The 72089-nt window shown below is 42.7% G+C and overlaps 1 long non-coding RNA gene across 1 annotated transcript; it reads left to right on the forward strand.

The window, feature by feature from the left end:
* Positions 1-14129: 14129 nt before the first annotated feature.
* Positions 14130-35364, forward strand: LOC135328075 (uncharacterized). Its single transcript, XR_010388793.1, has 3 exons — positions 14130-14330; positions 17064-17122; positions 18705-35364. It is a non-coding gene; the product is annotated as an uncharacterized LOC135328075 (long non-coding RNA).
* Positions 35365-72089: the final 36725 nt, after the last annotated feature.

Genomic DNA, 72089 nt, shown 5'->3' on the forward strand with positions numbered 1-72089 from the left:
AGAAACGAATTCAAAGACAGCCAAATAAAACAAGAGATTAAAATATACAAAATACTGCAATTTAAAAGAAAATCACTGAATTATTGAAACTCTATAGAAGAAATGTCACGGCAGTGCTTCTAATCAGCCTGATTAAAAAAAACACACTATCTTTTTTTCCCTCCTTTGATGTCAAGAAGTGTATTGTAAACTTAAAATGATGTATGTAGTTCAATCAGATTGATCTGGAGAGTTCAAAGATATTGTAATTTCCTGAGCATTTATTCTTTCTCCCATGTGGTAGAAAGTACATCACATGTATACACAGCGTAATCCTTTTAATTCCCTGCTGTTGGGTTGCAAACAGAAAACCGCTCTGCAGAGTGAGAAAGTAAGCAGCCTCTATAGAAAAGCTGCGTGCTGACCTGCTCTGCACTGTGTCCATATGCCATGCAACCAATGCAGTAAATGCCTTGCTCACAGCAGTGCTTTCTTCTCCCCAACTGATGATTTCATTACAAATTTACATACAGGCTTTGTGGAGCTGCCTGATAATTGCAACATGGAGTGACCAAGCGGCACTGGAGGGCAGCTTCCAACCCCACTCTGCGCCAGGATGACATCCTCACAACCACCAAGGCATGTCAGGCCCAGGATGGCAATTTTGGCAAGCAATGCACTGTCCAGCAGCCCTCACTCAGCAAGTGCATTTGGGCAGAGCTTCCTCCGCGGGATGCTGATGCCACTGTGCCAGTCGGGACGCAGGGGGCCAGAATGAGCGTGAGGGGCAGCGCAGTTCACGTGCTGCCAGAGGGGGTCAGTCAATGTTAGTTCTTGCAGGGAGAAGCTCATATTTCAGCAGGCAGAAGGGTTATTAGTTCCCTCATGAGACAATCAGCCCAGGTTTTCCATGCATTAGATGCTGTATAACACGGAAGGAGATGCTTTTTGCTCTGGCAGGGGTTTCTCCTTTATTCTTTTGGCCAGCCAACCCATTTTAACAGCTTCTGCCACCAGTAATGGTGGTTGTAGGCTCTGTTGGGGCAAGTACCTTTTGATCCAGCTTGCCCATCGTAAGTGTTATACATACAGCGTTCAGAACCCCTACCCTAAAAATTCATCATTTAAGTAAATAAGAGGGAGAAAATACTATTACTACCCTTTTTATAACAGCAAAAGTCAGTTGTGGACCAAAGGGCTACTGTAAGGCCCAGCGAAGTGGATGGAAAGACACCATTAAGTTTGGGACAGGCTTTAAACAATTTGCTTAGCACTTTTGTGCTTTGCCAAGGAGCGGTCTTGACACTGCCAGGAACAGAGTCAGAGCCCTGTCTCCACTAAAGGTAAAGCTGATTTAAGAACTACTTTTAAGTGTTTAAATCTTACAGGTTTTCCTCTTCATTATTTGTGATTTTTAGACAAATTTATTTGGTTTTTTTTTTTTTTTTTTTTTTTTTTTTAATGAGAAGACACTTGGATTCTGCATCTATTTGTGGAAAGTTCTTTTGACATTTATTGGGAGCCATGGTCTGTTTTACAGACTGCAGAATGGGCCTTGCTTGGTCAAGGTCTGGAGCGGGAGTGAACCCCGCAGGCTTAATTGGAGCTACATCTATTTGCACCCATGGCAAGGTGTACCCCCTGGTCTTTGATCACTTGGGCGAAGCAGCATGCTCTAACGCGAGTATTTTGCAGTGGTCCTTCATCTGCTTCAATTGTCTGGCCAGCTGCAGGTTAGGGCAGCTGTAAACAAGGGGAAATTGGAATGGCAAACCGATCAATTACAGAATATTGAAAAGATCATGGCAGTGGCAGCAATGCTGCTAAAGCCAGTATGGAAAAGCCTCTCTCATCCAGTAACCTCATTCTTGCAACACAGCTTGTAACAAGATGGAAAATGGCCCAACATGAATGCATTCTGGTGGCAATGATTGCTGTGAGAATTGGGACCAGTTCGTACTTAACCAACTCTGCCCATATCCCCTCGATGCTGTATCCCAGGCAACTCCGGCAGAAAGTGTTGTATTTGTTATGTCCCTGTCACTTTTTATCTCTTCTAGTGAAACTCTGCATTAAACACTCTAGCCTCCACTCTTTTAAACAAGCAGGAACACATGGCAGCATTACCTTCCCTCCATCTCCTAATTAGGCCAGCAGAATATATTTCTCTTTCTCCTCTGTCGGAGAAGTTGCATGCTGTGGGTCTCTATTGCTTTGCCCAAACTGGCAGAAACTGGTAGCAAGTTTTCTGCCTCATTGTGGACAAGGGACTACAGAGTGTGCTTTCAGAGGTGGGCTTGGTCTTGTTTCCACTCCACAGGGGTTTTAAGGCCTTAAAAGAGGCAAGGTTTCGTGGTTGTATCTAAAGCTGGAGAGATAGCATGATACCTGTCTGGAAGGGGGAATGCTTATCCTCTCTGCACAGTCTGCAAGATAGCTAAAGGTCCTGTAGTTGAAAAGTAAATGAATAAAATAAATTTTAACACACAGCAGGATTCCTAGATCTCATTTAATTTTTTTTTTTTTTTAACTGAGAGGCTTCTTGGAGCCATTGAAAATGCCCTCAGTATCCTGGAGGTTGTTAGCAACAGGAGGTGTGGAGTGAGAAGCCAACTTCAGCAGTCACAGGATCAAACTTACCAGGTCAGATCTGCATTATTTTTGATATGCTGGTGCATGTTAAGGTCATCCGGGTAAGATGAGAGCTGGTAAGTGCTAGCTAAGAGGAGAGAGCTTCTTGCCTTTGAACAGAGCTTGTGGTGCAGCTACTCTCTGTCGGTGTGAAGTTCATGTGTCAGCATAATTTGCTGCTCGTGGGCTAGAGCAGTGGCAGTTTCATCTGAAAGATGGTTTTGGAGGTTGTCCTCATGTAACTTTATGCTGTCACCTCCTGGATGAGATGCACTCCCTGACTTTTGGAGTACTTGTAAGGGCATGGTCAGCCAATTTTGAACCTAGCCTGGGACTTCTCTTTCTAACAGGCCACTTTCCTTGTGCTCAGCTCCAGTGTAAATTGTATGCCCTGGCAGGGTTGGCCAAAGGATACAAGTCCTCTTGGGGCCACAGGGAAAGCTTATCATTGTTGTGGGCTGTTTCTTTTCCTGAGATTTGTGTTCACCTAGTGAAGCTGACCTTGTTTTGTTTGAGCAGTCACTGTTGGGTTTGCGATGCTGTCACCAGCAGTGGCTCTGTTTGCCTGAGCTGGCAGATGCGGTTGTGTTTTTTGGGGCAGGGCAGTGGGACCCGACTGTAATCCCAGCCTGCCGAAGCCCAGGCTAGCTCATGCGCTGCTCAACATCTTCAAGCACTCATTCTTGCTCATTTCCACCGGGCTGGGTATGGGGAGCAGATGCTTGCAGCTGGCAATCGCAGCCTGCCCTCCCGGCCGGGAGGGACTTGGCCACTGCTGTCTCAGAGGATCACATGCAATCGGATAAGCCGAAAGAGCATCACACATTTGCAAAGCCTGAAAAATCCTGCTCCAATCCATTAGCTTCCCAACATGTAAAGCATAAGTGAGTGTAGCAGTTTTCAACACAAAATTAGGCATCGCTTTTGTTTTGCCTTCTGTTCTCCTTAGTGGATTTCTTCATACTCCTTAGCAAACCATGGGTCAGGACTTGAGAGAGTGAAACCTGCTCTTTGGTCCTCACCTCTGCCCAGAGAAAATGCACGGTGCAGAGAACTGCAGAGGACGCTGGCCATAGGGGTGGGAAAGTCCTCAGAAAGCAGCAAGGGAAGGAAGCAATTCCCTGTCCTGGCGATGAGAAAGAAATGCCTTGTTCTGTGTGAAAACCTGCCTTTCTTCACCCTCACTGGGGTCACGTCAGTCTGTCCGCCATGCTTTGGGCAAGCTGGTCTTAGAAGAATAGCTCCAAAGTCACAGCTGCACTTTGAGAACCCTTTGAAAGCTTGTACTTTTGTTTCAATTGCTGTGCAGCTCAGCCAAGACAACAGCTTGTTAGTATTTAAGCCCATCCATATTTTTGTGTGAAATTCACAGTCATCTAAGCCCTGTGTCTGGTCACTGCGGTGTTACGGTCTGCTGTCTAATTTAAAGCTTTGCTTTTAAACCAGAATACAGTGTAACACTATTATTTGGTCATAGCCTTTCCAAGGAGAGGGAATTCTGAACCTAATTGGACATCTGTGTATTTTTTTTTCCTAAATTGTTACTAGAGAGCTGTATTACCATGGTCCAGGAGGAATCTACACCATTTTAGGTGAAAATAGGGGTTATCGAAGGCAACTGGGGCGGGGGTGAATAGTGGAGCGTACCATATTTGTAACGCTTCCCCAGAAGAGGCTGATGAGCAGTGTGTCTGTCAGCTCCTGTCCAGGTAGGAGTAGGTATTGCCCAAGCTGAAGAAGGGAGCGCATCGGCCAGCCTGTCTTGGTACGCAGGCTGCAAGTTCACTAGAAATATAGATGCTGGTCACAGCACCATTGGCACCTAGCTTAGGGGCGTTACACATATATGCCATAAAATTGCCAGCCCCTGTGCAAGCCAAGCTGCTGTAGCGATCATGGGATCAGATTTTTGTAACTGGCTTGGATCCTAGGTTTGCGCATTTTAAATAAACCCACATTCCTGGAGATCCGCATGCAGATGAGCTCCTGCCACCATCCCACTGACTCTTCCCCCAACAACCCTTTTGATCTAACTCAAATACGGCTTCAGAGCAGAAAGTGACAGCCCAAAATGAGCTGAACAAAACTCTCCAGACTATCTCCCGTCCTCTCCATTACTTAAAAAAAAAAAAAATTAAACTTCTGTTTATTCTGAAGGGCTTCTGTTGCTCTCAAGTCGTATCTTCTAATAGGTTTCTTAGAGAAGCATTTTTCTCTATGCAAGTAATTTAAGCCTTACATGCCCTCAAGCCATTTTTTAATTAAAAGAAAAATAGGAAATTCTTGGCCCAAATAGGGGGCTTATGCTGGTGACTGACTACAGTAAGGAATTTCATAGAAATTTTGAATTCTCTACTGTCAGATACAAAGTCAGCCCTATAAGTATAACCCTGACCTGAGGCTGGGATTTTAAAAATGAGTTTCTTAATAAGAAAGGGAAGAAATAAATTCTGCTTTGAATAAGCATAATGTAATTTCCCTTCGCACAAATTACTCCTTTATTATACCACAGATATTCACATTTATCAGTCTAAATACTTCAGTCATATGCAGCTTCATTTTGCTGGAGTCGACTCAGTCCTGCCTAAGAGGGAAACCATTACTAGATGCAGCTTAATTCCTACCCCCACGCCCCACTTAGACTGCCATAACCCGCCAAACGCCTCTGCCCATCAGCTCCCCTCTGTCACCACATAGTAGCCCAGAGTTGGGCTGGGACCATGCCCATCATGACGAGCATCTGGACCCTTGACAGTGTTGTTCAGTTGTATTTTTCAAATATTTGGAGCCATTCTTCTGTGGTTTGCCAATGAATTATTTTTTTCTCAGGCATCAGGGAAACTGAGGCTGGAGGAGACAGCATAATTGGTGCAGCCAAGGGCAGATATGCAGGGAGAGAATGCAGTTTGGTTTCCGCATCTCTTCTCCTGACAAAATACTCTCTTTAGGTTTCGCAGGGCAAATTTAAGGGGATGCCATGAAGCAAGAAGTCACACTCTGCTTGCATGACCTCACTTACCTATGCTTGCCAGTGCACAGACAAATAGTTACCAACCTACTAGTGATGGACTGGCTTCTGTCAGTGAGATGCTGGTAGCACTAAAGGGGCTTGGTTAATGCAGCAGGGCATGTTCAGTGAGATTAGAAAAATGATAAATAAACCAGTTATGAGACAGTTAATGGTAGACTTGCTACTCCTCTCCGGCTCCCTGCTTTATATTTGAGAGGTATTTTCTCAGAATGGGCTGATGTTGCACCAGGGCCTGGGGGAGAAAAAGTCCTGCGATCATCATTGTTTCACTTGTCCGTTCTCCTGTATCTTCCTTTTATTTTATTTGTTTTTTCTTTTTTAGGTTAAGACTGAGTTTCTCAGTGGAGAACAGGCTACCTATGTCCAGAACAACTCAGCAGCTGGTGAATATAAAGCCAGGAGCTGTCAGAAAATGCTGAGCAGAGGTATTTTTGCAGGTAGTATTGAAGGGTGGGAGAGTCCATTTGGATAGCAAAAGAATTAACCTTGAACTTATCCCCAAGGTCTGATTCAAACATGAATCTCTCGCGCTCTCTCTCTCTCTGTCTCTTTTTTTTTTTTTTTTTTAAGATAATTCACTTAGATCTTTTTTAAGTCATCAGCACTTCCTAGTTTGGGGAAGCAATGAGCTAGAGAGAGCCAGAGCATCAAAGAGACTGGTGTTGAGTACAGCCCCAACTGCCGGGGGTGACAGTAGCAGAGAAGCTTTTGACTTTTTGCCCAGGTTGGCAGCTGATGGTCTGGCCCGTGTTCAGTGGCCCAGAGAGGTGTTTGTGCCTTGTCCCTGTGCTGGGATGGATTGTGAAGTGGAGAACTGCCCCTCTGAAAGCTCTGACAGAGGTACGTCACTGCCCCTCTTGTCGATGTGAAGCTCCTTGCACTCAAAGAGCTTGTGGTTGCTGTGAGGGGCATCTCACAGGGACTGGATCACTAGGATGGAAATCCCATTCTAGCTTTGGGTGCTTTGTTGCAAAGCTAATGTAGCAGGAACAGGAAAAAAATTGAGGGCAGTGGATGATAGGACGTTCAGGTAGTGATCTGTGGGTAAAAAGTACCAGTCAATAAGGAAAAAAGCTAGTGAAGTTAACTGCTTCTTCAGCCTTTCCAAAATAAGGGTGAAGGCAGCGAAAAATAATTGGTACATGGTGGGTTTGTCCCAGCGACTGTGAAAGACCCTGCAGTTTGAATCAGCAGTGAGCTTAATTCGGATATAGCCATGATTCAGCATGTTGCACAGACTAATGAGATTTACTGCTGGGACTTAGTGAGGAACACTAGTATTGCCCTTGGGCTTCCACCTCCCCAGCCAGCCCCACACCCAGCATCTTAACCACAGAGCATCATGGCTTGGAAGTAACCACTGTACAAAATGATCTGTGATCAGTTCTGATGGTTAAGGTGTTCCCAATTGCACGTGCATTGATTTACGGAAGCGGTAGTGTAGGTACTCATCCATAGGCCTGTAAAGTTAAAAAAAAAAAAAAAAAAAAAAAAGTGTGTCAAAACAGGAATTTAAGAAAATCTATCACTAACCCCTTGCCACTTCAGCAAGCCTTCAGAAACCCTTATTTCCACTGATCTCCACTCCAATCACTTTTGAATGCCTGGAGGTGGGGTGAGAGAAGAATAATAATATACATGAGCTGGTAAAACCTTGTGTCTGTTTTTGACATCCTTAAGTCCTACATTCCTCTTTTTCTAGTCTGGAAACCTGTCTGCGCTTCATTTTCAGTGATTAGCGACTAACGATTATCCCTTGGAGAGCGGTGGCAGCTCTCCTCTGCGATCCCTGCCATGGTGCGTAAGGGACAGATTGACCAGGCTGCTTGGCTGAGAGGGGAGAGTGAGGGAACAGAGGAAAAGGGACTTCACTTTCTTCTGAAGCACTGCAGTAGCAAAGTCCTACAGGGATTTTTAGTGTGGGGCATTTGGTTTTTTTCAGTGAAAAATTGAACTTTTTCCTATTTAATCAAAAGCCCAGTTTGCCTCAGCAGTTTTGATGGAAAAAATTCCCACAGGTTTTTGTTGTGAAATACCAACACATCAGAATTATCCCTTTATCTCAGCAGATGTGCTTTCCAGAAGAGGAACATCTCAGGTGATGAAAAACACAGCAACTTTGCCACCTTGACTCAGTCAGACATTTTTCTGATGATAGAGAATTTTGTCTAAACAGACTCTTCCATTAAAGCAGAAGTGTTTTGTGGACAGGTTTTGGTTTCGCTTGAGTTTTTATCGCAAATTTTTCTCGCCACAGTCACGTGTACTGTGCATAGTGATTGCATGGGCAGTGGTGTGGGATCAAGTCTCTGCTTTGCCTCATTCAAACTAGCCCAGCCTCAAATCATTCAGATGAGGCCAGGTCCTGATATGAAAGACTCCTGTTAGATTATTTGCATTTCTCGTCTGGAATTAGGAAGTGGTGTTTGATCTAGAAAGAGACATTTTGGACTGATTCTGATTTTGCAGAGTCGTTTATAAGTCTGTTTTTTCTCTTCTGAGGACCAGAAAAAAATGAGAAAGCTACCCCAGAGCAGAATTGCCCCTTCCTGAATAGTTCTGCCACAAACTGCAGTGGCAGTCTTGCTTCTTGCTGACTCTGGAATGCAAAAAACCTTAAGAAACAAAAACAGAACTGTAAGTGGAGTGAAGATGTGTAAGCTAACTTTAAAAGAAGAAGAAGAAGAAGAAGAAGAAAAGTCTAAAAAGCACCAAAATGTTTTCCTGCTGCCCTGTTATAGCCGCCAGTCCACGCACTCAGCCATCCAAAGGGCAGGGAGATGAAATCCCCAGCAAACATCCTCCTCACCCCTCCTCTGTGCTGAAAACTACCTGGCACTGCATTCGTGGCTGGAGTGCAAACTGCTCTGAAATGAAAAGAAGGTATTTTTAAAGAATGTCTTCATATCTACCTGCCGGCTGGCAGGATTTAAGTAGATTTGAAATCCATGTTTTGCTTTCTAATCTGTTAGTTTGGGCTGGCTGAATGTAGGTACCCTGCGCCCTTCTAAATGGTCGGTGACTACAGGTAGCACAAATTAAATGTTCAGCATAGTTCGTTGTTTTTTTTTTTTTTTTTCATTTTTCTTTGAGGAACTTTAGCCATTTCACACAAACTATTAGCAGAGTGTGTAGAGTTTGCCATCCTTGTAATCCTTGGTATTCAGTTTGTGTTGGGACCAGTGACACCTCCCTGCTCGGCAGCAGGTGCAGCGTGCTCGTGTCTCTCCCAGCAGTATCCGGAGAGCCCCAGGGAAGTTGCAATGCAAAATGCTTATGCAAACAACGGCTGTTCTTCATGATACCTGTATATTTAGTTCACATCCAGCACAGAAACAATTTTAGCCAGCCGTGAGTCAGCCTCCAGCCTGCCCAGCGTCCCATCTGGCCCGATGGCGAGCAGGGATATGTTGGCAGTGTCACTGTGCTGTGCCGACAGCAGGCATACTCAGCATGGTCCAGGTGAGGAGTTTCTGTAGCTGCCCAGGCTGCCTCACGTGTAAGCTGCATGGGAAATTTTTTCAATGGGCGATGAGATACTGGTAAAAATGAGATAGCTTCAGCTTCCTGGGAACCACTGGAAACACATTCTCTCCTCTTTTTCTCCAGCCACATCCTTCTAGCTCTGTTCTCTGCAAAAACTCCCTATGCAAAGGAGATTGAAAAGGGGATTTACTTTGATTAGACCAAAGCCTTTCCTAGCATTTTCAGTTATAAGGATGGCAGTTTTAATGAGCAGGAGAAGAAGATAAATATGAGTCACAGGCTGACAAGAAGCTCAATAGGAACTGAGTGAAAAGTTCTATAGGAAGCACTGCTCGAAGTTGTGTCCCTTTCTAGTGGTCTCTGTGATAATCTGCTCAGCCAGAAGAAGGTAACTCTCTGTGCCACAAGACTTTTGCAAAAATGCAAACTGAAGGATTTCCAGGGGATGAATTCAAAGCTTTAATTGCTGGGATAGAGTTGAATCCGTATTCCACTCGCTTAAGGCTGGGAGAATTTCCCATCAGATTTTCTCTTTCTGTAACCTCATGGTTCACAGCCTTCAATGACCTCCTGCCATCCCCAAGAAAAAGGAATAGAGGTCATGAGCCGATTTTTTTTTTCCTACATGCATGGGAATCAAACCAATTTTACAGGTCATAAAGAAGTGCGGAAAGAGCCGAGCACAATTTGTTTTGCAGTTTGCCCAGTGGAAGCTGTTGATTTATCACATACTGAAGATAATCACCAATGTCCATCACCTTGTTACCTGCTGTGCAGAATTCAAAATAAAAGCAGAAAATATATCATAACAGACACTGGCTCTAACTTACTCACTGTAATCTCCATGAATAGGGTCATGGACCCCAGCCAAAGTTATCCGTGTTTAATAGTCAGTGAAAAGGTCCAGTGCAATGTCCAGTTGTTAGAAACTAGGTAGAGAAGCTCAGTTCTGCGAACATGTTTGATATCTTTGGTTAAATCCGTTCAAAGCCTTTTACTTCCGTTTTGTGATAATGCCAGGTTATGTACATGGAGTTTTTAACAGCACTGCAATATGTGTGCTAATAGTCACAGAAACACAGTGCCTAGTAGCCTGAGTTTGTTATGAATCATTTATAGCATCTGTAATTAGTTAAGATTATGTGAACAAGTTCTTGTAAGAGAAGGGTACAAAAAATGGCTTTTAGCAGCTTTCCCTCACCCAAATGTCACTGGGCTTGCTATTCCTGGGTTGTGAGTGTGTCTGGCTTTCTTGTATGTTGGTATGTAAAAAGGCACATTAATTCTGGGAGCTATGGTACTGATGTTTGAGGAAATGTAACATGGACATACGGGCTCGAGAACATGAGTTACAGGGTCCTTGGGACCCGTGAAAGCCTTCAGAAGATGCATTCCAGCTTCGTAGATGTATTGCCCACCTGGATGTGCTTCTGAGCTTAGTAGCAGGGCCAACAGGGCACTGATATGGCCTGGGCTGGAAAAGTCTGTAGTCGAGGTTATATGAGATGGGAGTACAGGAAACTCTGCTCAGTTTCTTATAGGATTTTGTAGGACTTGTTTTCTTAACCCCAAGTCCCTGTGCACTTGTCTTTCTGATGCATCTCATTGAGGTTCAGATCATGTTCCCACGGACAGTTTTTCTCCCGAGTTTAACCCTTGAAGCATTTAAGCCTGAGACAAGAGCATGAGGTTGGTTTTGGTAAGGCTCAGTGTTGTAGAGTGGTATTTTATTAGCTGTAACAACAACAGCGAGGAGAAACCATTCTGAGGACTAGAATTTGGTAAAAATTTTCTCTGCAGCTGACCAAAGCGTGACAAAGTGTATTTAACAGCAAAAGGAGAGGAGAGTGGCTTGTGACTTTTCCCTCCAAGGGAAGGGAGGGATACTGTGGTAGCACAGGTACCTGAGGAGTTCCCCTCCATCCTCTTGGAAGAGGGGTGAGATGCAGCCACTGTCCATTCACTACACTGGCAGCAGGCAATTTCTCTGGCCATTTCACACTTTTGAACTCCCAGAGGAGAGGTGCCATTTTATGATTGCAGGACTGTGGTTACAGCGCAGGAGTACAATAGCTTTTGGCTCTGTAAGAGAAGAAAATTATGGTGGTGATTAATCCAGCAGCTGTGAAGAAACTCCCGCATCCTCCTTTAAGCTAAAGGAGAAGAAAAGATATTTATTCCGAATCAGCAAGCTTGAGTATTCAGACAAGTTATAAGAGAAAGAGTAAGACCAGACAGGCACTGCTCATCTTTTAGCATCGTTTAAAGACAGATTTTTGTAAATTGCCGGTCCTCCCCGCCATGATAGATAGATAGATGGAAAGGAAATCATTGTGAAAATATGTTCTGCCACAATAGCATATAATTATGTGACAGAAAATGTATCAGGGTGTGCTGCAGGCAAGACATCGTGTCTCATTAGTGTTTGGTGGACTTGATCGCAAATAGCATGTTTCAAAACTGTCAGCTCCCTCTGATTCCTCTTCTCTACTTATCTGCACACATAGTCATGCTCAAAATCAAGCCAGCTCCTGGAAGGAGACTTCGTCAGACCAGCCACGTTCCTAATGATTTACTTGTGGGATTAAAGGGGCACATCCTTCAGCAGCTGCGCTCCAAGGGGCTGAAAGCAGGCAGGCTGCTGTCCGTAAATGAGCAGTTGCTTTTAACAAAGTTAAGGAGATGGAAGTGCCCCATGGAGCATATTATGGGACCTGGTTCTATGCGGTTTGCAAAGATCGGTGCTAGGCATGCTAGGTGCTGTGGAGATGCACAGCCCAGAAAGTACTCAACATTCAAGAGATCCTGTTTGAGCATATAGGTCCTTTTGCCTTGCAATATTTTCCTCTGCTGAGCAAGACTGAATGCAGTAAGACCATTAATAACAGCAGATGCAGTTAGTACCGCAGATCTGTGCCTCGATGCTGATATACTGCAGTCTGCTTATGAAAGAAGTAGGCAATCTGCCACTGATGGTGCTGGCATGTTGTTTGTCTCATCTTTGGCCATCCCCGCAGCTGATAATTGAAGTAAAAATTGCGCTTGCCACAGGATGAACATAACACTTTCCTCTGTTTTGATATTAGGAATTGCACTTGGGGGCAAAGGGACTGAGATGAAATCCTTGATGCTTCAATTCACCTCACTAGCTTTACATTGCAGTGTCCCTAAATACTATGTGCAAGCATCCAGCGCTTAGCCTCCCCCTCTAATTTCGCATCCGCAAAGGCAGTAGTGAGGAAGTGCAGATTTGTTTCTTGATAGCCACAGTCCTTTCTAGGTGCACCTCTTCCAATCCTTTTTAGTAGAGTCGATTCGTGTTGATTGATTTCTCATACACTTTAGAGATTGTTTCTACTTTCTTGAAAGACTGGTATATGAATTTTAACATGCCATATATTCAGTGACAGACAATAATAAAGCATGCCACTTTGACCTTTTCAGTTGCTTGCACTTTAATTTAATGGCTGTTCACATTCCTTTTTGTTTACAACCCCTCAGTATAACTGGCAAGGAAAAAGTCGAATGGACAGTTAGTCAAGATGCAGATTATTTAAAAGGCTAAAGCCTGGCTTTATCACTGTGCTAAAAGTTTATGATCTTTTGTGGGTGATACTGGACATTAAAGTGACGATAGCTCCTTCTTAGTTACAGAAAGGATTGTCACCAAAACACCAAGTGGCACAGGTTCAAATTTGTTTATAGTGACTTATGGGCCAACATCCAGTTTCAGCAATGCTGGTGTAAATCTGGATTCAATCTTGCAGGAGTTAATGGCTTTTTGCTGAATTTTGTGAATCAGCACATGTCGCTTGTTTGAGAGTGGCTACATGGGTGCTTGCTTGTCTACTGCTGCCACTTTCAAGCACTGGCTAGGGTGAGATCGGTGGAGTAGTAACCATATCACTACTTTTTCCCCTACCATTTTTTTGCGGTAGCTAACCCTATGTAGGCCCTGGCAGGTTTCCTGCACCCCACAATTATGAAGGTATCAACTTGTTCAACTGATGGGGAGGGTTAACAGCTGCTTGTGGACTCTCTCCGTGCACTACAGGAATACAAGCTACAGTCTGAACCACAGCCCAAGAGGATTGCTGTGTTCGATTGTTGCCTGCACACCTCAAAACTTCTCATCCCTCTGGAGATTGGTGAAAGCGTAGAAAATATTGCCATGGTGAGAATGATCAGAGGAGGACAAAATGCACTGTTAAAAGACTTGTTTTTGCAGGGACATGTGAGAGTTGGGTGATGCCGCAAGTGAGAAATGAAGAGTGGCAGCTGAGACGAGCCGCCTGCAGCAGAGCTGGGTGTTGAACTGCTTGTTTCACTTTGCTGGCAGCTCTGAGAAGCTGCAAGAGGGATCTAAATGTTAAAAAGAATAGGGGTAATGAAAAAGGGAAGGGGGGGAAAAAAGGCACTTCGATCATTTGCTTTGTTTCATTTGCCCTCAGTCAAATTGATTTGATTTCAGGCTTGCGGTTATGTTTTTAATTTTTATCTGTGTAGGATTGCAGTAAAAAAATACAGCTAGGAAAATGAGGAAGGGCAGCCAAAGGTTGATTACCATCTGTTGCTCATTGTGTAGATTTGTAGGGTTTTTTAGGCAGATGTGATGATCCTCTGAAGTGATCTGCAGGCTATAAATGTTAGCCACCGAGTCCAGCACCAAGCCTAACAACCTGTGGCTGAACTGACTCACAGTTTTTAAAGTATGTATTCAGTCTTGATTTAAAGACTCTCAGAGACAGAGAATATCCTGACAAGATCTCTGGATAATGTCTTCTGCCAGTTAGAAACTCAGTTTTAAAAAAAAAAAGTAAACTGAAACATCTCCACCGCTTTTTTTTTTTTCTTCAATATCTGAGTTCAATTTACAGCCTGTAGAGATAGAAATTATGTGTCTGGAAGACTGAAGAGTTTTAGAAGCATTAGAAATGTTCTTTTTCCTTGGATATATTCAGGCAATGGTGAATTACTTAGCTTTCCTCTTCCATCTTGGAAAGCAGAGGCACCGTTTAGCTCTGGGAAATCAATGGGACTCACTGTGTTATCAGTGTTATCAGCAAGATAAAAGTACCAGAATGAAAGAATACAGTTGTTTGGTAGAGCTGGCTGATAATTTTCCATCCTAATGCTTTCCTACTGAAAACTGAGGTTTTGATCAAAGGATTTGCTTTCCTCCACAAAATTTGTTTTGCAGCACGTGAGTATATCGTTTTCATCTGGGCCTTGAAATATTCTGGTTTGGTTTGGGGGGAGACAAAACAAAACTCTTCCTTCCATTAAAAGTCAGAGCTCAGTGACAAATTTCAGTAAATTTAAACATAAGTCATATTTCTCCAAGAAGACATGAATCTATTTTCCAGTTATGTCTATTTATTTAACTTCTCTATGAACCAGTCCTAGTTTTCTTCAAATACATGAGGGTTTTGTAGATATTCACTGAAGAATTGGACCAAAAAAGGGGAAGTGAATTCAGACCATCAGTTGTTTTTGAAATGTTTGATACTATATTAAAGTAAGAGGGAGCTCAGAATATGTTTTTACAAATAAAGACATTTGTCCCAGTTTTCTCCAGCGATATAGATAAGCTCAGCTCTTTGCAGTTGTGGGGTCGGACTCCTAGCTGATAGGAATGAGGGCAACTCCATTGCTGTAAGTAAAATCCACATCTGGAATAAAACAATGCTGCTCCCCATCTTTGGGTGGTCCAAAACTACAGTGGCATAAACCTAAATTCATTAAGTTATCTGATGCAGATCAGTGACAGATTTGACCTATTTGAGTTTTCATTGAATGGTTCAGCCATCGCTGAGGAGTTCTTGCCCTAGAGTTAATAACAGAGTAGCTGTGAGCAAGATGGCTTGGTCATATTTTTCTAAAATCAACCTTTAAAGATGTTACCTCTGTCAATGCTGTTTTCCAGGTAATAACTTAAAAGGGAAGAGAAAGAAAGGGTGAATATTGATCATGCAAATTATGCTCTAAATAGTGTAAGGATGTGAGAGACCTGCAATCTGTATATTCTGTGCTGGTAATTCTGTATTTTTAATTCTGGCCAGATTTTTTTATTTGGATGACTTTTACTGTTAGAGATCTAATTTAAAACACTAATGTGCATATCAGGAGGACTGGAGGGTCAAAAGCACATGAGAGGATCCTTTGTCAGAATGGGACACTCCTATTTTCATTGGCGGGGGCTCAGAGGAGGTAAACTTTCTGGGAAGGACCCGTTCCTAATGTAAGATTTTTTTGTTGATGCTATCCCCTTGCACATCTCAGCTGCAAGATGCAGATTTTTTTCCTAAAATGGCTGCTGCCAAGATGAGATTATGTTACTTATTCCTTGTCTTTCTCATTGTCCCATTTGATCATATGGCAATTACTTTAGTACTCTCGGTGAAGACATAAAGAGTCATTTCCAACTTTTTCCCCAAATAGCAGGAGATTGGTATATAAATCCAAAGGCTCTTGCTGCCTTTTAAAGAATACCAACCACCATAAGTGTCTTGCTGCCTTTTAAAGAATACCAACCACCATAAGTGGTGAAGTGCTGGTTGAACTACATTATCCACATTGCTTTTCAATAACCTCTTGCTATCAAGTCACCAGTGCAGTTTAGCAGGGTAATGAGATAAAGTATATGTTCTTCTGCATTAATATAGTTTGAGGCTATGCATGAGGAGTTTTTTTTTTTTTTAGCGTAACTTTAAAAGAAAATTATTTTACCATTGAAGTTTTTTTTTTTAAGTACTTCTTTCCCCTCAGCACACATTAGTAGAAGCATTTGCCTCACCTAGAACGGTATATGATATTCCAAATTTATTGTGACTGTAAACAACAACTCTGCTTGCTTTATAGCTTTTCTGGATTCTAACAATAAAACACAATGTCTCTATCTGGTTGGAATTATGTGTTATAACAGTTTTATGGTGGGGGGAGTAAAGCTCCGATAAAGATAAAATAGAGTTTTGCTTTTTTGTGTGACCTTGTCATTTGAAAAAGCATTGCACTCTAACGAGATATAATTTAAAAGACCTCTGGGAGCAAATTGAGTTTACTGAGGTATTTCTAAGAGTAATTACTTACTGTGAGTTGTCAGTGTGCTCTGTTACAGTTCCATTCCTAGCAAATGTAGATATCTGGGACTGTGTAGAATGGATTAGCGCTCCTACCATTAATGTTTGATGGGAGACAGTAGTGAAAAAGATGGATGCTTATATAACTGACATTTCCAGCATTTATGGCCCCAGACTAAAATGCCAGGCACATAATTTCAAGTAAAATGGCAGACCCAACTCAATAATATTTAATGATGTAGTAAACCTTGGCTAGGAGAATAGCTAACGGAAGTCATTCCACTGCGTTTATTGAATTGTTAAAATGAGTTTAATAATAATTGTGTTTTGCAGGAGTTTTGTTTTAGAAATTTATTTCTGAGATCTGGTATCATCCTAGTAAACACAAAATATAGGAAAGACTTCAAGCTGGTTAACTGGTGGCAAGATTTTTACGCTGACCTTATCCGGGTGTTTACAGCGCAGAAATACATTCAATAGCTCAGGATACAGTTTGGAAGATTGGGTGAGATTGATTTGGAAAGGTAATGAAAGATCAAGTTACCTTCCAGAGGAGACTTCTTTTAGTGGTTTGACTCTTTACAAAGTCAGACCCTTAGGTTTATCATCCTACTTCTACAAATGTCAGGATGTAGTTGCTGAGGAACTTGTTAAATCACAGACATATTTGCATGCTAGGATTATGATAGCAATGACGATGGCAACAAACAGAATATTGACTGCTTCAGTGCCCTTCTGCCAATATTTTAGAAGGATATTCAGCTTTGAATCATCTTTAAGGTCTTGAGCAGATGAAGAACCCCTAATCTCCTTTGATAACTTGTTCCTATGGTGATCTTGTCATATTACTCTTGCAGGTGATGTTGGACTGTCTCGCAAATGGTAACTCCCACGTTTAAGGAGAATGCTCTTAATGGTAAGCTACAGAGTTGTTTTGATCATAGCTTTTCCCTCTTGCTGTCTTAAGATCAGCTTGTCTCAGTCCCAGGTTGCCTAGACAGAGGTGTGGGTATGCTCTGCAGGACATCTGGGGTGCCCAGCATGCCTCAGCCCCGCATGGGCACCAGGAGGCCAATGCACACCTGCCAACTGCACGTTTGGATGTCGGTGCCTTGCTGGAGCTGCTGCTCTGCCCGTCTTGCAAGTGTAGCAGCAGATCCAGCCAGGCATCGACAGTGTTTTCATCCAGGTTCAATGTAAAAATCATGTTTGTGTTTTCAAGGAGAAATTTGGAAATGTTTTATTTTTGCCAAAATCAAAACCTCGTGTTTTGATTCAGAGTATTTTACCCATAAATAAGGAGAAGGGTTCTATTGATGCAAGGGATTTGGGGCTAGTAAGAAGTCATTAAATGCCAACATGAACAGTCTTGAATTTCTCATATTAGAGCAAAACGAGATATTCAAGATGGACAAAGAGAACACCAAATCTGTATTTGGTGTTCATAAAAACCAAAAGTATAGCTCTTTCGCTATATATGGAAGAGTCATCTGGTTTCATTTTTTCAGCCTTAAGAATTCAGGAGGCTTAGCCATGGAGGACAGTAAAGCAGTGATGGGATAGAAGTCCCCTGAACAACCCCTTTCCCTCAGCTGTGTCCTTAACACATCTTGTGCAGCCTTTCTCCACTACAGTGTCTTCAAGCCCTGAAGAAGCCTTTTCAGCAGATATAATTCCCATAGCCCCAGGGCTCTGTTGGAGATGGTGTATGGGGCTTGAGAATGGGTTTTAATTTTGTCTCTGTAAACTATAACATCGACGAATCATTTTAACTCTGGCTCCCTATTGAGCAGGCTTTTTTTTTATAGAGGTTATATAATTACCTGAAGTAAATGTAGGAAATTTTTACTTGCTATATCAACAGTTTACCTTGTTACTAGCTATACTAAACAGATCAGGCCCTGAATATCTGAACTGATTTCTTCCAGAGAGAAAGTAATGCTTAATTTCATTTTCCATTTAAAAAGTCACCAAGCCTGCTTGTCATGCCTTGCATATAAATTTGTCGAAGCTGCATTGTGGTCAATGGGCCATGCCATAGATTTTAACAGTATTTAGTATGTCTTTCTGCTCTGTACAGAAGTAAAATTGAGTTGGGAAACAGCTACACTTCACATCTGAGAAGTGGGCCCGGTTAATGCGAAATTGCTGGGGCTTCCCCTTTATCACAGCATATTTTAAAGCAATTTAAACGTGGGAGGAACAGAAAGGCTGATGTTGATAGATCACATAGGTAGGGCTGAAGAATGGAAAGTTTCCAGATACTACAGAGTTGTAGGGGGCATCTCAGGAGCAATGATTAGGTGCTTGTTTTTGGCATTGTTCATTTTGTGCTGCAAGGATGAGTTTGCCAAAACTTCCTAGGTAGAGGAAATAGTAGTCATAAAATGAAATTCCGATTAATGGCAAAATTCCCTCTCACTTCAGCAGGGTCAGGATTTTCCTGTAGTGCTAAACTAAGAAGTTTTGGAAATGTAAACTAATCATTTCTGTTTCAGAACTGCCTTTAAAAAGAAAAAACACATACAGAGGAGATGGAAAGTCTCCCTGGAGAGTCTCAGGAGATGCCCAGAAGACATCTCCAGGGTCACGTAATTCTTTGAATCCTACCCAACTTTTGCTGAAGTTAATTGAAAAAACTCCCATTGACTTGAAGAGGTTTTGGATCTGGCTCAAAGTGCTCTCCGTGGCAGCAGATTGCAAGAAGGAACCCCACTGTGCAATTCCAGCCATCTGCCTATGGATAAGGCTTGATGATACAAATGTGTTTGCTTGGAACATGCAGTAAGGCACTTCGCTTCCAATTAGGCAGTGCTTCAGACCGAAGGAGATCTCTGCCTCTCACCTGTGGCCTCTCTTATCTAAGATCTACTCTGACCTGGTGATCTTTAAAGTAGCAATATAAGCTGATGCACAGCAATATCACAAGTTGCTTATCTCTGCTTTGCTTATGTAAAAAGGTAACCTAGTGCTAGGTTAAGCTCACGTTGAGATTCCTGCAACTCAGCTGGTTGGGTGTAGTGCTGTTTGCTTGAGACAGGACAAAATGTCCCTGCTTACATCTCAAACCTGAGCTTAGTGATATCATTGTCATTATCAATCTTTTACTGTATCAACCGTGGGATTAGAAAAGGGAACTGTTTCAGAAACAAAGCAAAGGATGACTCAGTGCAGTATATAAGGCTGCTCGTAATTAGCACACACAGCTGTGTGTTGCCCTTTTCATCTAAAAATGGTAAAGAAGGGGAGTGATGTGTGTAGAAGGCTTATTTGAAGGATGGTTGTCTTCAGCAGTATAGCAGCATAGCAGAGAATCAAATGAGGTTTGATGTAAAACACGGCCAGAGACGGTGTAAATTGCCTCAGCTGATTAGGAAACAGCAAAGCAGTTAGCATCCTGGAACATGATGTGTTTATTGCATGACTGTGGGAATTTGGAGGAGAGAAACTGAGCAGCCTTATCGTGTGCCAGGCCTCAGCGGTGTCCTCTGCCAGCTTTAATCATCAATTACTGTAATGCTGGGGCAAACCACCACAGCTTAATTATTGTCTGGAGTGTGTGGCCATAGGTAGCTCCTCTGGGCTACGTGCATAGCTGAGCAGATCAGCTGGTGAGCGGGGTAGCAGGGGACTGTACCTTAGGCTCTGTCTCGGGGACCCAAGCAATCTTTGCGCCTGTGCTGGAGGCATCTCAAGGGCTTCCTCTGTCAGACTCCACGCAGATCAGAGAGAGACATTCCCTAACTAGGGAGCCCACAGCACATGGATAAAATGACAGGCAGCGATGTACTTCATAGGCTTGAGGCAGCTGTGAACTGCCTTTGCAGGTGCTTCTGATTGTGGAAATCACGCATTTGCCCAGAAGAGTGAGTCCAGGTGCAGCCTAGGTTTAGAACCACGTTGAAAATCAGAGGAGGTACCTGCAATTGGGTTTCGCCTCAGACCATAGAAGCTGCTGAGATTCTTCTGATTGCTTTCAGTGGGGTTTGATCAAGCCTTGATCTCTTCTGCAGGCAGCATCTGCCACCAGACAGGATAGTGTCCTGCTAATCTCCTGTCTGTGCTGGGCTGGACTGTGCACTTGATAGTGAATTTCCAATATGGGTAATATAGGCCTTTTGTTGCTTGTGTTTTTTTGTTTTTGTTCATCAGAAATGTATTCAACATACATAGTTTTGACCGACACTTCAAAAGATGTGTATAAGTAAAAAGAAACGTCTCTGCAGGAGAGAGCCTTTAGCTCAGCTCTGAAAATCGGTTGTGATCATGAATCAGCAGTATGATACTTGTGGTTTATCTCTGCTCTGCAGTTGCCCCACAGTTCAGGGCCTGTTGGTCATAGGTGGGTGTCATTTAAGGAAATTGATTTCTAGAAGATGTAAAGTGCAATATGCTGACATGGAGTGAGACACTAGGTTTTGCTCTGTTGGTGACTTATGCTCTGGACAGGAACAGCGTGCTGCCAGCATGCTCCTTGCCCACTCTTGCAGGGGGTCCATTAGCTTACAAAGTGCCATCTGATTTTTACTGAATGTTCTTATAAAACATGACATGCTGGGGCACAGGGTATCGACATGCCTTGGCAAGGTGAGCCCCCCTGGCAGGATGGTATTGATATTGCCCTGAGGAAATGGAGCAGTGCTGAGAGGGGTTTGGCCACTGTCGGAAAGAGCTGAGTTCATTACCCAAGTGAGCCAAGCAGGACTGGCCAAGGGGGCTTGTACATGCATCGAGGTGGTGCTAGCTGGCAGGTACAGGCTTAATTTGGGTCAGACAAGACCATACTGCCCCAATAGGGTGCTATTCCTTGATGTATGTAGCAGACGGAGACATGCACGTCCTGAAATCTCGTGGTACTCCCTGTGTGTGGTATACAGACGGTTGTTTTGTAGAGGCCTTTAATGAGCTGTGGAAAACTAAGAGTTAAAAACAGGCCAGCAAGCATAAGTTATTAAAATTCCCTTAATGATAATGGATTGGAGGAGCTTGCCCATTGTACTAAAATGCCCAGTTAATTTGAGAGCCAAACAGATGGGAAGTTTTGAGAAGGTAGGAGAGAAAAGGAGATGACAGAAGCCGCAGTCACACACACAAGATCTGCTCTGAAATAACAGCTATATATGGAAATGATTTGCAGGATATTGCCCATATGCTTCCCAAACCTGAGTCCCCACTGCAGTGCTGTCGATTACATCAACAAATGTTGTCGCATCTTTTGCAGCGCTGTAGCTGAGGGAGGTTTTGGTGCAAACTGTGATGCTGGGCACACAGTGGGATTAATTGCAATACTAAAAGTTGATGACCTTTTGCAAAGCTGTGCAGGAGCACCAAGCCACCAGCAGTTGCAGAGCTCTGCATGAGCAGGCTGCAGTAACAGGGTGCTGGATGGCTCGTAGCAGCCTGGCTGGGGCCGGGAGCTGGCTGAGGTTTCCTCTGAGCAAAGCAGCATGCACTCCCGCTCCTGTTAGTGGCAGAAGAGTAAGCCTGAATATTCAGGGCCCTGCCAGTTTGTGGCACTCTAAGGACTTGTTTGGCTGTTCTGGCCTCCTTACAAAGGAGATAGGACCTCCTCTTCCTTCCCCACTCTCCAGCTGTGGTGTTGTGTGGACCCCCTCAAACAGTTCAGCTTTAGAAAAACACATTAAAACAGCTTTGGAAGGAACATGTTTTTTCACATGGGGGAAAAGTGAGGATACAATAGACCTATCTTCCACCCCCTGCTCGGCTGAAAAACATGGACACATCTTCATTCCTCTGTGTCTCATCTGTAAACGGAGTGGGGATAATGTCATTCACTTCACTACTCTATGCGACTGGATGATAAAATTGCAAATAAAATTCACTGCAGGAAAAAAAGAATTGGTGCATATGGGAGAAGGAGCAGTCCTAACTCTACACACTCAGCAGTGGGTTGCAGCCTACCTGTTACCCGTTCAAGAGGAAGATGTTGGGATTAAAACACATAGTTCTGCAACAACATTGGCTCAGTGATCAGCAGCAGTCATAAAAGTAGGCCTAATATTAGGAATGATTATCAAGGGATAGAAAAGGATAGAGGTCATTATTACACCACTATATAAATCCGTGATTCCCGCATCTTCAGTACTGTGTATTTCTGGCAGCCTTACCTTTTAAAAATATTATTGTAAAACTGGAGAAGATCCAAAGGAGGTACCAAGGACAATCAAAATACAGAACAGCTTCAGCACAAGGAATGATCAAGTAGCTTAGGACTTTCCAGGCTGGAAAAGCAATGGCTTTAGGGCTGCAAAGGGCACTGGAGGGCTGTGAAATGAGGAGCTCATGGTAGAGAAGATGGTAGAGAACAGTCGTTCAGTGTTTCTTCCAGTGCTACAACTACTGGAGGACAGCAAAGAAACCAGCATGTGCAGGCTTGAAGCAGTTCACAGAAGTGGTTCTTCACGTATCATATGTTCAGCTGTGGAAAGGCTTACTGCAGGATGCTCTAGCTGATGAAAGTTTACAAGCATTCAAAAACAACTGGAAAAACTCATGAGAGAGAAATGGAAAGTGACTATTAAAACAACATCTCTGTGTCTGGGGTCTCCTGGGCTTCATGTGCTTGTGCAGGGAGGGAGTTTTATGAAACTCTGTAGCTTTTAGTTTAATTTCATTCGAACCCTTTCTTTTATCCTTACTGCGTTCTGTGAGAGAGCTTACTACTTCTCCCTGTCAGTGTTGTAGAGAGACAGCCAAAGTGGTCTCTTCCCTCTGGGTGGGTTTGTGTGAAGACTGTCCCACAGAGAGTGACCATGACCTTATGTTTGCAGGGTGGACACCAATTTCTTTATAGCATGAAGGACTTTTGTTCCTGAATCCTTGTACAACAGTTCATACAGTGTAAATGAGAGATTGATCTTTTTTAAAGGAGTGTTTTTTCCTATGGTTCTGGGGTCTTTGAAAGGAGAGTAGGGAAGAAAAATGTGAGAGATCACAAAACACTTATTACTCACAGTGTGAGTCAGCAGGAAGCAGAAAGGTAGGAAAGGAAAGGGGGCAAGAGGGGGAGATGGAGAAGAGGCCTTATGTCTTCCAGAGAGGCCAGAATTGCTCACTCGTTTATTGATCTTATTAAAATCTGAAAAGGCAAACTGTAAAGTTGGAAGTACCAAATGCCCAAACACTCCTTACAGGCAAGGCTGTCCAGTCCCCACTGCCTTGTGTGAGGCACTGAATGGAGGCTCTTTCCAAACAAGGTAGTTTTCCCCTCTGTTAAATCCAGAGGTTTACCTAGCTAGGATGAGAACCAAATGGATTATGACTTTATTTCCTCTTCCCTCTCAGATGAGTTCTGTCCAATACTTCATAGTCACAGCATGATACAGCTATGTTTCTGGTTGCTTTTTAGTGTAGTCTGGTAAATAAAGGCCTGGGCTTGGACTCAGGAGACCTGATTTATGCACTGGGTTCTGCTGCCAAGAGCCAGGAGGTCAGTCAGTTCCTCATGACTGTCTCAGCTTCTCCAATGTTAAACAGAAAAGAAAATAAAATGCAGATGGTTTAGAAAGTCTTTGAGATCTGTGGGAGAAGTGCTAGATAATCACTGAGCTAGCTCCCTTCGTGACTGCGTGCCGCTGTTCTAGGGCCTAGCCGGAGTGCTCCTGTGGTCTGCCAGGAGCTGCTGAAGGTGTTAGTACCACTGTCTGCTCCTTATTTTTAACTTCTCTACAAGCATTCAAAAGACCTGTATTGTATAGTTGATTTAGGAGAACTGACTCATTACATGCCTGCAGTCTAGGCTCAAAGTAAGTGCTTATGACAGGCAGATGGGATCCCTTCTGTAGCCCCCTGGGTGTTTTCTCAATAAAAAATTTTGGAAGACTGTCTCGCTCACAGTCATCTACTGGAACCAGAGGTTAAAGAGAAGTTGAAGTTTAGTGATGAGAGCAGAAGACCAGATTCCAACTGTTTTCCTGAAGATACCAGGGTCCAGTTAATGTTTGGCCCCAGGAGAAGGCTTGTGTGGGCTGTCCCTCTTCATGGGCATACGTGTTACTTGTTGAAGTCCAACGTGCTCAGGGAATTATTATTGCATCTGTGGTATTCATTCTCTTTCCAGGCTCCAAACATTGGTGTATCTGTGTTCTTAAAATTTTTTCATACAATTATCCTTGTACCTTCCTGTGTTATAGCTCCTATTATTTAGAGGGGAGCTGAGACAAAGAGGCTAAGCAGCTTAGTATTATTCCGTGCAACGTGCAGCTTTCAGACGTATCCATCTGAAGCTGCGTACAGACAAACACCCACCAAGCTGGCTCTGTCCTCCCCTGCAAGAGAAAGAAATCCCCACTGCGAAGCGATGAGAAGAGAGGCTTGCAAAGAGATGGGCTGAGTAAAATGCAGTGGGATGCGGGAGCCCGCTCATTGCTGCTCATTAGCACAGCAATGTGCACGGCACATCACAGCACACAGAGGCACCTGTGTCAGCTAGTGCCCCTCCAGGCTCCCATACAGGCAAGCTGGGAGCACACAAAAGCAAGGGATTTGCCTTTATTGTCCTAATACTGTTTTCACCAGCTTTTTAACTTACGCACTCACTCCAAATCTACTGACAGCTGCTTTCAAAGATAATATTTTAAAAGTAAGCCCAAATTGCTTTGTGCAGGAAGATTTGGGGGCTACATTTTTCAAGTCAGACTTGTAAAAATCCAAAGCTGAAAAGTATTTGTTTCCAAGCTATCTGACTTACTGTAAAAAAACCCCCAAACCCTAGTCTCTCTCTTTTCTTCCAAAAGAAATAAACATTTAGTTCAAGCTACTATTTTATTTTTTTCTGAGATTCAGCAGCAATTTATTCAGTTATGGAAACTATAAAGCTGCTGTTATTTACAGAAAAGGAAAACAAATGTTTGTAGTAGAATAGCAGATTTTTGTGCTCTGAAATGTGTCCAGTAAACACTGTTAAAGCATTGATGCACCAAAGCGAGAAGTGAATACAAGCTTACAGATGGTATGGAGTAGCTGTTAAAAAGCTTCTAAAGGATATTGCACAGCATACATTTGATCTTCATAAATGCACAAATAAAAATGAAATAAGAAAATCTACATTTTTCTACTACATTATTATGGACCTTTATCAGAAAAACATCAGCCCATGTGTGTTTATCACAGATTCCAACTTCTAATGACTGCCTTGGTAAAAAGGACTGAGCGATACCATTCTTTAAAACAGTTTTCATCTTTCCAGTGAAATCCATAGGGACCTTCCCTTTGCAAGACAGATAAGCCAGTAATTAGTTTACTAGAACCTAAGTAAGCAGTGTATCATGAGCCAGTGAAGTGGGAGAATCACAGGCTAAAATGAACTGCACTGTAGTTCTCTTAAAATCAATAGGATTGACCCTCAGCAGTAGATGTCTCCCTGCATTGCATGCTTTTAAAAATGGGATTTTTTTACCTAAACTTACTTTTTTGTTCAGCAGGACAAATGCAGGTTTTTCAACACTTGTATTTGTAACTGTTAGCTTACAAATAGGCTCTATGGTGCCATTTTCATGTTGTCCCATTTCTAGGTGGCATCAAGGCTTCTGCAATACACCCAAGTGTAAATGCAATTCATTTAGGTTAGCATTGAAGGTTAGTTGAGGCTAGTGAAACGTAGCTTAGGTGGGAGCATGCGAATAAGAATATTACTGAGTTGAAAAAGGCTGTCAGTGGCCTTCGTGAGTGCTGGCATAGCAAGGCTCAGGGACCATTAAATGGGAATCAAAGCTAATAGAATTACATTAAATTAAAAGGAAACTGTCATGATATTTTCCTGCCATAACTCAAATATTTTCTCCCTCACTGTTTTTTATTTTCATTTTGTCTTTGAAGTGGAAAACTGAAATCTGTATTCTCACACCCCTCTCCAAAATCCCTCCATGTCACAAAAATGCATTTCATTTTGTTTCATCTTGGGGCTACTGCCTGGACAGGACCCGATCCAGTGCCCGCTTAAACTGTGAGTTGTCCTACCCCTTGTTTTGATTTCTTTTGAATCAGGCTAGAGACAGAGCATTTCAAATTGTTTTTTGCTGCTAAAGCTCAACCATTATACATTCAGCAACCCTGCCGTACTGTTAGCTCTGAGGCTGGGATCGTTGATCTATGGCTGCAGGATTAGGTTGATAAATTATCCAGAAGAGACCAGTGCTTGAGGAAAAAAGGAAATCAGGGATTTGGAGGGTGAGCTGCCCGTTCCAGAAAAGGGAACAGCAAAAAAAGAAAAAAAGAAAGCCTCAAGAAATAAATATTCAAATGTTTTCCAACTCACTTTGGATTGAAAGATGTATTTTGCCAAAGCCCATGTTGAAATGCTATTTTTTTGAACTAGACAGTTCTAATGTTTGAAAAGAAAATTTCAATGATATTTCCAAATGAATATCCATTTCGAAAGGAAAAACTGAAATGTGTTGTAACAGATTATTAGATTCAGAACAACCAGTCTGTTTCAAAATAAGAGCTGGTGACCTTCTTGATGATACTGTGAAATCAGCACTCTTCTGGTTGAAAAAAAGTTGCTTGGCCAGGCTGCAGGCAGAAACACCCGATTCCTTGCCGCTATTGATAGAACCTTTTTATTTTGTTTGCAGTGTCATGGCTGTTAATGATGCACACACAGAGTGCTCAGCAGGCATCTCTTTGATAGAGGATTTCAGTTACTGGTGCACAGAGTTAGATTTAGTCACATGAGGACCCCAATACCTTACTGAACTGTTAGGTCAATGCCAGATTAATTTATTATTAGTTAATAATTAACCTTGGGTAATTTTCTGATGGAAAGGTTTAGAATCACATACTGTTTTATACATATCTTGGGTTGGGGTGTGCATAACCATATTAGCACTTTTTTTCAGTGCCCTGTTGCTTCACAAAATCCCTAAAAATGATATTCCTGTTAATGTCTATATTTCACTTAGGTATGATATACGGGGATGCTTGAGGAATTTGTGGTGTGTGGGAACAGACAGCTTCTGCAAACAAGCAGTTTTTGTGCCTTAATCTCCAGTTTTGAAAACCAGCCCTGGCAGATGTCACAGTGAGCATGAAGAGCACCCTGAGGTGTCTTGTTGTTGCTCAGATTTCCAAGTTGCTTGGTTTATTGGCAGGGAGAGGAGACGGTAAACTTTATGATAACTTTCCAGTGCGCTATTATGATGTTGAATGGGATGCAAGAAAACAAGGGTTACCAATGAGACTGTAATGGCAGCACAGGTGGCCAAAGTTGAGGAATTAATCTTTATTGGACTCATCAGACATGGGAGCATCCCCTGAAGATAAGGCTCATTTGTAGCTGAGGTTTTTCCTACCAAGGAAACTTAATGGGTTTAGGCCTAACATATGCCTAAACCTTCAACACCGACTTCCCCCTGACTCTTGGCTTTACCCCCACCAGCAGTGACATTTGGGGAGAAGTCCGTTGCTCACAGAGGCCAGTGGAGCAGTGGTGCTGGGATTAGTTTCAATGTGCCCATTTCCATACTGGTACTAAACTAGCCCACATTAAACTGATTAAGCTTTAACAAATTACTCTGTGTGCTGGAAGGTTACCAGCTGTAGCTACTTATTAGTCCCTTTTCAAATCATTAACAAGCTATTTATGACACCTCCATGTGCAGGTACAAAGCCTTCCGGAGGATTCCTCCAATTTAATTTCTCTAGCTTAAACCTGAATGGTGAGAACAAAGGCAGAACATGCAGTGACTAATTAAGAGGATGAAGGAAGGCAGAGGGGATACTGACAGGAGGTGACGGGATCCTTGGAAAGAAAAAGCCACAGCCTGACTGTTGGGAGATATTAGAGGCAGCTCTTTGAGGCTTGGGCTTGCCGAAGTACAGAACTCTAATCCATGAGTATCTCACTACCTTTTTTTTTATTAAAAAGTGCTTTGTCCTTAACTATTTACTTAATACTGCACAAAAGCAGCTTACAGTTTCACATCTGAAATAATACGCAGTACAAATTCTGACTTTCTTTGCCAAAGGACTTTGGTAGGACATGTAGTCCCTTGATTACCAAGCACTTCACAAGGTGTATGAGCTGGGAAGCAGGATTTCATCCGGTCCCGTGAGCACACTATAGGAGGCAGAGATACCATGTGTGTCAAAGCCTCAGTGAGCCTGGCTGTCCAGGTGCCCCGAGTGTCCTGTCCAAATCCTCTCCAGGGAGAGGTTGCATCGGAGCAGAGCTGACAACCAGAGAACTTTGCTTTGTGGGGCAAGGACAGCCTTATCTTTCAGTGCCCAACTGCTCTCCAGCGTCAAGGGCAGCAAGACTGGAAGAATTTCTGTGTTTTTTGGCAAAAAGTCTTGCCAGTGTGGTGTCACCTTCTCATGTGAAAAAGCACAAACAAAAGAACAAAACAGACCCAAAGAAAAGCAAGGCTCATTGATCGTTCACTTTGGTGTAAGCCCACTGCCAGTCTTCCTGCTGCCCTTTTGCACTGTCTCTTTTCTGTGTGGCTACTTGGTCTCTTAATTACCCATTTTTCCATCCTCCTTTTCGCTTCTCCTTTACTCCCCTTGTTCTCCTAAATCTTAAGTCACTGGGCTTTTTGCAGCCACAATACTCAACCAAAATAATTTTCTGAGCTCTTGTCAAGGCGGTGATTTGCCGCTGTGGTTGCGTTCTTCAGGCAGTCACCAAAGACTTGTTTGCAGCCATGACACAAAAGCATTTTACTCTATTTCACTTTCCCCCTGTTGTCCTTGCTGCCACTGACCCACGTGCCACCACACTCAGGTGAGGGCTGGGAAAGTGTAGATTGCTAGTGTCGGAAGCAGAGATCTGTACTGTGTGTTTGTGCCTTCTGTGACATGACAGTCTCCATTCTCAGCTGGGCCTACTTCAAGCATGACTTTATTGTAGTAATAGCCATAGGACTGACTTAGTTCTTGGTAAATTCTTACAGCACCTCTAATTGGTTCGTGATCCTGGGGAGAAAGAAATCAACAGTACTAAAGCCTGAGCGCTGCTCAAGTGCTGTTTTGTGGCACTCAAGTTCAATGGGAGCCCTAGCTGAGGAGAAGTGCCCATTTGCAAAGCTGCCTCTTTTTCCTTTGGCAGTTTTTTAAATTTTTATTAGCAGAACAACTGTTTCATTAGCGCCCTGATTAGCCTCAGCATTTGCTTTCTGTCTAAGATATGTGAAGGGCAAGCTCTTGACACAAAAGGAACAATCAAGGGGAAGCAGCTGGCTGCAGCGTGCATAACTGATGATGAAATAGTCTTACACTGTCCTGTTGAATTTACTCACATACAGAGCATCTGGTCCTCACCATGCAAGGGATGGGAGACAGGGTGAATTGTATGAATGAGTGAGTAAAGCAGTAGAAAGCTTTGTGAAGCACACCTGCTTCCAACTATCTCCAGACTGAATAGATAAATGAGACAGGTAGACAAGGGTATGGCATACAGAGGAAGATCCTTCTCATTAAAGGCCCCTCTGAGGTGTATGGGAGGAGGATGAAGTGGGATGCAAAGGCTGGCCATGCTCAAGGCTTGCTGAGGAGGAATCCCCTAGCAGAAGGATTTCTGCCCTTATGGGAAAAGCATTCAGCCTGCAGCGATGGAAGCCTGGAGTCCATACTGCCTGCAAGATCCAATTCTGATGCTGTTGGCTCCAACTGTCTGCACTGCAACCATGTATAATGCAAAAGCAAGACATAGCAGAGCTCATTTGTAGCTTGCACATCCAAGTGCCAAGAGTCTAGCAGCAGCTTGGGGAGCTGCAGGACAAACTGTCCATACCTTGGAGAAGAGCAGTACCAACTTGTGCTGGCGCGTCCCAGGATGTTCAGGACAGGTTTCCATGCCCAGCGTACAGACAGTAGAGATGAACCAGGCTCCATCCATAGGTACTGGCCATTCTAGCTTATGTGATTGACAAATTTAATGGCCATGCTGCCACAGTGAGAAGCTGGTCATATGAGAAAGAGAATATAAATATATTTATTTATAATATCTATCAGGCTTACTGTAGAAGGAACATCTCAAAAGATCTGTTGTAATGCTCGTGGAATTGAGTGTGTGTGTGGGGGGGTGTTGTTCAGTATGAAGGTTGTTTCCAATTTTTGAGTAATCAAACTAGATGCTTTCAATTTTACTTTTTTTGCAAAAGCAACTAATGCTTAATTTTCACATTGTGTGGATGCTTCAATTTTGTTAGCTCTTTGAATTTTTCTCAGTAAAATCAACTTTGAACAATTGTTCATTTCTAATTAGTTTAATCTTTATTTTCCAAAACTGAAGTTAGACAAAAAAATTGCCCAGAGGCTATATTACTTATTTAATTTTTCATAGTAAAATAACAATTTCTAAAATGATTTTGCTTTTTTCTTCTATAGGATGAAAGCCAGGTTCTCCATCCAACCCTATCTGTGGCATCTTGGCGTCAGAGCTAAGCTTGATCCTGTTCAGTACCTCTTGCTTTCATTACCTATCCAATCTTGTTTTCAACACAAAAACTGACTTTTCCGGTGTGTGATTAATGTCCTTAGATAGGTACTGCTATCAACTGGCATGTATGGGCTAGAGGTATTAAATGAATTATGCAGACTGCTGGATGAAGTTGGCATTTGAATAGAATTCCCCTTATAAAAATTGATCTCTCGTTTTCTTCTCTAATCAGTCATTCTTCATCTACTTATTTATTTTTAACTTTGATCTTCTTTTTCTAATTAACTCTTTCATCCTACTCTGAGAGCTTTCATAGCTTGACTAGGAGTAGACCTAGTAAGAAGACTTCTCTAATTTTATCATTTATAATAATTCCCAAACTGAACTCTATTAGGAATATGATAAAATGAGGCCTTTGTTTCAATTAATACTCTTAAGGAATGGTACATTTTTTAAACTTTTCATTTTATTCTTTTTTTTTTTTTAAGAAATCATAAATGCAGAAAGGTACTGTACTAGGAAATTATCATTATGACTGTTTCCACAGCCCTCAGCTTTTGAGCTATGCAAAATAAGCTTTACAAATATTCATTACAAGGGAGACTTTGTCCCAAAGAGCTTGCAGCCTTAGAAGAGCAGAGGAATGGGAGGTGATGTGATTTTTGCTCACAGTTCAACTAGCCATTTGTCAGAGGCCAACTAGAAGCAGGGGTTTTTTAGCTGCTAGTGCCAGGGCCCCAAAGCCAAGTAACCTGTGCCCTGGGAGTAGATGCTGTCATGCCGGAGCACTAACACTTCTCACCCATTTTGCTTTGGTGTAAATGGCCCAAGAATTGCAGACTTAGTTTAATAGTGAAGCGATTTGCAATAAAGAAGTATTTAATAGCATTTACTTAATTTTAGTGAAAACCTTGATCTTTCAGTGGCTGCTGTGTTCTCAATGCCAAGGAGTTGCTGGGAATTTTTTCTGTCAAGCGGTGGTGTATGTATGCCAGGTATGGTTTGTTTGAAGGCAGTCCAAAGCAAATTAAATTACATATGTCTGTGCTCATATTTAAAACTAATGTGAATACTGTGCTTGCAATGTAATTACATTTTAATTACAAGATAATTGCCTAATTACACTTTTCTGCATTTGTAGTATGCTGTTCATAATATAACCAAATGTTTCCCTGCATGACTAATAGTAATTGCAGAGTAAATATACTTGGCTATTAGTAATATATTTCTTAGTTTGTCAGAAGAGTAATATTCCCAACCTTGTGGTTACCTTCACATGGATCGCTTTTTATCACAGGATGAAAAGCAAAAATTTGCAATAAAACAAGTCTGTAGTTACAGAATTCTTACTGGAAAGTGTGATCTTGTATCTATTAATACCCGTAGTTAATCATTACCTTCAGCTAATATATACTCAGGCATATCTCTAGTGACTGTTTTGGGGTGTGGGTGTAAGGTAATAAGCTCTTTTCCACTAAGTGATAACCACCATGAGGTCCTGTCCTAAACTGGCTCTTAGCACCAGCAGATTATGAAATGTTAAATAAACGCATATAACGAGAGCAGAACTAGACCCCAGGGTTTAAAATGAGACATGCTTGTAGCAAATGAATAAGTATGTTTTGTTTAAAGCAGATTAAAATAAATCTTATAGCCTTCTCTGCGTAAAGTTGTATTCAGCTGTAGGTGGGGTTTGCACTGCAAGGCCCGTGGACATACAGAAATAACATTGTGCTCTTAATGCTGTGCTGCCTTCTCTACTGGTGACTGTAGAGGTTTTTTTATTTTGCCTGAGTCTGTTGTTCTTCCACCTGCTGCATTTTTGCAGGCACAGAAATAGGTGAGCACCTGCCCCATCATTTCCTCTCTCTGTGCCTTAGTTCCTTGCCTCTCATGAGAGGGAATGCTAACATTGTACCAACTTTTTTAAAAAAAGATAAACTTGTAGCTGTTTGTGAGGATCTTATATATTATGGTAATGACGGTTGTAGTACTTGGAGTAGGATGGAAGATGAGACACTTCTGTAGGGAAGCACCTTGCATCACGGGGGAACTCTGATTAGAAGTTTGGGGTGAGCAAATGCATTTCAGCATAATGGCATTCTGACCCTGCTAACATTAGTGATGTATGTTATTTAATTCCCTACACAAGATAATTAGAAATAATTAAAGAGGGCAGGCTTCTCAAGTAAGTCAAGATCCTCTTTTCGAAGGGAGAATCTAGCTGAGCAATCACTGGTTTTCAGTGCTGTTAGAAACGAAGTAGAAATGTTGTGCTGCAAACTGTACACTTCTATTTTTTAACTTAAACTCAGCAGAACAAAAGCTCAGGGCAGAAGTGAACCAGATTGGATCAGATTTGACTGTACAGCACCAGTGAGCTCTAGGTCCCTTTATTCATGGTTGAAGACCATATTTTGAAAAATAATCTCTGTCTTGGGGCTGGAGGCACACGCACCAACGCTCCCCTGCATGGGTTTTTCCCAGCCACCAGTTGACCTTGCCCCACAGACCCACTGCCTCTATTACTGGGACATCTTTATCAAGTTTGTGTCCTTGTCATAGAGGCATGCTTCTTCTCTTCCTTGCTACTTTCTGTGTATCATGTACAAATTATAGCGCTTCAGCAAGCTCTGATACAGAAGTCAGGGCATCTGTGTGCCTTTGAGCTGATGGGAATGGGTAAGGTTATTTTGCATACTTATGGAAGGAAGGGAAAAAGAACAGCAACTCATTAATGAAATAATTCTTCTGGTCTGTTGTAACCTTTAAATTCAGGATTTTCAAACATGCCAGACAGTTTAGGTGGGTTGAGTTTTAGCAGCCTAATTTAGAGAGGCTATGTCCTTATTCTGTACTTTGAAACCAGACTCCTTTGTGATACCTTCATCTGGAGGGCAAAAAAGGAACCAGCTGGAATCCAAGTCTGTGATGAACCACCGGTCCATTTATTATGGTTACATTCAAACAATGACACACACAATGCCATTTGGAGAGGCAGGATACTTTTAGTTTTCAGGAAAACAGCAGTGTTTTATTTTTGTTTGCCTGGGAATAATTCTGCCAGCTTTGGACTTATGTTTCCATGCCTGCCTTTGCAGTGCTTGATGATAGTCAGATGCCAGTATCTGTCAGGAAGCCACTTGTTATTTGAAAGTCACACAGATAATTTCCAAAAGGTACTGTCATTTGCATCATGTAAATGTGATTAAATATACTGTAGTTAGGGTACAGAATCCCTGAGCTTTTAATCTCAGTAAACCTGAAAAGTTAAAATATCTCACACTTTCAGAGCTTTAGTCTATCCAGAAGAAACCATCTGCTTTCCACCAAAAATCACTCTTTTTCCTTTTTCTCTGTAAATTAATCCTACAGTGATTAATTTCAGTCCAGTTAAAAAGAACATGTAGGCAGCTGTACAAGCTTGAATAGATGGGGGCATGATAGTGGAGCTCTTCATAGGGGAACCGGATTTGAGGCCAGTGTTTTAGGCTAGGAGGCTGGTAGCGATACTCCAAACTTTGGTATCCCTGGCAAGTTGTGTAGTAGATAATAGTACCATGCTGGTTGTCTATGAAGCACCTTGCAGTGGAGGAACTGAATGCTTTTCCTGTAAATACTATTACATATCCCTGTAAAGATGGTATGGGTTGAAGATGAGCTTAAGCATTTATGTTCATAGCAAGATCTTGAAATACAGTGTCATCTCGTGGGGAAGGCAAAGGGCTCCCCTGCACCCCAGGAGACAGGCACTGCCCTTCTGCTTTTCCACCACCCTGCAGCAAATCGCTTTGCGTCCTCCTCCATGTTTATTCTCAGTGAAACTGTCTAAAACATGAACCTTCAGGGGCATTTGGGAGCCAACGGGCGCTGGAGCTTTTTAATTCTCATACAAAACTTGAAAAGTCTACAGGGAAGGAACAGGCTTTTTAGGCACAAAAATCAGAAGAATCATCCTGCGCCGCAGCCTCCAGGCTCATGCTTCTTCTGCGCACATGCTGGGCCTCCAGCTTCGCCTCACCAGTGGGAAACACTGGACACAGAGTTTGCCATGGAAATTTGGCTGTGTTTGTGCATTCTTCTGCTTGTACAGTACTTCAAAAGCTTTTTCTGCGCTGCTGAGGAAGAGCTGTAAGCCAGTGTCGATAATTTAATGAGCAGCACTTGAAGAACATTTATTGTTATGACTCATATTCCTGCGAATAGCCCAGTGGTTGATGCTGGGCCAGCTAGGAGGCTGGCTCAGTGCCCAGCATGGCTGCGTGCAGGCACCTGAGCAGAGATGTTGCTGGCCGGATTTTGATTGCTCCCAAGTGGAACTGGTGGAGACTGAGTCTATCTGCAAATGTGGCCTCCAACAGGAAGTGAGAGCAATTTGGAAAGTCTTTTAACATACATAAAGGAAGGAGAAAATGCCACTCCACTCTCAGTTTGATCTTCACACATCTTCAGAGGACCTGACTGTGGTGTGGCCAAAGCTGAAAACTACCCAAGAAACACAATTCTGAGACAACAGGAGCAGAAGAGCACTTCAGAGTGATGAGTCTCGCTCTACAAATTAAGACTGAAAGCTTTTATGATTGAATGGTAGCATTGCAACCTGGGCATTTGCTGCTTTTCTGTGATTGGAATGGGGCTTTTTTATTAAGGCTGTTTATATATATCCATAGCTTGTCATTAGTAGTTGTATGCTGATTTGTAGCTGGACTAAATGATTCCTTTGAGTGTTGCTTCAGCTCATTTTTTTCCAGCTCCCCTCTTTCTTTCCTTCCCTACTTTTTTAACCAAAAAAAAGGGGGGGGGGGCAGAGAAGGCTATTACCACACTGACCTACGTAAATGCAGCCCTAATTCAGACTAGTGTTCCAGCAGTTACATAAAGGTGATTCAGTGCCAAGCTGTTTGTATGTTTAATAGCTTCTGGGATGTAAGGAATCCTTTCCTAATGAGGCCACCTCTGAAGGACTGGAAATGTTGCAGATTTTTTAGTAGGGCTGAACTGAATACTAGGATGATGATTTGGTGACTGTAGGAGCATCTAATTAAATTAAAGCTCTGTGTCAAAGAAATATGGTTGTTGACATCAGCAATCAGGTAAGGATCTTTTATCATGATCAGTCTTCAGAGATTTTGAGAACAGGTGGCCAGTAACCTGCTAATGTTGATCCAGTGTCATGTAAGGGAAAAATTACGGAGCACACTAATTGTTATTTGATTAAATCTGATGATTAGTAAGAAGGCCACAATGTGCTATTTATTTGTCTAGCATATTTTTATCTCTTTCCTATTATGCTCTTATGCAACCTGTCAAGTTCTGTTCCGCGTGTAACCTTCATTCTCTGGTTGCTTCTGAGTAACTTGGCTGTGTACAAAGAGGCTGTGAACAGGATAGGCACAAATGAAAAATGTAGGGCATCATTTATATATATTATTTATGGCTAACATACACAACATCCAGGTAAGACCAATGAGCTAGTAGGCTGAGCATTAGCACACTCACTACACCAATGAGACACTCAGTCTCCACTGGGCAGGCAGGCAGGGAGATAGTCCTCAGCGTTGCAGAGCTGCTACCTCACAAGTCTGTGCTCTGCCCCCCCTCCCCCAATACTTTTCCATGTAAATTTTTTATATTTTTACTTTTCTTACCTTGCATGGCTTCAGCTCATGGACTTTCTCATGCCGTAACAAAAGTTTTCCCAGTAAAGCTGATTTCAGGTTAAACAGCTGCAGGTGCTGAAACACAGCCTCTCCATTAATACTGCCTTCTCCTCCCCCAGCTTTCCTCAAAGCATTGAGCATTGAATTGCCTGGCTTCCAGGTACACAACAGGGCAATTGCACCTCAGGCCCTGCTGTGTCCCGAGTTTTTTGGAAATGCTCCTCTGGGACACTTGGCTGCCAGAACGAAGGGAGCTCTGCCCTCCTCAGTCCGGAGCATGACTGTGCTGCTAACATATGGTTAGCCTTACAGACATCTCTGTTAACCCTTATTCTGTGATAATAATGTTCCTCTGTGGAAATCAGCCTTTCTCCTCACCATCAGTGTCTTTATAAGGATATATTTCAGCATGAGGCAGCTCATATAGAGAGGCTTAAATAGCCAGATTTCCTGAAGTGCTGAGCAATAATGTCAATTGAGATCCCTTAAGTAAAAATAATGAAGAGAGAGGAGAAATTCCAGTATTTCTGTGTGTGCAGGTCGTTGTGTGGTGGTGTTTTGTTTTTGTTTTTGTTTTTTTCCCCTCGGCTAGTTTAAATGGAAGCTACTGACTGGTTAACAGCTTTAATAGGAAGGTACCTCACCTCTGAGCCCCTTATTTAAGTGGTTTAGAAGAGCCTAATTTCAGACCCCCATTTTTGGAACATCTTGTTCCACGTGTTTCTCAGATGAGGTTCTCTGATGATGGGCACGGTTCAGATGATGGTATAAAATTATAAAGCTGGGATTTTTTCAATACACATTTGGAGACGCCTGAGAAGGGAATATAATATATAGCATAATATTTTAATCTGAACCTCTTTCCAAGGAGGTTATGCAGCTCACAGAGTAAGGCAATTAAGTGTCATTCAGAACCACCAGAAGAGATTTCTTGGCAGCCTTCAGGATTGACTGTTATCAGCATTTTTTAAGAACAGTCTAGGTAAGCGTCTATGCTGCGTGATTGGAGTCTACTTGCCACCGCTGTAGGCAGGCGACCTGAGAAGACACTCTCTTAAGGTCTCTTCCGACTCTATTTTCTAAGGTTTTTGAGGTTTTTGAAAGATAACAGGACTAGCAATCATAGAGAAAACAGATCTATTGGTCAGTTATCTCCATGAGAAGTTAACATGTTGCATTAAATAGCAGTCTCGATTCTCTGCCTTAGTTACTAGGACGTTATCAACAAGATGGTCATTGCCAGTAGCATTGTTTTTGTGGCCTGTAAGATCCTCTGCAAGGATGGAGGGAATGAAGTGAGCGCAGGTGTTAGCCAAGGAAGGCATTAGCTTCTGATGCTGTCAATCACACGCACAGACTGAGAGAGAAAGAGAAAGAGAGATTCAATCATAGTGAAGGCACTGAACATTCAGCTCAGCTTGATTTTTCAGTTGTATAAACAGGAGGAGGAAGAAACAATGAGGAAAAACAGGGCCATAGAATCAGCATATAGAGTCAAGTTTTGATTCCTGTGCCATGTAAATCCAAATTATAGTCATTTGCTCAGGGCAGAGAGCCTGAATTTTCACTGTTTTTCCAATTTAGGCAGCTGTGATGGCAGAATCCATGAAAAAGTACTGCTTCAAATTTAATTGATAAATGCACACCTCCTTTTTCTTCCTCACTCCATTATGGAAAAAACCTTATCCCAAGCAGTAATTTGTATTAGTAACACTACAGGCTGTGTACTAACCCTTGTAGTTTGTAGGATACAGGACAAATGTAGAAATCATTAGTAAACTCATTGACCCAGATGCCTATCCAGCTGGACCTTGTATCAACATTACATTCCCTTTTCTTAGAGTCCTGAGTCCTGTCCTACTCTGGACAAGAGCTGTGTGAACAGCTGAGCCTCTGCCTTTCTAGCTGAATAATATTTTTTAAAGAAAAAAGTGATATAATTTATAACTAGATTTCTCAGTCAATCTGAAATGAAATATTTCAAATTTTTCTCTGCTCTAAAATTTCTTTACAAAAATGGGATGTTTCCTATACTTGAGAAATACTGCTTCATTTATCAAAGGTTGAAACGCACCAATTTTTTCCAGGTTTCTTTCAAGTTAACATCCAACTAAAACAATTTGTTCAAAATAGGGGGAAAAAAAGTACTGGAAAGCTTTGCTTAGCCAAAATCCTTTGGCAATCCAATGCTTTTGGAAGTTAGGGCATAATATTTTATCTAAATGAGTTAAGCACAAATCCAACTAGCTCAGATTCCTCAAGATCCTCATGACTGGTGTTTGTTATTGGCTAGCAGGAGGCCTTCACCCTCTTAGCAGGTAGGGCATGTGGGCACAGGGATTTGAGCCAAATGTTGGCTGTTTATGCCTTAAGTCTGGTGGGCAGACTCCCATTGTTTTTTTTAATCTTCCCCTGTGGGAATGAAGGGAGTGCTCTGGGATGAACCAGCAGTACCCACTGGAGTTCACAGGGATGCGTGCTTGGATGGTGTGTGTTGCTGCTTTCCTTTAAGCTAACCCAATTTTATAACAGCCAAGCTGGTTTACAGCAGAGAAATCCATCTTCTAGTGGAGGAATGCTTCAGTAAGGCTCCCCCCCCCCCCCCAGCCCTTTGCTCTAATGCTGCTTCTAATTGCTTCAAGAAAAGCACCTCCAGACCAGAGAATACAATGTGCCAGGAATAATTTGATAAAGGTATTATGCCCAGTTGGTAAAAGGTTGCTTATTGGGTGACTGAGTCTACATTCACATCTGCTGGGGGATCTTATCTTTCTGTTAATACCTCAGGAGGCCTAAGGCTGAGTCTGTGGATGAATCAGTGTGTCATAAAGCAAGCTTATTTGCAGGGATTATGGCAACAAACAGCAGCTACAATGAAAATAGGAGGTGAAGTTGGGGAATTACAACTCAGTTAAGAGTTACAATGTGAGAAACAGTCATCTGATTTTCGGGTCTCATCATAAATAGAGTTGGGGCACTTGCAAGTTTTCTTACGCTTGTGTGACTGTCTGTTTGCTTGCTGTGACTAATGCAGCATGAAGTCCTCCGTGCAATAGCAAGAGAGGCATAGCAAGACAAAAATCCTTCGCTTTTTATTGCTTGCTTGGTATTCCACAGCTATGCAGCCAGGCAACATGATTGCTAAGAGACTGCTTTTCTTAGCTAATCCCAACCTGCAAAGTCAGGTGCTTGGTGCAGATATAGTTTTGCTGATTACATCTGTGCAACCATCTTTGTGCAGTTCCTGCAGACTTCTTCATTTAACAGTTCACAGGCACCTAGTCTGGATCCATCCAATAACCCGAGGTGTCTACTGAAGGGACCTACATTAGGTCTTGACCCATCATCATCATTGTCTGTAGTATGTGGAAGGAGATGGGCATCTTTAGGGGGATGTTCAGATACTACGTGGCCAGGTTCATGCTTTGGAGGGATCTCCCTCCACTGAATATAGCAGGAGCCCAGGGAAGCAATGCTCTTAATTTTGGCTCCCTGGCTGGATGGACACGGGACCCTGTCCTTATCAGCCCATGGGCCTCATGGCTTCAGAGGGTTTTTTGCTCTTGGTACACACTGTATCTTGAAGTGAGCACCACTGCACACCTACAGAGTCCAAAAGCCAGGCTCCTCCTGAAAGTGCTAGCAAAAGCTTCAAAACAACATCATTGCCAGGCCCTTCAGCACTGAAAAGCTTTAAAAACACAATTTAAAGGCTGTTTTTAAGTGCTTCCATGCTGTCTTAAAGTTGTAGCATCACCCAGTCTCTGAAATACTTGTTCTAATTATCATGTTAAATAAAGCTTTGATTCAACAAGCGGTTTCCAACATCGTGTCTCTCATCTGACCCTCAGGCACTGTTCTTGCTCCATACTAAGCATTCTCGGGGCGGGGGGGGGGGGGGGGGGGGAGGACATTTCTGAGCACTGGTAACATTGTCACAGCGCGTGCGCTGAGCAGTAGGAAGCTGATTTGCAGTAGCTGAGGACTAGACTACATCACCTTTTTATTACAAGTGCTCTTGTGCTCCCACACTGAGAGTCTGACCCCAGCTTTTATGGAGGAAAGCTGTCATCCTCTCCTAGATGCTATCAGAGGATGGTTTGGTATAACTAAAGATATCCTATTCAGCTCTTTGATTTCAGTCTTCTAACCAGCTTTCATTTGAGATTACCCTCAATTAAAACTTACTTTGAATTTTTCTGTTTAATTGGCGAACAGGAATAAAGAAGCAAGTAGAAACAAAGAGAATAAAAAGGTATTTTGGGGTCACTGCTAAATCAGAGCAGCAATGTCACTGAATTCAAGTGGATGTAAGCACAGGCTGTTTTAATTTGTGAGTGACTGATATAACCAAAGAGACCAGAGTCTTGGGGCTTTTTTAAGTCAGGAGGCTCAAAGGATAAATTGACTGCAGCTGAGATCTGAAGCAAAATACTGTGTTTATTTCCTTTGTGTGCTCAAGAGTCCATCTTTAAACTGCTGGAGAACCTCCCTAATTTGCAGTAATGAGATTAACTGGAAGAGAAAGAACAGCACAATAAAAGAGCGAAGATGCCACATCACAAAATGTTTGTATTTATTTATTTCACTCTGGAAGCAATGATCCTGGCTTTCCTTTGGCAGAGTCCTGATTCGCTGGGTCAGAACTGCATCAGGAGTGAACATGTGTGGTCCCATTGACTTCAAAAGGACATGTGCATGAAACTACTGCTATTTTATGCTGGTGGAAGTAAGCAAAGAATCTAAAATACAAGGCCCTGCTGTAGATGTGGGTGGTGTCAGATTTGGCAGGCCTGGGCTGCAACTTATCTCCAGACCATTTCTAGCACTGCGTCAGTGCTGGTGCGCAACTTTGTGCCCACACTTGACTTCCAAGCAAGGAGAAGGGCCAGCCAAGCCCAGCCACACCACCACAGCCCAGAGTTGGGCCCTGCATCTTTAAGGGCCTGGATTTGTTGAGCAAGTGCTCCCTCTGAGCACCTGCAGACTATTGAGTTTAACAAGGTGGCAGCTGTTCCCACTGCCTGGGCTACAGCTGCCTCATGAGCAGTCAGGAGGTGAGAGTGGTGCCTTGCAGCATGATTATCTTTTTCTCCATTTCCCCTCAATTTCATTGTCATCTTCTCTCTTAACAGTGCTTAAGAGCATTTGTTGCACCTTATAACACTGCTGAGAGCTGTTGTGAAGTGTACTTTTTGCGCTTAAGGCTTTGAAGCCTAAAATCTCTGACCTGGAGAGGTTTTAAGAGTGGCTTAGTTGGAAGCCTGCTACTGTGCAGACACCTGCAAAACATTGAGCTGACTTAAGCTGGGGGAGCTACTGTGCAATGACTGGTGGCTGAGCTACTGTGGGGCTGCGTTTCAATGCCCAGACTTGCCTGGAGGAGTTGGAGGTGGCTCCTGAGCAGGAGCTGGGTGTCTGAATACTTGGTTGGATCTGGCCTTTGCTTTTGAGAAGTGGCTACCCACAGTGAAATTATGGCTCGTGTTTTGCAGAGTAGAGTGGAAGGTATGTGGAGCTGCTAGTAATGAATGAGATGTTTTTTAGTTGCACAAGACTATGAAATTGGGGGAAAAATCAAAATGTTGAGCACCACTTTCTTCATGCTTCATCCTGCCTGCCTTCAGTGCCTGACAGAGATGTGAATCAGCCTAGATACCCTGTGGAGGCAGTGGAAAGACTTTTGCACCTTCAGCCCTGTGATTTACCTGCCTGGAGGTAAACCTTGCTTGCTTTTCCTTCTTTTATTCTTATACCTGCTGAGTGGCCAAGGAGTTTTCTCCAGTCCTAACCACCCATTGCCCTTTTTGGCATTAAAGTGGGATTGAATTTAACCAGCATGTTATAGAAAGAGTATAGCTCTCCTTAGGAGAGAAGAGTCTTCCCAAGCTATCATAAGAGAAAGGAGGCACAGAAGCGAATAGAGGCTCTTCAGCAGCATTGCTGGTGGCAGAGCATGGTTGGCAGGGAAAGGGTAAAAAAAAAAAAAAAAAAAAAAAAAAAAAAAAAAAAGAATTTGGCAAAACTGTTAAAAAGTTTGGGATTTCACTGAAACTTGGAGTGGTGCTACACTGGGAGCTCCTCTAGCCCAGGGGCAATTTGCTGTTTGAGATCATTAATAGCCAGCTCAATTTTCTCCTGGATGATTGGTTGATCCAATATCTTCCTATTAATTTGAGTGAGCTTGGAGACAGAGAGGAAATGTAAAAACCTCAAGTTCCTGGGACCTTCTGGGACCTCTGGCATACAGAGGTCCTGAGACATCTTGACAAATTCAGACTTGAGGGTACATTTTCAAAGTGGTTCACAGGGGCTTAGCTGCATGTTAACGGGCAGTGTTCAGATAAAATGTTGCAGCGTGGTTTCAGCGGAAATTGCGTAGCGTCTGCCCCTCTTTTTGAGGGAGTAATGCTGTCTCAGGGAATAATCAGGCCTTTATTTTCAGTTTTCACAAAATTTGCTGATATTCCCTCCATTTTGTACAGCATGAATAAAATTGGTTTGGGTGTTTATAACCTGGCTCAGCAGCTGATGTAAGTTACATAGCATAAATAATAGTAGTGATGTCTGCTGACATGCTCCTGAGTTATAACCCAGCAGTAGCTGGGCCTGGTCTACTTCCTTCCCTAGCATTTTGCTGAGCACTTAGGAGCATTTGCCCATTGACTCAGCTCTCTCCTTTGCCTGAGAGGATTTAAACACACCTGAAAACAAGCATGCTGACCATAGCTGCTCTCTAGGAATGAACAAGGAGGGCAGATTCCTGGCCGCTGCCAAGAATTGCAACATTGGAGTTATCCCCAAACCAATTTTTTGACTAGATTTCTAGTAAACTGAGTAAAATAAAAGCAATTCACTTGAATAGTTTTAGCTCCCCTGAAACTATGTACTGGGCAAATACACAACATGTCAGGATAGAATACAGTTCATGTAGAGATGGTACGGCATTTGTACAGCACATAAATGAGCTGGTGTGTATGGGTTTTAGCTGTCTGGCATGAAGAACTAGCTCCAGGGAGGATGGCACTTCACTGACAGCAGAGAGCAGTATGATTAGAGACCGTATATGTGTGTATTTTTATATAGGTATGTATGAAAATATACATGTGTATATATATATGAAGTGTGTGTATTTATATGTGTGTATAATTCAGTTAATCAGCAAAGCGTGCAACAATTTGCCTTAATGTGAAATGTGTACCTTGCTCTGCAAATTATCTGCTTGCACATTAAATTACATGCCATGATCTCTGAGGTGTTTTAAGAATTGAAATCAGAATTTTTATCTTTAATGGAAACCTAATGAACAACGACATCATGTGCCTGGGTTGACTTTTGTCAGAAGCAACCCATTGTAGTAGGAAGGTGACTTTTCTGGGTCTCTGGTGGTAATATGCCAATTATTTCACTTACCAGTGGCCCTGGAGACACCAGAATGCCTGCCATGGCTGTTCTGCTTCAGACTGTGTATGGTGTAGGGTTTCTGAGTACAAAGATTAAAGCCTGTTTGAACGGGCTGGAGGAAAGAGCGGCCACGTTTTACCATGCAGATTTATAGCTGAAGGCGTTCTACCAGCTTCTGTATTTCTGCTGCTTTTTGTCCTGTGAGGTGGCTCTCAGGATGTGCAATTTCTCTGGACTTTGGTGTAATAAAAGTACAACAAGCTGATGCCTTTACCTACAGTTAACATGTAGGTGCCTAAATTAGAGTATACATATGCAATACATGAAATGCCTGTGGATGACACTAGGTAATTCCAACTCATAAATGTTTATTATTGGGATTATTGAGACATCAGAAATCCCAGTCAAGATCAGGGTCCCTGTGGAGTAGACTGTCCCTTTCATCCTGGCTCTACAGTTTAAATGGAGGAGTAGGAAGGTGGCGCGACTCTCAAGGTCACTTAACTTCTCAGTGACAAACCAGGAGCTGAATGGGAATTTCCTGCTGTTACTTTACGTTGCAGTAGAGGAGTGAGATTGCAGCTTACGTGTCTGAGCTGGCTTTAGCTAGTACGGGCTTAATCTGCAGTGGTGGGCTTGTTAAAGCCCAGGTCACTGCTACCCCTACCCATGCTGCCCTATCAAGTTGGCTCTGTGTCTGCATCATCCCTCCTTGCACCATGGAGACTCACCCAAAGAAGCTGGAGGGTTGGTGAAATGATCTTACTGATGCACCAACCTGCCTTCTGCTCAAGTGGGTAAGCTGAAACCAAATCTGAATGCAACTGTTATCGTCCACGGTGTGGGGGATACTAGCGGCTTGCAGCTCGATGGACAGCAAGCTCCAAACTCTGGTGCGTTCCTCTGCTGCTGTGATGGTGTAGCTGGTTACCTCCCAAAGGCTTGCTTCGGAAGGAGCCGTGACTCTCCAGCTTGCTGACCGGTCCCGTGGAGCAGAGCCGGGGCCAGAGGAGGTGGCACAAAGCGTGCCTGCCTAGCTGCTGTGTACCTCTGGGGTGCGGCTGCATGTCAGCTCCCCTGAGAGGCTGCATGCACGCCTGGACCTTGCCTCTGAATATGGAGTAGAGCCTGCCATTGGACAAGCCTGTTCACAGGGTTTAGAGGTGTCTTGCTTTAAGCCCTTCCCTTCCCCTGTGTGTTATTAGACTCTCTTGTCTTTTCTGAAGGTCTTGAATTGCTACAGAAAACAGGTTTTTTTCTGCTGGCTTAACTGTTGCCTTCCTTAGGGCTGGTTTTTCAACAGTACTCTGCACTGCCCATTAACTTAACTGGATTTTTATCTGTGCTGCCTCTGACCGTCTTCTGTAAAAGTCCACAGAAAGCCACAGCTTGCCTGGAGACATACTCTGGGAGAAGAAAAGAGAATTCAGGAATGATAATGTAAAAACCTTTTCAAGTGAATAATGGCATCTTCTTCTGTGCATGGTTCTTTTTCCCTTTGTCCCTAATGGCTGGAGGAGAAATGGATTGCGATAGAGTATTTGGATGAACCGTGTGTTCATGTAAACTTGGCGTTCAGGTGTTTTCCTGAGTTCCTCTTTGGAGGCACACGTCATGCAGGGGTTGTGATGAAGGAAATGGGCTAGAGAAGCCATCCTTGCATATGCAGTGAGATCACGAAGATTTGTGGTGGTTGCTAAGAAAATTCAGTCTCCAGCCCCAACTTTATCCTTGTGATGGAGACTTGCTTTGTGTAAAGGAGACTTCATGTTGGAACCAGGATCTTGAGGCTCTTTGGAACATTTTTCTGCTAAGTGCCCTGAGAAGCACTGGTACCTTTACAGGTTACTGGCCCATGGCATCCCAACCTGGTGCTTCATCCCTGAAATTCAGTACTGCTGTGTGGTGCTCCCTTATTGGCTATGAGTTTGCCCAAGGGCTTTGTTAACTTAAGCATGGAATAGTTTCCTGCAAACTGTAATATTCTGGGCCCATTAAATAGGAGTATAGTAAAGGTGTTGGTGTTTCCTCCTATAGCAGTCACAGGTCTCTTCAGTATATGATTGGTCACCAGCTGGAAGACTGATCTAAAGAGGAGTAAAAGATGGATTCTGGTACCATGAAATTTAGGGAATAATCAGAGGTAGGACTAAAGACCTTGTCTTATTACAGGAGTGGGGAGGATTCATTACCTCCCAGAACAAATAGTAGATTACTTCACAGAACAAAAAAATAAATGGTGAGGAGGCAGAGAAAGATAGTTAAATAAGTATCAGTGGATGGTGTTCATGGTCACATAGCATCACATGGAAGAAAAGACAGAAATCAAAGGAGTTTTAGGAACATTCAAGTACACAAAAACTCAGTCAAGGGTTACAACCAAGGATAGTCCTCAGCCAAGGTCAAATTTCAAATTAATGTTCTTAGCAATGTAGTAGGGCTGTCATGATATTTTATTTTATTCCACTTCTGATAGAAAAACAAGAATTACTGCAGGAAGGAAAAGGCAATTTATACTGCCAAACTCAGTCTCTCAAGTAGGAGTCAGGCCTAAATCCTAAGATTTCTTCTTTGTTTTTATGTATCTGATGGCTTCTAATCCTTTAGCAGCAGCTTGCTTTATGCTTTTCAGTTTTAATTGCAGCTCTCAGAGTTAGCCAGTTACAAAAAAGATTAAACAAGAAAATTGAAATTATCTGATCAGCATAAGAATTAAGGGTTCATAGAATATATATTGTGAGCCTGGCAATGAAATGATGGCACTTGCTCACAGCAAGGGTACTGCTGTAGTTTCCAGAAAAGATAGGGGGATGCTTTGGCTAAGCACACACTGTTGAAAACTTCAGCATAGACTGCTGGGGGTTTGGTCTACGTGGGCAGTGAAGTGCCTTTCTGCCAGGTAAAGGAACTGAAATCGTGTTTTCGTTTTTAAAGTTTTTGTGTCTTTTACACTGCCTCTGTGATAGGAAATGGCTTTCCTATCAATGAAAGTTGGACTCTGCGTCTCTGCTTTCATTACTGGAATTGGGCAATAGATCTTCCTGTTGAAACAGTAATAACATGTTAAAAACTGTATGCAGCAAATATGTCCTATCAGATCTCAAACTGTTCTGGGGAGAGGTGTTATCGATAGCTACTAGAAGCCCAAGCAGTTATTTTCAAATACCAAGTCTGGCTATTTGAGAGCCAAATGTGCATTAGTTTCGCAATATCCTAAGAGGCCAGGTTGCCTTTTAGCTCGCATGGACTTGTGCAGAAACAGATGGTATCCAGCTAAGCTGGGTTGTCCATTCCCATCCCACCTTCTCCACATTGAGAACTGTGATAATAAGAGACTTTCTACCTTTAAATAGACAGGGATTTTGTATCTTGTTATGGGTTTCCTGCCATTCAGCCCACTCTCGGATGAAATATTTTTTATCTTGAATGTCGAAGAAATCTTACTCTTACTACATCTCGAAGCTGTTATTAGAAAATAATAATGTTAGACTTTTTTATCTATCGCAAATGTTTTGTTGTGAAGGTGCCTTCTTTCTTTGATGAAAACAAAAGCAGTAATAGGTGGACAGCAAAACAGGCAGACCTGTGTTTGATCCACCAGTCTCATCTTTGTGTGAAGCTCTTTGCATTCCCACAAACCAAGCATTCATACAATCAATGAAAGCCCAGGAGGCCTCAGGGAAAAAATGTTTCTTTTTTTCCTCTGCGGAATAAGTTCTTTCACCAGCTCGCTAAGAGAGGATGCTTTGCCCTTGGACATGCTGCCATATAGAGGACGTCAAGCTGGCCAGACTCCAGCCAGTGCAAAAGTTGTTGATCGGACAGTTGTTTTCCAGAGCACCTCATAGGGTATGGGAGGTTATGCCTTTCACTGATACTGAGGCTGGTAAGTCAATTTGGTGCCTTGAAATTGTGCTGAGCCTATTAATGTAGCAACAGTGTGAGGATGTGAGATGCCCCTGTTTCTCCATTCATTGTGGAGGGTGCCTAGACAAATGTGTGGTGCTCATCTGCACTTTCCAAAAATTGGTTGTTATGTTCTGTCTTAAACTGAATTCAGTCTAAGACACCGCAGACCTGCAGCTGATGATGTGATCCAGAAAGCAATGGATAATGTCTAAGGGCTTCTTTTTTTAATGCAGGTGGAAGAGGGTCCCATTAAATTTCACTGGCCACGCATCACCCACTGTAATTTAGAGAGCTCTTGGATTAAAGTGTTCTTGTTATCCTGCTCTGAGTGGATGAAGGCAGTCCTTGTCCCGCATGTCCTCTTTGTCCCAGGGCAGCCTGTTTCAGAGGGAATGGTCACTCCTTTAGATAGAAACTTGCCATTTCCATTGGGTGTAATTCAGTGCACCCCGTAACAGTTCACATGAAGAAATGTATCTTTCCCTTTGTGGGTGAAATCGTCTCAGGGCTCTCCACCCTTTGGTGTGATGTGAAGAGGAAATAGCCCATAGCAAGGCCTTTCTAGGAAATGTCTGTTAGAAAAGTGGTGGAAGCAAGAATGTTTTTTTTCTAGGCTACAAAATGTACAGAGATAAATATTCAGGCTCTGTAGCTGCAAGTGAGCCTTGAAGCAAAGTCAGATGCAAACTTTCAGGTGACTTTTTGGATAACCTGTAATGGCCTTTTCTGCCTTCTAGCATATAAGAGCCATCAGGCTTCTGGTCGAAGCATTGGGTTGTGCTTACAGCTCATATTATTCCTGCCGTGAGGCTAGATTTTGTTCCTGTTGCTTATTTCTACTAAAGGCTAAGCTATTGAGTCAGTAAATACATCCCTCCTTTTCCTGAATTAGCTGTTTTCTCTCTTTGGCCTGCTTCCTCATTTGGGATTTATGCCTTCCTCTTGCAGTTACAATGTGTATACTTAAAAAAGCAGGCTAACCACCTTAATGTATTCTCATTCCGTCTATTTTTTCCTCTGGTCTCACAAACTGTTTCCTGTGTTGGAGGTTGATATCCCTAGGAAGGCGTTCTTTGTTGGGAAGCAAATTAAATTGAGTGGCAACACTTGACACAGGGTTTGTGGGTAATTGGTGATGAAGTTACCTCTGAGAAGCCCTTGGCTTCCAACGAGAGAAACAGTGTAGCCTACATATGCTTTAGTCTACTTCATGGTTTTTTGACGTGGGGAGAGAGTTATAGGATTATAGTTAATACCATATCATTAATTCAAAGGTTGTCTTTTAAACATGGGGATCTTGGCAGGAGTAGAGGCATTACAGCAGGGAGTAGTATTATCATGCTAGCTTGTTTTGTGTTTGAGGGACATGACAGATCAGAAATCACCTTTAATGGCAAATGTGGAGAGCGATGCTGTCAGGGCCTTGGGGCCAGGAGTGATGACCATGGGACCACCCAGTATGGCCAAGGCATAGTCAGAAATGTCAGCTGGCCTGTGGTGGTCAACCATGTGTGGTCTTCTGAGGTCAGCTTCATTTCCTGTAATATGGAAAGGTGCAAAAATTCAGCAGCTTGTGAAGGCTGTGATATGGTTTATGTGGTTTCATGTTGTCTATGAAAATGGCATGTGATGATAGTCTTTCTTTACTGCAGTCTGTGCTGCCTAGCAGGAGGAAAGTTATTAAACTGTCTCCTAAGTACACCATCTCTAGCTCATCAAGACAGAATCATGCAGATAGTGCTGAGCTTCCAACCTTTAATCTCATGATTAGCCAGAACAGGATTGCACACACTTCCATTTAATATTCAAAGGTTTGCAATTCTAAGACTGATTAGCTGATTTTCTTCTGCCTTGAGTCCTGATTCTACAAATAATTCTGGCCAAGCGGGGATTTTTTGCAGCTCAGCCGCTTGGTTTGCTTTCCTGTCTTGTAGTATAACTCTGAAAACTGCCTTGATCACTGCGGCCTTGTGATGCAACAAAACTAGGTTTTGTGTGTGTGTGTGTGTGTTTTTTTTGTTTTTTGGGGTTTTTTTTAGGTTTTTTTTTTTAGTTTTTCCTCCTGAGAAGGAGGACTGGGATACTGTTTTAACTGCAATGTTTTTTAATTTTAATGATCGTCTAGGTCATTTAGGATTGAAGAGCGTTGCTCTCTGTAACTGTACCCTTTATTGGCAGTTTTGCTAATGCAGCTGTCTCAAGCTTAGCAGCGAATGAGTGATAGGAGCTTGGGAATATTTTATGTCCGCTCAGACAACTGCATGGAGAGGAGAAGGAAAGACAACATGCCATTGCAGAGTGGTCGCTTTGCATAGAGATGAGAAAGCTGTTGCAGGCTGTCCTGCCTGAGTCTGACAGTCTGAAAAAGCAAAGTTAAAGGTAGTTTTGGACTTGATTTTGGCTCCTGCCTAATTGAAACTGGCCTTCGTGCCTGGGAATGAGCAGTAGCAGGTTGTTATGCAGAAGGCACTGGGGCAGTGCCTTGGAGGACCAGAGCTGGGAATGTATTTCTGTTGCTTTGCTAATAACACAAACAGGTCACTGCATTTCTCTGTGCCTCATTTTCTCACTAAATGAAGGGAAGATAAGTTAGTTTATTGTACTAATGTGGCATTTGGGTTTGCATTCCCCCCACGTAACACAGGAGCTAGTCATTCTCTGGCAATACAGTGATTTTTCCAAATGTAGTATGCAAAAGACCCTCCTCTTGAAGGAACCCTGAGAGAGTGCCATTGGCACAGTTAATCTCTTCTACTGTCCTGCTGCTTCAGGGGGCTTGTGCTAAAATAGTCAGAAAGAAGAGAATTTTTAAAATTAACGTGAAACCAGCATTGCATTTCCAGGAGCTGGGTATCCTTTGGTGTCACTGGACAGCCACTCTGTTGCAAAATTGGGAAAAATTGTGACTGACCTCATATGAAACTAGTGGTGGAATATTGCAAATCATAATTTATAATTAAACGGTGCCCTGAGCACTGCAGTTAATTAAAAGGTGTTTTTATTGGAGGGTTTTTCTGTTGTTGTTGTTTTCGGTTTTCTGTTTAAAGAGTCTGAAGTCTATTTCTTTTTGGAAGGCTTGCCTAAGCACTTTCTAACCATTATAATGTCATTATATATGGGATTCATTACATTAGAGACATTAGAGGAGATTAAAAAGGATCTGTTGGAGGCATTGGTTGCAAAAGAAAGGATAAAGACTAGTTGCAGTCTGGGCTTTTATTACATGGCTTGAAACAAATGCTGAAATATTGTATTTAAGCTAAGTGTGTTTGTTGGAGGGAACATTAGGAAAGAAAGCAAGGCAGCTAATACTACTCTCACCATTAAAGAAAGAAATCACAGTGGTTGGGAACTGTGTGTTAATTAGCAAACTAATTTCCTTGTACTTTAAGTCCATAACAAGTTTTAAATGCCTTCTGAATGTCTTGATATCAATTGCATTTTGTTCTTGGAATGTAATTGTTTCCATGGCAATGTGGAGTTGTGCTGTACATGGATTATGTCTGTAAAGCCTACTAGTCATTTATGAGAAGTCTGTATTAGCTTAGTAGCTGACCTGTATTCAGGCTATATTTTACTTCTGATGCAGTTGCTTTACAAGCAAATTAATAACAAAAAAGTCACTAGAAATGGGCTGGATCCTCAGTCAATCCAATATTGGCTTCACTTCACTGATTCTAGATCAGACTTCAGTGGAGCTGTGCTGGGTTACACCAGCTGAACGTCTTCCCTCAGTCTTTTAAATATCTTCTTTATATAACTTGTAACAGGGAAAAGAGCCACAAATGTCATTTGCCCCCCATTACATGCCATCGTTTGGGTCACTTCTAATTTGCTGTGCTGTGACACCCCATTAAGTAAGCTCTTGCTCCGCAGGGAGAGCAGATGCCAAGAAGGTTTTGCTAAAGGGCAGCTGGCTGGAGCTGGGTGACCCCTGCATAGGTGCAAGAGCAGACCATTGCCTTCACGTGGCAGTAGCTATTGATTGCAGAGACAGGAGAAGAGCTAAGCCACCAACTTGTCTGGTCTCTTTTGGAGCCCAGAAGAAACATTACCCCTTTTCTCTGCCACCCATGCCATTTCCCCCTGACTTCCACACATGAGGTATTACAATTAGGTCTTCCTTAGAAGCCTCCAGCTTTTCCTACGCTCATTATTTTTTTTCTTCAGACATCAGTCAGTGTTTACTGGAAGCCTGTGCTTTTCAGCTGGGTGTTTCACTTGTATTTTTTCATCAGGTTGTCCTCCCATTTTATAATGATGGTGAAGTTCAGCATTACAAAACCCACTGTCTACTTTTAGGAAGAAGGGCCAAATCCCTACATTAGGACATTGAAGGACTGGATTCAAATCCTGGCTCTGGTATAGGCCACTTCTTGAGCCTTGGGCAGGTTAGTCTCATATCGTTGGCTCCTGTCAGGTAAAAGACAATAATTTTGCATTTCCATCACCATTTGTCCATCCTTTGTAGTCCAACTGGAAGTTCTTATCCAAAGGTTCTTTTCTGCTGGGTGTTCATGCAGCACTTACCAGAAAGGAGTCTGAGATCCTAAAACTTCTGGCTCTCACCATGAAAAAAATGTCTGTATTGTCATTTCATTTACTCCTTTCATAATTTGCAAGCTTCATTTAAGCCTCGGTCTCCAGAAACAGGTATTGACTAGACACTGGGATGTCTACCACATTTTGGCCTTCTCTTTTTCATTTAGAAATGTGAGGCAGTTGGATTCATCTTTCTGTTTATATGGTTATAAAAGATTGAATAAAAGAAATACACAGCCAAATATGGGAGTAAATGGAAACACTTATACAGAAGGCTCAGCAGTTTCTAATTTGAGGTATGTTTTCTCTTTCCAATTTACCTTTGTTTGCTCAAGACAAAGGATTCAAACAAAATCCTGACCTTGAAGAAAGACTGGTATATTTGATAAAGTTTTCAAGATTTCAAGCGAAACACAGTTTCTTAAAAACTGTCCTAAATGCCTGTGTCATAGAAGAATTAAACTGTATGTGGGAGTGGAGGACAAAATTAAAGAAACTCAATCTTATCTATGCATTGTGTAGCCCCTCTGCAAACATGCCTCCTTTGATAAATAATCTTGAACATTTATTTGCATTCGGTTGTTCTTAGTATAGTGTGTTATGTTTGTCTTATATTCACACCCAGGCGCCCACACTTTAAGTTCCAAGTTAGGTGAGGCATAAATATTTAGTTAGGACAGTCCTTGCCCTCAATCATTTGCTAACGATGAGACAAAATAGAGGGGGACCAGAGGAAAAGTTGTTAGCTGTGTTTTACATGTAGGAAACCAAAGCATGGAGAGATTTGGTGACTTGCCTAAGGTCACATAGGAAACCTATTGCAAAGCTGGCTTGGCAGAGAGCTGTTCATGCCCTGGGTAGGCTGCGCTATGGCAACGTGTAGCTAAATATTCATCCTAGCGAAGACTGAAGGTAAGCAGGTAGCAGTGCTCAAGCACAAAACTACCAAAAAAGTGCTTATCTGGCAGTGCCGTATACATGAAGTAGGATCAAAGAGGCTTTTCCACCTTTTGTTAAGAATTGTCCAGGCATTGAATTTGAATCATTTCAGGGCATTTCTGCCAGCCTCTGGAATTCTCCCTGAAAATGCTCAATCTGGAATCAAAAAACCCTCCATTTTGTGAAGATAAAGACGTGACTTTGATCTCACTCCATGCTACTTTAAGCTACTTGGCAGCATAAAAAGTATTACAAGAGAAATTGAAGAAACTTTTGGTTTTAAGATCTACTTACATGGTCAAACTCCAGTTTACTATCCTTTACGTGAAGGCAAATGAAATCTAGCATTGTCAAAGACCATCACTCTGGTGCCTCCAATTCGGCGCTATAATCCCAGACCCTGGGAAGTGTTAATGAACTGACAGAGCTGGTGAAGAGCTGTTATGAAAATAGATTTTGGTTCAATAGTCAAAGTGGCTGTCCAAGGCTATTTGGTTTTGTTTTCTTTTGGGAGAGTGGGAGTAGGGAGAGACAGAAAAAAGTCATTTTAAATTGACCTAAACATTTCATTTAATTCATTCTACTTTTTAATGATTTCATTTTTAATCATTTCAATCTTAAAAAGAAGTTTTGCTGCAGAATGAAAAGTCGAATGCCTTTATCTAAAAGAGGGGGCGGGGGGAAAACATTTCCTGTTTGGAAGTTATACCTCCTCTCTCTTTCCCCTTTGCCGTATTGTTCTTGGCCCTAACTGCTTGCTCTATTTGACTTGAAGAGTTTCAACTGCATAAAGCTATACTTCTGAAAACATACTGTTTGGAGATATCCTGGCCAGCACCATCTGGGGCCAAACTTTAGCTTGAGAAAAGCCAGGCAGCCAGGGTAAGAAATGAAAAGCACTGTGTTCTCCTTGGCAGCTTGTCCCACTGAGGTAGCACCCTGTCCCAGTTTGGTCTTTCCATTCAGCTAGGCCAGGTACCAGCCTGCTCATGTCTCCCTTTAGCCATGGCCCTGTTTCAGGCAAAAGATGTTGCCTCTTGCTGGGACCTGCTCCAGATGCACCCCTGAGGCTCTTGCCTCATTGCAGAGTGAGGCAGGAGTTGGTCTTTGTGGCATCCGATTTCCTGTGGCACTTTGCTCACCATGGGCTTTCTTCTCTCTCTTCAGGTACCAGCAAGAAGTCCCAGCATTTGCTCCTCTGTTGCTCCCTGTGGGTTCACGCGTTCAGCCTTCTCTCTAGTGACAGCAATAAGCAGCTGTCAGGTAATCTAATGATATTTAAGTCATTACAACATCTGCACCTCAACTCCAGTAGATTAAAGCCTTAAACTTTAAGACACCTTCCTCTGGAGTTAGTACATTAACACTTCCACCTGCTCGTGTCAAGGCCCACCATGCTTTCCAGCATCCTGCAGAACAAGCACGTTAGCACTTGGAGATGCTAGGACAATGTTGTTTGAGTGCTTAGGCATAGCAAAGTGGGGAGGATTCAGCTCCTAGGTCTGTCAGCCCACTGCAAGGACATTTCCTTTCATTCCTTCACCTCTTCTAGCTGAGCAGCATGTGTTGAAGAGCTGCATTCACTCACTGGGGTGCACACGCGCTGCCCACCACCCTCTTGTGTGTGGTTGTGTGCACAAGTCCTCACGTGTGCTGTGCACACCTGTGCACATGCTAACATGCATGCACATACTGCCTTGTGTACACACTTGGTATAATTTCCATGTTGCAGATGTTTTTCTGTGTTTTGGGAGTCTTCAGAGACTCACTTCTGGGTGTGACACAGAGCCAAGATATTCAAGAGGTAATGCATTTTTTTTCACTAAAAGGGATGCTGACCATGTTGTTGTCCGAAAAGCGGATTCGTTGCCCGGTGTGCAATGAGCCACTAATTACACACTCAGGAGAGACATTTGTTTATTTATTTCAGAGTTGCGCAAGCCTGGGTGCTCGGTGGTTTTCCACAAATCAAGCACACCCCCCCCAACTTTTCAGGTAGCATTTATACAATCAAATTTGCCATATTTGTGACTTCCTTCCTCTTATTTGCCATATTTGTGACTTCCTTCCTCTTATTTGCCATATTTGTGACTTCCTTCCTCTTTTACACTGATTGGTTAATGATTTCTTCACATTTCCCTGGGTCCCACCCCTGCTTCTCAAGGTCCTGATCAATTAATTAACACTGCCCCAGCTGGGTCAGTAGGTGTTATCTTCTAAGGCCCTGAGGAAGAAGACATAATCCAGACCCCTTAATCATCACTGTTTTAACAGTGAGAGGAAGCTTTTTGCTTCCCAAGGTCTTGGCGCCCAAACAGGCCTTATTTCTCAGCCTTGGCATCCTCCCTTTTGGAGAGTGGGGCACAGGAATGCAGACTGCTTGTAACTCCCTTATCTTTCCAGCCTGCACCAGCTCTGAGGCCTTTTCTTAACGAACTAGGAGCGCGGCCTAAGGCTTCAGCAAATTTAGCTACTTATGCTAAGCAAGTGTGCGGCTACTCATGCTAAGCAAATTCTATCTAAAATAGAAGTTATCCAAATCTACCTACTTCAAACATTCTTTCTGAGCTTCTCAGGGTTGTCTTGTAACAATGTCATCTAGTCTCATATTGCCCCAATACTCTCACAAATCTGGAGGGACTGAATATCCTGCAGACTCCTTTGCTGACAGTCAGTTTGAAGAATCACACTCTCAACCTGGTTTCTTTTGGGAGATTGCTTTCCGTAGGAACTCTGTTCCCAGCAGAGCATTTTGGGCTTTTCAGCTGAGAAATTTTGGATCCACAAGAAGAAACTGAGTTAATATTTTTAAAAAATTCAGGAGAAGAAAAATTGAAGCTAAATTTGCACCATGTAACATGGAGCATTTCAGTTTCCAATGTGGAGGACCTCAGGTATTAATGTATGAGAAACTGTGATGAGTTGGGAGCATCCATTCTAAATCCCTTTGAGTTTTAATCTGGGGCAGATGAGAAGGAAAAAAAAGAGGATTTAAAAATAGCTGTGTGCCTTCTGCAGTCAATTCACTCTGCAGGAAATCTGAACAATATTCATAAACTACTATAACTCTCAGAAAAGCCTGTTGTTTCTAAGCGGAGACAGTCTGGTCTTATCCATGCTGAGGAGCAAATGGGATTGACAAGCATGTAGCAGAATTGAGACAGAAAGTGTGAAACTGTGTTTGAAAGCAGACAGATGCTTAGAGGCACCCTTACCTTCAGTGTGATTGATAAAAGAGATAAAAAAAGGGGTCTCTTAAAGGAGTCGGGGCTGCATTTGGAAAAGACAGCAGCAGGCACCTGAGGGGGGCCTGAAAAAAACCAAAGGAAGCCACATTAAAAGGTAGGCTGCTGTGCCAAACACCAAAAGTTAGCACAGGCTCTTAAGTGAAGCATATCTGGGTGGGTGGTGTTGAGCAAGGCATCACTGCAGCATGGCAGCATGCAATGTCCACTTTGTGTCCATTACCCACGTGAGTAAATGAGGAGCAGGAGCTAGGGCAGAGCCATCTGAGCAGTAGGAAGAAAGTCCAGCCAGGTGAACATGAGCCTGATAGAATAGCTGTATTGGCTCAATATTTAGACACATCATACACCCCGACTGTGGCGGACTGATGAATGAATTTTTTGCCTTAAACATTTCTTGGTGCATGGGGTGCAGGCAGGCCACAACCCCGAACAAGCCATCTGTCCCTGGCGGAAACAGGACTGGGCTGCTGCGACCCCCGAGATGGTCTCCCTGCAACCACCTGGGACACACCGAGCCTGCACTGAACGAGACCACAATCGGGCGAGACTCTGGGATCTGGACTGTAAATTATTGTCCGTTTTTAGCACAACTTCTATAAAACCTGCTTGGCATGAGTGGCTAAATTTGCTGAAGCCTTAGGCCGCACTCCCTAGTACAGTGAGAAAGGGCCCAGAGCTGCTGCAGGCGGGAATGATAAGGGCGTTACCAGCAATTTGCATTCCTGTGCACTGCTGAAACAGTGCTAATTGCTGGAGTTATCACCTTCTTTGTCAGGACCTTGAGAGCTAATGGCTGGACCCAAGAATGGAGACACACCTGTCAGCAGAAACGGCAACAGTAAACGGCCTACCTAGGGACAGTGATGAGACCCAATAAGGAGCAGGAGACCCCAGACCCAAATATTACTATTGGTCTGAACTACCACGTGAGGGGTGGGATAACTTAATTTGAAAAAGCTATAATTGCCGAGGGATTTCTTTGTTTGGCCCCCCCCTCTCGCCCCCTCTCTCGTCTCTCGCTCCTCGTCCCTCGCCGGAGGCACCCAGCTTGAGCTGTGATTCGAGCGGAGTCAGCGGAACATCATCGGCCTCGGAGTGGTGGTAGCTAGATTCCTCTCTCCTTTTCCAACTTTTCTCTCTCTTTTCCCCTTACCCTTGTTCCCTTTTTCCCTTCGCATCCCCTTCGCTTTCCCCCCCCCCCCACGCCTTTTCTCCCCACTTCGTGAAAAATAAAGGTAAAAGGTTGTACGATATTTGACCGGTTTTAGCGTCTTAATCTTGTCCTTGGGATCGTTACGAAACCCTCCCGATATTGGATCGGGACACCGACTGAATGTTGAAGGCTGAGTTTCTACAACAGCTTTGCATGTCAGTGGGACCCTGCCCGAGTGTGATCCACAGCTCTAGCATTGACATTTGTGGCTATGGTTTTGTCTCATGGCATTTGAGTGTGTGTTTGTTTTTAAAGCCAGAAAGAAATCTGCATGCCTATTTGTCTGGTAGGGTGGGATTTTTGCCAGTCTGTTGAGGCAAAACTACTTTTCAGGAGGTTTTTATGGTTTTCAGAAGCCACCTTTGCTTTGAAGCTCTTCCCTTTTCAATCAGGATCAGGGAAGGGACTTTTTTCTCAGGTAACCACCAAACATCCAAATATTACTCAAAGAAAATTCTGTAGTACGAGGTGGAAAAGTTGGGAAGTTTATTACAGAAGTGAGTAATTTGGTGCCTTTCGAGCAGCTCTGCATGTACCTGTGCCCTGAACAATGCGTGCATAGTAGCCCAAGGTTGTGCCTGCAGGCAAAGCTGCAACACCCACCAGGGTTTTCTTTAGAAATGAAAGGGGCATCTTCAGGGCTATGAGCTGCTCCTTCATTCCTTCCATCATCCACAAGGCTAAAAATACCCCTGTAGCTTTGCATGCTTTCCTAGTCCTCTCTGAGAAATGCTACGTGTAGTCCAGCATCCCAAAACTTTCCCTTAACCTTTCTGCCCATAGCAGGACATGTCTTTCTGCCCAGGAGCTGACGGGGGAGTATCGGAAAGCAGGAATAAACCTGGCTAAAGAGAGAGTTTGCATGTGTGGCAGCTGCATGCATGATTGAGATCAGGGCATGGAACTCTTTTTGTGTGAGCATGTAAACCATTCGTGACTCACAAATACTTAAAGTGGCTATTTGGGAAAATCCTGCAAAGTGCGCCATCAGTCTTTCTTCAACTCAAAAGTGTTTGTTATTTTTCAGCTTGGTTATTGTCTTGATTTAAATGTGTTCAGCCATCTGTTGAGGGCACAGGAAGACAGAAGCACGTAATTAAGCAGGCCAACTGCACTACACAAATAGCAAATAATTGAGACGGAACATTCAGAAACAGTTCATAGGCTGAAAGTCATTTTTCATGACTAGTGAGTGCTTATGAAAAATAGGTGCAGTTGTGAGAAACGGAGGTGGCTCATGGGAAATATGCAAACCAGAAACAAAATATCAAATCCGTAAAGAGATGGGGGGGGCGCTTTTCTCAAATTACTGTACAAGTCTAACCACATCTGCAGGCACTCTTAAGTAGTCAACGGAGAGGTAATGTGTCTCTCACCATCTGTCTGGACCCTTAAAGTGAGGCTGCACTTGCTTTGGAGATGCTGTCTTTTCCCATTGCTCCTAGAAGAAGCCCACACCCCCAGGCTGTTCAAGACTTCTTACTCCAAATCAGGTGAAGTCAAGGGAAAAGTAGCCCCCACAGAGTCAATTCCCAGCTCTGACACCATCAAGAGGCCTTCCTGAAGCCTCTGTTTTTCCATAGTGGGCAATATCATCAAAACAAGCAGTACCTACAGCTTGGCAAAGGCTTAAGTAAACCTATGAATGAAACCATTTGACATGAAGTTTAACTCCTGAATTTAAATGATTGATGACCTTTTTTTTACATTTGCGTAAAAAACTTCTGTCTGCACTGTGGTAAACATATCCCAATACTATGCGATCTTTTTCCTACTCAAATGAAAACCCACCAGCCCCTTTCTCTGCTTTACTCAGCTTTTTCCTAGAATAAGGAGAAGGTCTCACCAATTTCAGAGTCGTTCTCTAAAGAATAAATGCCATCTAGTCCATTGATATTATCATTTAGATTGATGTTATTCGAGCTTGCTTGCTGATTATTTGAGAAAGCATGCATTTTCTTTGACTGCTTATTTAAACAGCTTGCTGTGTTTGCAAAGTTTTGCCTTTATTTATACATTTCATGAGAGCATTTCATGTGTCTTGTTCAAACAAGGAAAAGTTTGTGAACAGCCAATGAACCAACTCCATTTTGGGAACTAGCCTAACTCGACATAGTAAAACCTGCACAAAAGAAGAGAGGCATCTATTGTGTTTTTGTGATCTTGACTTGTGTGTTAAATTGCTTAAACTTTATGGGACCACATACTTCTGGAGTGTGGAGCGATGCTATTCCCATCTGTGCTTATTCTCATTTGCTAGCAGCCTTTGACTTAAGAGGAAGCTGAAAGTGCTCAGAAAAAAAGGCAAATTGGGCCACTTACCAGTTGCAGTGTGTGGAGTGTAGGTGTGCACATGTTAAATGTAAGCAGTCTCCCTATGCTGCAAAAACTTCAAAGAAAAATAAGATCAGTCTTTGCTTCAACATTATTCCTTAGTCATCTTTGTTTATGCTGTGTTCCCATACCACCCTGGGAGGTCGTGGTGGGAGAAATACATTCTTCGCTAATTTTTTTACCAAATTCTTCAAGAATGAGCATCCCCTAGTCTGGTTTGGATGTGACCGGGTACAACAGTTCTTGTGGAGCTGCATGTACAGTTGCAGTGCATCAGAAGTTATCAACTGAGGAGCAAATTTACTTATCAATGTTACAGTGATTGTGCTTTGACAGGTATTCAAACTGAAAGTTCAATTTATATTTTCTGAAAGGAAAGGATATGCAGTAGATTAGTTTTCAAATGGTTTTTAGTATAACGAATGAAACTACTAACATCAGTGATTTTCTGAGGTTACGTTTGTTTTGCTGTATTTCTTTTCTCCTCTTCTAGATGCAATTCCTATTTGCTAAGGATTCAGAGCATTACATTAGACTAAGGAGGACTTGGAGTGCAATTTTAGAAAAAATAGATATCCAAATCACTACCATAATCCTTCTGGCTCTTTGAAAATGAAAAATAGAGTGTTTCAGAGAACTATTTATTGGAAAGGTTAGTTTTATCATGAAATTATTACTTTAGCATATGGTTCAAGATTGGCCACTGCCTTAGAAAGTTCACAGATGAAAACACAGGGAGAGTTGCCAGTGAAAAAGAGCTAATGACTGACAGAGTCCCTTCCTTGCATGCTTCAGTTTTCCTCCGTAGGTAGAGCGCTGTGTATTGGCTTCACCTGGGAGAAGCAAACAATACAGTAAAAAGAAGCAAAGGAAGGAAAAAATAGGTTAAAACTCCAGTGTACATTTCATAAATCTATTGTTTTTTTGGAGGAAAGCAGATTTTATTAGTAGTGCTAGCTAAACATTGAAAAAAAAGCATTTATGAGTATATAACAGTTTAATATATAATACAATATATTGTATTATATATTTTATAAAAAATGTTAATATAACAGTTTTTGTTCCTTCTTCGGGAATGATGAAGCTTAAGTGTTTACACAGGAGACTGGGAAAGAGCTCTTAGTCCTTGTGAATATGTTTGTGTTTCAGCAGTATGTGAAGAAATAGGTGGCATATACATAGTGTTGTATTCTTTTGTTCTGTTTTCTCATTTGCTCTAGGCCTATTTAAAATTGATTCTGGCCAACACAGAGCTTTCCTTGAGTAAAACTTAAATACCTCCATCACAAGTCTCCCCGTGTTAAAAATTAAAGGAAAGCAGGTTTTGAGGTTCAAAGCCACTTAGTGAATTTTCATGTAAATACAGCATTTTCATGGTGAGGGAAAGAATACTGTTGAAACTTCAGTGGAGAGGGGTGAAGGGAGAACGAGGTCAGTATCTCTTTAAATGTCTCATACACATTGCATGACAGCAGGTTTATATCAGTCTCAGGATGCCAACATTTTATTTATAAAAATAATTTATTCCAGAAAACGTCCCAAACTGGTGTTGTGTTGTTGAGTGCTAATGGCTACATTAGCAGTTATCCACGGTTATACATATGTCCATCCATCTGCCTTATGACTTTGTATCTGAGGAAGGTGCTGTGCATTAGTTATTCTACTTAAAAGTCCGCTTCCAATGCGTGTAAAGGAAAAGGATTATAAGTGGTGATACATTTGGCTAAAAACACCCATTGATGGCCAGGCAAAGCCCCTTCCTGCATACACACTTGTCCCTGGGTGGAAGAAACCAGAGTTAAGGCTAGGACATAGTATTGATTTAATGGAATTCAAGACACTTCCTTTTTCAAATATATGTTGGTCACTCCCATAATTTTAATTTGTAACTGTAACACTTTTTAAATTAGCAAAAAGAGTCTTTTCTTGGAATCTGTTGGTGTGTTTGTTTTACACAAGGCACTGGAGTATTATTGCCAGAGGGGGTCGAATGTTGCAAAACAGCATTTGCATGCATGCATTCCAGTTAAACTGCGATTCATTTTGCATACATCTGGGTCTACATTTTGCTTGGTATGGGGAGAATTTACCTCCTGGCAGCGAGCCAGTACCAGGTGATGCAGAATTCAGATCTTAGTGGGACTTTGTGCTGAGCCTTTGTGCAAGGCTAGAATTTATAATAGAAGACAAATATTGCTGTGGAGGGAGGGATATAAGTACCTAACTAGATAAGTAGGGCTATCATCATAGGAACATGTTGTTTATTCATTTCTTACTACTACTGTGTTTAGGAAGTTTCAGTCTTCTGGTCAGAGAAAAGAAACGCAGACATGTGAGACGGATGCAACGGAGATACAACACATTGTGAGTAGCAAACAACTGCTTTGAAAATGTCTCAAACACTGCATTGTGTGAAAAATCTTCCTTATAGCCATCTGGCAAGCAGAGATGGAGTTGAGCTTGCAAATGTATCTTTTTCATACTCAATTCCTCATCCTGATGTGTTGTATTTCTTTTGTAAAAAGAGTAAGAAAATTTCATGTGATGGAACGGACTTTGCGAGGTGCTAAATATAGTGGTGTCTTCCAGTGAAATCATGAAGGTCTCGCTTGATGGCAAGAGGCATTTTCTGTCTCTAGCAATACTAAAATGTCAGTTACATGCAACACTGCGGTCTTGCTCCCCTTCTTCAGATCAATTCAAAATTGGTTATATGAATCTAAGGTAAATCTGATGTAATGGGCAAGCTGCAGATAAAATGCTAAATGAGCATGTAAGATTGTCGGCTGTGGCGTTTAAATATTACAGGTAAGTCCATCTCTCCATCTTGGCTCCCTTCTCGTTCCCGCCCCCCCAGTTCTCCCCCGGAAGGAAATATTTGCTGGGAACACCATAGAAATAGATACCCCCACAATCTTGAATGTATTGTTTTTCTTTTCATTGACCTTAAGTTTTAACCAGTTAAAGCTCTTCTCATTTAAATTGCAGCTGTGGTGCTTCATGTTGTCATTGATTTCTGTAAAGAAGGCTCCTTGATTGGCCTTTGTCTCCCATGGTTGACCACGGCTTCACCTTTTAGTAAAGGAAAGTCCCACTGGAGAATAGAAGAGAGCAGGGCTGGGGGGATCACACCATTAATGGGACATATTTAAAACAGAGATGGTGATCCCAGAGAGGAGCAAAACAGTGAAATTTGGGCAGACTGTTTTTACGCTTGGTTTTGAGTAGTTTTAGTTAAGTTGAAGAGCTAATGAATTCAAAAGCTGAGTATTACAGGGTCGTGAGACCTGGGGCATGACCACCCTGCCCAGGCTGCTCTTGTCCATTTTCCAAGGAGCAGCTTTGCAAGGTGTTGCTCATATTTTTCAGGGGACCTTTTTTGAAAAGTGCTACATTTGATATGGCACAGAAAAGGAAGGAAAAACCACTAAAACCATGAAACCTGTCCAAAAATGAAAAGGTTGTTTCCTACTCAGCACTAATAATTGGGCTAAATGATAATCCTAGTAATACTAATGATAATTTCAAATTAGTTACTCTGTGTACTCGTGCATAGAAGTTGAATTTACTTTCTGCCAGAACTTCTGGCAGTAAAATTTCATGATTTACATCTTCGGAGAGAGAAAATGTCCAAAATTAATTGATTTAGACATTCAGACATACAATTGCAACTGTGCCTCTGCATTATTTGCCCTCCTTTAATGAGAACAAACCGTCATTGGCACCGTCTCCAGGCAACTGCTGAGAAATGCTTAACCTTATGCGAGGGTCTTGTAAACCACACATTACAGCAGGTAAAGGATGTCTTTACAGTGAGCCTAGCTCAAGAGATCAAGTAGAAAACGTTTATTTAATCTTATTTTTAATTAACATTTTTACTGTTTTGCAGGGTAATTATTTCTCTGTCAAAGATTTGCTTTCCTTAACTAGCAGAATCAAATAAAACATTATATCTTTCACATCCTAGTTATAATATTTAACAAGACAAGAAATACTGTAGGCTACAGAAGTTACAGTGGAGGCGTTTGGAAAGATTCTGACAGTTTGAGAGAGTTTCCTCGTAATGAAAATGGGGAGAAACCAGTAGGCGAAGTATTATGGGCAATTTTCAAGGCTCCCACGGAGACCAGAGCCTCATTATGCATCATGTATACTGTTAAAGCCAGTCTGTTTTAACAGACTATGGTCTGAATAAATAAGGTTGAAGGAGAAATGGTAGAGAGGGCAGTGGCATAACTTGCAGCAGGCCTCCGGATTCCCAAACATGAACTGAGGGAGACTTCGAAAATGAACCCGGTCTGCCAGTGACTGAAATAACTTTTCCCTTATTTCACAAAATAACATATATGTGGTACAGAATATCACTGTGATCTGCATTTGGCAGCATCTTAAATCAATTTTTGTGGTTATTTTAGAACTGGATGGTCAATGTGTTTTGTATGCACGCTTTTAAATGATGCTTAATGACTAAATTGGCAAGTAACCTAAATCTGTTCTCTGGCAATTTGCTTAAGTTTACATTTTCTCATCACAGCCCTATTCACTTTGAAAGCTGCTATAACCTGGTGTGAAGATCTGCTAAAGCAATAAATTAGTAAGGCAGTGAGCAGCCCCTACCTGGTAGGAATAACCTTATTTCTGTGCCTGCGATAATAAATGTGAAAAGTTCACCTACTTCTCCAAATATTAAAAAGCACCCTTAGATAAGTGATCAATTGGTAACATGTAACTCAATCTGCAGGGCTGTGTCAGAGTACATCAGCTGTGGATTGAGCCCCTTAAATTGACCAAAGCTGGTGTCTAAGGACTAGCATGAGTGATGTAGTGAAATGAGTGAGTAGTGAAAGGGAAGGCAAATACAGGAACTGGGGGAATATTTAATATTCTGAAGTGGAAATTGTCAACAACAGGGAAGAAAAAAAAAAAAAAAAACAACCTTAATATGTTTACTTGAACAGTTCCCTCAACCTCCAGGGCACACAGAGGGAACAAGTCTAAAGGTCCAAGATGAGATATTCTTGTTGACAGTCATATTTAAGTTATACTAATTGACGTGCTTTTCTAGTAAGAGAAAATTTTCCAGTGGCAACAAGTCCCCCAAAACAGCCCCAGTCTCTGCTGAGATGTGCTTTGCTGTCTTATCTATGCCAATACAGACATGACGTCTTTTTAATCTTAGCAAAACAAACTCATGTAAGGCCTGCACGGAGTGTAGCCTACAGTGTGAAAGAGATTTGTCATTTTTTGACAATAATTCACATGGACTCCAAAACAAATGTACTTCTGAACAGTGACTGCACGAGCAATAAAGCAAACACTCTCAGCTGCCTACCAGCCCATCCATCTTTTTAAATCACATCAGCAGACTTCAAATTGTTTGCCAAGTTTTATTGTTTCATAGAGGAGGAAATAATTTGTGGTGAAATACACCAAGCCATTGAACTTTGCAGCTGTTTATTCCTTGCTCTTCATTTCTAGCACATTGCTGTTTCATCATTTACCTGTCATTTGGTTTAGATTACATAGCTTATCCACACTTTGTAGTTATCTAGATTGCATAGATAAATTCAGAAGTTGAACTGCACAGCCCTTCTGGTTGTAAGAGCGTCCACCTGCAATTTGTAAAACTTGCAGTAGTGCCATGTGCCTGATTTCTGAGTGTTGTGTTGGGTCAGGCATGAATTCTTCCTTCTGTCAAGGAAAACAAGTTTATACACCTGGTCATGAAACCTGCTGGAAAGAAAATGAGTCAGGCTTTTGTTTTAACTGGAAGGTCAATGAACAGATTTTGTAGAAAGGGAGAAAGTATAGACAGCATAGCAAGTATCTGCAAAGTGCTCGGAAGGGCGGCTGGGGCAGACTTCATGTCATGAGCTGTGTCTTATAGCGTAAGGACAGCTTGGATCTGGGTCATGCCTGTGACATGAGGGAGGGAGAGGTGACAGAGCAAAGTCTACTCTTACTGCTCCTGTGTTGTTGTTGCTGTTATAAATAAATGCCCTAATTAGAACTGAGGGAATTTATGGGCAGATATGAAAATGTTGTTACTATGGTTACCAGGTGCTCCCGCTCAGTCGGGAAATGTCACTAGTATAATGATAGCCCAAGGGTAAACACGAGGTACATGATGAAGAAGCCCCCCTGCTCCAGGAGAAAATCCTTTCCTTCACGCATTGTTTGGGTGGCTTGTTCTGCAAACTACCATCCACTGTTGTAATGCCGTTCTGTCTCACCCTTTCTCTCTGTGAGCTGGCTTTGGTTGGATGATAAGGAGCTCCAGGGATAAAGTGCAAAAACGAAATGGCATTAAGAGGAAAGGTAAAAGTTTATTTACCTGTATTTCAAAGCTCTCTACTAAAATCCCTCCTCAGTCCTCTCCTTTCTACATAGGCTAAACAGTAAGGTGGACTATGCTCATTTCCACAAGCTAAGAGAATAGAATTTTTCTTGTGTCTATGTATTGTCTGTCCTGATTATACTAATTCTGGTGGGTGATGCTTGATGCCCAATCTATGCCTGCGGGCAGGGAAGGAAGGGAATGAGCAGGGACCTTCTGCCTCTCAGCTGGCGTCCCTCGGCCCAGGCAGGGCAGCTTAATGTCTTGCTGCTTTGGTGCAACTGTTGCTGTTAGCCGCCAGGTCTGTGAGCAGTCAAGGGGGGGGGGTTTCCATTTCAGAGGGAGGCCACCGGGCCATGAAGCCCCAGAGGTGTGGTTTGAGTGGTGTTTTGCTCAGGGCTGCCTACAGACAAGATCCGTGTAGGTTATTCTGCCTATTACAGGGAAAGGAAGGATTGTTGAGTCAGATTAATTCCTACTGCAATTTTCTGAAAGCAACAAGATGACACTAGTGATTGCTTTGACATTGATTTCTTGGTCCTGAGTAATTACCTGGTCCTTTAGGAAAAAAAATATAAGAGAAGACAGAAAATCAGAAGAGCTGGTCCTAAGGGAGCGGATCCCCACCATCTTAAACAGCACTGACCACAAGTCGTACTCTGGTTTTGAAGGAGGCATGCAGGAGAAGAAAGAAGCCTAAAGCATTAATATCCTGCTCAACCAGAGACAAACTGCAACTAAACATGGCAATATCCAGCATGTTGCCTCGTGCTGTTTACTGACTGAGACTGCAAACTCCTTGTCCTGGGAGGGATTATGAATCTTACAATTCCTTATGGGAGCGTAGGGCCAGACTCTGGTGGTGTGTAGCAAAGCAGAGCCACAGTTGCAGCCCTGGGAAGGTCCCTGCTAGCACCAGCTCAGGCCATGCAAGTGCCAGCTCCTCTCTAGGGCATCAGTTTAGGCTGAGTACAAAGATCCTTGAGCTTTCTAAGGCTGGAGGCCTTTGCTGGTCTCACTGAGTCTCAGATTCCTAGCTGAGATGCTTTAATGAGACACCATAGCCTCTATCTCAGGCCATGGAGAGAGACAGGAACTCCAGAGAGCAAATCATTTCACCCAAGGTCTGAACATCCCCGGCCCAGCATCCCTGTCTCCATTGACAATGGATGCAGAAAGGCTTCAAACAATTCCTTTGCTAGAGTCTTAGTTACCATCATTGCTGTCTTGGTGAACTTGGCCATCCTGAATGGCTTTAATTACTTTGGATGACAGACTGGCTTTGTCACAAGCCTTTCTGCAGACAGGGTAAATGTTCTGAGAGGCAAGAGTCAAACTAGAGTTCAGTGAGATACAGGTTGTCCACTGCAGCTTGCATTTCCTGGAGAAGGCCTACCGCAGCTTGCCCACGTGGCAGCAATAGAAAACATGTAGGAGAAAAAAAAATCAAAAATGGCTGATGCCAAGAGGAGGAATGCAAGACAACAAACAGGTAGGATACGTGCAAATGAGGAGGACGAGGCTGTTTAATCTCTTCCCGTGATGCAAGAGATATCAGGAAAATCAAAAGGCAGCAAAGATACCTGCTACTGTAAGATTACCTAGATGGGCCACTGGTCTGGGCTGATATAGAATGTTTTTCTCTTTGATTTCAGAGGCTTGGGAAAGCTTCACTCTCATGTGAGTTTGGGTTTGTCAGTGTAGAGCAGCTGGGTGCTCATAGCCTGGATGAAACTGAAAACCAGCAGGGTAATTCAGAGAGAAATGGGGACCGTTAAACCAGATGTTTCCTTGCTCAGTGAAAGGTCTCTATGCAGTAAGCAAAACCAGGATTTTGCTCTTCAGCTGAGTTTCAGGATTTGTCTTCTCTGGACTTTCTTTTTGTTTGCTCTCTTTATAGCTGAAGAAACACTATGAGAATCCCATCATACCTACTCATCCATCTCTGTTGTTTGCCCCCTAGCCTATAGCTGTAGTACCCAAATGCTTCACAGCGTACGCGTACATTTGAATTTTTGGTCAGGTTTAAAAATAATTCAGTTTACCCCCAAAGCTGGTGTGAAGAAAATCTGAGTCTGGTTGTTTACTTAGAGTTTTGATTTTTGCATATTTTAAAATGCACACTGAGTAATTAATTTTACAACAATGTCATCTCAAGCCGAAAAAATAACAATGCTTTCTTGTGCGAAATCTTGAGGTTGACTCTTCTGAACTTCTTTGGATCTGGAACAAAAGGAATCTGAAGGAATTCAGCAGCACTGACACATGTATTGGGGAGCAGGGTAGGGAGGGGGGATTTTCTTTAAAAACATTCAAGTAGAGAAATCATGCGTGGCTGCAGGAATCCTCAGCAATTGCTGTCCTTGTGACAGCACTGCAGATATACAATTTTCTTCACCTCATTAAGAAGAATGGCAACTGCTGCACGATGAATCTTTGAAAAAGATGCAAAACCTGGTGCTTACAGCTCCCCTTTCCTTTCTAACTTGGTTACACAGATTTCCCCCCACAAATTAATACCATTTTACAGATTCTGACAACAGCGATGTTTTCCTTTTGCTGCGGGAATACAGCATGCAGCCTTTGCCTGGTAGTATGTGTCTCCCTAATTGCATAAGATAGTTCCACTGTTTGAATTTTGGATTAGCCAGGGTTTTGCCCTGATAAGGGAACTGGTATCATGGCGCTGTGGGCAAGGGCTGCTGTTCGAAGTCAGTAAGGCAGATTTGCAGCCTGCCAAGTTTTCCAGGTTAGTACATAGTACAAACCTGATCACTAAGACTGAAAAAGAAAGTATCTTGATTTCACAGCCCATCTTAGCACCAGGATGAACAAACCTGATTTTCAGAAACAAAATAGCTAGCTGGGAAGTTATTTCCCATCCTCTAAACATGTTCAGACTGTCAACACTTTGTCATGTTGATCTCCACTGGAGCTAAGGACAGCACTCCCTCACATCTCCTGCAGCTGTAAATGCAAAGATGAACCTTGGCTCCGTGTCTAAACTCAATTTGAAAGCACTCCTGATTTGTTTCTGCACTTCTTCAGTGATGGTGATGCTGCTTTCCAGGCACGTCTTTATATACCGTCTGCTGTGCTTCAGGTGGTTTGGACCCTCTATGGATTCTTCAGTGAGAAGAGGGAGATGCTATAGGTCTTGTTTTCAAAGTCCCTCTGCTCAGGCAGTCGTCATATTTGAAGACTGGTGGTTTTGAAAGTCGCTGTAGGTCAGTGATCTGGTAGCTCAGATGCTCTGAATGAACCAGACAGAGTCAAGAATTAGGTAGGTCTCTGTCAGGCACTGTACAGACCTTGTATACCAACCTACCAGCTGTTGCAGGCACTTGCCACCTTGCACCGGTCTCACTTCCGAGGCTCCTTCTGTTTCATATAGAGTAACAGTCCAAGTGCAAGGCCGCAGTAATAGCAGAATTGCATTCAAAACCACAGATACATTTCAGGAAGGGAGAGGGAGGTGTTCAGAGATATGGCTTGTTCTCCCCTCTTTTTTCTCTAAATGCTGTCTTCCTTTTGCCTTTCTGTGTCGGTCTCTGCTTTCTCAGTGTCTCCCAACCATCTTTCTTTTCTCCCCTTTTATGTGAACTCCTGTGCTGCTTGCTTTGTTTTTTTCTCCTCTCTTTTTCTCCCAGTTACTTGGTTATTCTGGTTAAATCTCATTCATCTGTCTTGAACCTTCTCACTCTATTTCTAAATTCTTTCCTGAGACTTCTCCTCTCTTTTTTCTCCCCTGAACCCTCTCCTGACATATTTCTTCACCTGTTGTCTCTGCTGACACTGTCTGAACTCAAACACCCTGACTCAGGCTGAAGGACAGCAAACTTCCCTACACACTGCAGAGACTCTTATTTGATGAGGCTCCTCTAGACCAAGCATGAGCATCTCTATTCCAATTAAAATGATGCCACATCTTTCCCTGATCACAGGCTGACTTTTCTGCAGGCCTAACAGGTGTGGAGAATTGGGGGCCATTAGGAGTGATTGCCTATAACTGCAAATAGCAGAGCTGAACTCTGAGGAGGACTACACTTACCCAATGTCATTTGACATACAGATATTGGATTTGCAGGACAGTGAACCTGAGAATGCTAATGGTGCTCACATCCAAGAGAGACAATGAAAATGAGCACTTGCTCTCAGCTATTTAAATTTGCTATTATTTTGGACCATTGGCTATGAATCAAGTTCAAGCCAAATTGAACACAAATCACCTAGAACTGCATGCAAAAGGTCTCTGAAAAAACTAGCGGTAGACCTGCTAGCCTTGTGCAGCTTAAGTGAGCCATCATTGCACATCTGCCCCTAAATGTCAATGCGGCTGTTGCTGCCTCTGTGTCGCTTTATAAGTGAGAGCGTGCAGCCTTGGCAGTGCTTGATTGCCACTCTGTGCACAGACACCAGCTATACAGATTGCCTGCCTGTATGGCATTTTGTGAGCATGCCGAGTGACCGCTGAAGGTTAACAGGACATGGGAAGGGGTGGACTGATGTTTGTTATGTCCCTGACAGCACGTGGGTAGCTACAGGGAGGCTCTTCGGCCTTGTCCTTCATGTCACCTCTGCTCTTCGGGAGGAGAAGTCTTGTTATCCTGGCTGCTTATCGGCAGTGTGGCAAGGCTGTGAAAGCTCGTGCAGTGGCTGCAGGCAGAGGTGAATATATCAGTTCCCAGTCTCCCTGGTGTGTGTTGGATTTAGTCCCGTGTCTGATGGGACTGTTGTAGCCCTCACATCTATATCTGTGATGTTTTTGACTTGCCATTTGCATGTCTCTCCCCCAGTAACATCAGGCTCAGATGGAGGACCTGCCCTGTCCTATGAGCCCTGGACAAACACCTCGCACTATACAAGCAGTGCTTTTCAGGAGATGCAAAATGTAGAGAAAAACCCAACCTGGGCTCCGAGCTGCCTTTCCTCACTCCGCATGGTCTGTGCTGAGCTGCCAGGCTGCAGGGGGGCAGTGAGGGAGCTGGTGTTTGCAGCAAACAAACAAAGCTGTTTTCCAGCTTGTGCTTTGCTGAGATACTGTTTCTGGGGGTGGGTGGAAAGGACAAGAAAAAGAAATTAAAATGTTTGCTTAGAAAATACAGTGCAATGGGATAGATGACTTCTATCCCAGGCTCCAGGGCTGTGGAACTTTGTGTGTCTGTCAGTAATCACGAAAGGGGATGCATCGCTTCTCTGTGATTGTCCCTCTAATTTTTCATAATTGAGGGGCTGGCACGTCTTGTGGAAGTTTCTCTCCGTTGGGCAGGTTAACACTACCAAAGCCTGCTCTTGGCATCATGCGCAGTGCTACAATGAATGGGAGGAAAAGGGCCTCTAGCCACGCTGCATTTATTCATTGCCTACTCCTGGAGAGGAAGGTTAGTGTATCACAGCATGATTAAGGGCAACAGAACCTTGCCCTAAATCAGGGAAAGCTTGGGAAGAAATTAAAATTGACTTCCTCAGGCAGTACGTATTTGTTTATTTTCTTTACACTGCCTTTCCTCCATGACAGAGCTCTAGCACTGTTGGCACATACGATCTAATGGGTACTACAGGGCCAGCAGCGTGATAGATTTTAATGTCACAGAGAGTTTTCAGTGAAGCACGTAGGAAAAAGAGAAAAAAGATCCTCGGATTTCACTGCACAAATATCAGGCTGAAGCAGGTCTTGCATGACTTCAGCTCCCTGCTACCCCAAGTCAATCACACAGAAACAAACACTCATACAGGCGAAAAATACTGTACTGCTCAGGCGAGGATGAAATAAAAGGTCCAGAAGCAGCCTGGCTGACCACTTAAATGCTGCTTAAAATCTCAGAATAGCACTTCAGTGGAGCCTGGGACTTTCCAGGTAGCCTTTTAGCAAGGATAAGCATTTCTCTACAGAAAT

This window comes from Dromaius novaehollandiae, chromosome 4 (assembly GCF_036370855.1).
Source record: "Dromaius novaehollandiae isolate bDroNov1 chromosome 4, bDroNov1.hap1, whole genome shotgun sequence".
Taxonomy (NCBI): Eukaryota; Metazoa; Chordata; class Aves; order Casuariiformes; family Dromaiidae; genus Dromaius; species Dromaius novaehollandiae.